General features: G+C 33.5%; 2 protein-coding genes across 2 annotated transcripts; both read left to right on the forward strand.

Annotated features, from left to right (window-relative positions):
- The first annotated feature begins 20,924 nt into the window (after positions 1–20,924).
- On the forward strand, positions 20,925–28,704 carry LOC131857885 (BAHD acyltransferase DCR-like). The gene is made up of 5 exons (XM_059210662.1): positions 20,925–21,047; positions 26,963–27,208; positions 27,863–28,028; positions 28,190–28,277; positions 28,416–28,704. Exons 1-5 carry the CDS (start codon positions 20,925–20,927, stop codon positions 28,702–28,704), a joined length of 912 nt encoding a protein of 303 aa, XP_059066645.1.
- Positions 28,705–54,891: 26,187 nt separating this feature from the next.
- LOC131857886 (uncharacterized) lies at positions 54,892–56,457 on the forward strand. The gene is made up of 2 exons (XM_059210663.1): positions 54,892–55,813; positions 56,033–56,457. The coding sequence occupies exons 1-2, from the start codon at positions 54,892–54,894 to the stop codon at positions 56,455–56,457; spliced, it is 1,347 nt and encodes a 448-aa protein (XP_059066646.1).
- Positions 56,458–72,089: the final 15,632 nt, after the last annotated feature.

The raw sequence follows: 72,089 nt of genomic DNA on the forward strand, positions 1-72,089 counted from the left end.
TAATGCTACTCGGCGTGTCATTACATCAACCATAATGAGCAAGAAAAGATCATTTGATAAGCAAAACAAGTAAGTCATTAAACGTTTGTACAAGGATGCTTTAAAGTTTTCTATGATAATTTAAGGGAAAGGAACATACGTTACAACCGACACTTAATATGATCAGATAATTGCACCGCACAATTCAAGAATGCAAGGATGTTTTATTGGTTGACAAGGATGCATGTGACAAGCGATGTACAACATTTTTGGAATTTCATTGATGTTGGACATGGTAAGGGAGAGCATGATGGTGTAGGAGCATGTGTGAAAAGAGCCCTAGCCAAGGAAGAATTGAAGTACGAAGGTGGTGTTGAGTTGGTAGATGCAGAAACAATTGTGCGATGGTGTAAGTCTATGATGGGTCTAGGTAATCCAGGTACGTCATTGGTTCGTAGATATTTTTGGTTGATCACTGAATCTAACATTGAAAACTATCTAGATTGTTGTACAGTTGCAGGATCGAGTGACATACACTCATTTATGAGTTCAAATTCAATTTCACTAGTAATTTATACGAGACAGATGGTATGTTTTTGCTCTTCATGCATGTATTGTTTGTGGGAAGAATGTGAATCACAAGAGTGGGTTGACAAATGGTCTTGTAGACCATTGGTTCCCATTGATTCATATCAAATTCCCAAAGCACTACAATTGAGCCAGATGGAGACATCAGTGGATTTTGACCATGTATCCGACCTAGTGGATTCAGGTGATTTTTTGAGTTAATTTTTTTGCAAGTATTCTTTTTGGTTCATTTTGTTGTACATCATACTTTATTTTTGGTATTAATTAACACTTTATAAAATGAATGTCATGTGTATGCAGTTGTTGCAAAAGAGAACAATGAAGAAGGATCAAATTATTGTGTCATTGTGTTGAGCCTAAAATAAAATTGACAACCACAATCATTGACGGAGAGGGTATTGAGTACCCAATAGGGTCTGTTATCGTGATAGGAACATGGCTTCAGAGATACCCTATCAAGAATTCTGATGTTTGGTTGTTCGAGGACTTTGAAACACATAGACATATTCTTCATTTCTCTAACCTTGTTGTTGCAACAAATATTCATTTGATGAAGTATCGTGGTAGACCTCATAACAAGATTTTATCGAAAGTTCGTGAATCTGACCACGAGGCAATAATTGACACAATACGGGTTAGAGCCAATCTTGAAGGCTCACTTGATTGATTCTTACGGTTCAGAGTAGAATGATTTTGAGAATTTTGTATAAATCATCGACGAATTGTTATATATTCATTTTTTGTATATATAAATGCCCATGAGCTGAATTTTACAATTTTAGGGGCATAATTTTATATATTTAAATGGAAATGAGCTAATTTGTACATATGTACATGCCAAATTTTATATATTAAAATGGCGATGAGCTGAATCACACATATTGTAATACCAAATTTTGTATAAAAGCCCATGAGATGATTTGTATATTAAAATGGCGATGAGTTGTAATCGCACATATTGTAATGTCAAATTTTGTATAAAAGCCCATGAGATGATTTATAAGACATTTTTTTGTATAATCAAATAGCCAAGAGCTGATTTGACCATATTTAGAGGCAAATTTTTGAATAATATGTGACAATGTTTTGTGACTAATTTGTGTGTCAATGTTTTGTGACTATGTTTTGAGTATATGTGATGTGTCCTTAGTCAATCATGAGCATTCTTGATTCTTGTATAATCATGGAGAGTTATTTGAGTCATTATCAGGTCATAGGGGTCATAGATTGAGACTAGATACAATTTGAGCAAAAAATGTCATTTTTGTCAAAAAAATTGTCAAAAAAGTTGTCAAGCAACTTCTACATTGCGTCGGTAGGGTATGACACTCAACGTTCTAGTGCATTGGGATGCATGACATGGGCATGCCTATTGTAAAATTTCCCACCCGGATGCGCTCGTGACGACGGTTTGTGTACATGACGAACCGAATCAATTCTAGCCAATCTTGCAACTTTTCATTGCATGCAACAGATGACTTTTGAAGCAGGCAAAAAATGCTACCAATCAAAAATGGCTTCGAGTCATCAAAAATCGAGATAGGCCATTATAGAGGAGCCTCACGTGACCCCATGGGATCAAACAAATCGACCATATGTGTCCTGTATTGGAAGAAATAGTCCATTAAGTTTTGACAATATTTTGGACTCAAGGCACTTGAGAGATCGCAATGGTACGGAATGACTCTCGATGTTCTGGTGCATTGGGATGCACAAAAGGGGCATGCCTAGTGTAAACCTACCCACCCTAACCTGCTCACGATGTCGGTTTGTGTACATGACAAACTGAATCAATTCTAGCCAATCTTACAACTTTTCATTGCATGCAACTGACAATTTTTGGAGCAGGCGAAAAAATGCTACTAATCGTAAATGGCTCCAAGTCATTGAAAATTGAGATAGGTTATTGTCAAGGAGCTTCATGTAACCCCATGAGATCAAATGGATCGACCGTATGTGTCCTGGATAGGAAGAAACAGTCCGTCAAGTTTTGACAATTTTTTGGACTCAAGGCACTTGAGAGATTGCACCGGTACAGAATGACTCTTGACGTTCTAGTGCTTAGGGATGCATGACAGGGACATGCCTAGCATAAACCTGCCCACTTGGATGCACTTGCGATGTTGGTTTGTGCACATGATGAACCGAATCAATTCTAGCCAATCTTGCAACTTTTCATTGCATGCAACTGAGGGTTTTTGGAGCAGGCAAAAAAATGCTAATAATTGAAAATGGCTCCGATTCGTCAAAAAATGAGATAGGCCATTGTAGGGGAGCCTCATGCAACCCCACGGGATCAAACAAATCAACCATATGTGTCCTAGATTTGAAGAAACAGTCCGTCAATTTTTGACATTTTTTTGGACTTAGGGAAATTAAGAGATGGCACCGGTACGGTATGACTCTCGACGTTCCGGTGCTTTGGGATGCATGATAGGGGCATGCCTAGCATAAAGCTTCTCACTTGGACATGCTCATGATGTCGGTTTATGCACGCGATGAACAACATTTGACTATTGCGAGCGTGAGGGTTCTCTCGCACCAAACACATTGTTGTTTATATTCATATTGTTGATTACATATGCAAATATTCATTTAAATTTATAAAAGGGAAGCCACCAAATACAATGAATACACAATAATGAATTGAATATAAGGAGTTTTGTAGGGTTAATTCAACATTTTAGAAATTTTATCAAATCATATTCCATGATTGCAATGTTTTATATCATATATTTTTGTTGTTTATATTCATATTGTTGATTACATATGCAAATATTCATTTAAATTTATAAAAGGACAACCAAAAAATACAATGAATACAAAATAATGAACTCATTACACATTTATTGGATCAAATATCAATATTTATATATATATATATATATATATATATATATAAAGGCATGTCTGCCAAGTCAATACAAGTATTACAAAAATGTGGCATATGGCATGTCCAAATCGATATACAATAAAAATGTAGAATACATCTACATGTATTGGTCATTCTATGACCAAAAATAACACTATATGATCCTAAACTTGTGGTGGATCATCAAAATCAAGCCTCTTCGATGTAGTGCGCGGCTTTGTAGATGGCTGCAAAACCAAAATTCCAAAGCCAAGTTAGAATTATTTTGTAGAAAATAGTTCACAATTAACAACAAAACTATGCATTTAACTTTAATTCCTTTACAATTGAAATGTAGATTACCTCATCGGCTGATCTAGGAGCTAATGTCTTCGCTCTCCTCTCCTTGTCACTCTTAGGAGTTTTCTTGAAGACGTACTTAAATGGATCCACGTTATGGCTGTACCACGAAGGGGTCTGTTGTAGATTAAATGTACAATTACTACAATGTACTAACATAAATATATCAAAAACACTTAAAAGCTATAAGATAGAGAACAATGATGTACTTGTGCCTGAGATGCTTCTCCAGTGGATTGAGGATGGCTCACCATCGATGTAGAAATTGCTACTATTACCTATACAAAAAATATTCAAAGATTAAATACAATTAATATAATGATAAGTATTGAAGGTTAAAAACAATTAATTTTACATATCAAACAAAAGTGTACCAGATCCTGAGATGCTTCTCCATTGCAAGCAGGAGGGTTCACTATTGACAAAATAGGTATGGATATTTCCTGTATGAAAAAAGTATAAGATTATAATATATCAAAAGTTCACATGTGCACGTGCATATAATCATGAAATCAAGAAAATAAAATAGAGATACATATCTCCACCATCTCTTGATCCGCGGGTGAATCAGGTGCATTCAACAAATCCACAAAGCTCAATGGTCGTTGTACATGCAAAATGGACAAAAAACACTAATCAATCTACAAACCCCAACTAATACTTGATTTCAACATTTTCAAACAATTATACAACTAAAAATGTGTTCAATTACCTTCTTCCCACGTTTTGGCATCTTCGAGGAATTCTTTTTCTTAAGACAAGCCCTAGACGTAGAGGGGGTACCCTAAAAAAAAAAATTAACATGAGATATTAGTACATATAATAAATTAAACATAATTTTAAAAATCTAAAATTATATGACTTGCATATTCCATCAAAACAATATATAAAAAGAGTTGTACAAAATATGATACCGTATAGCCTTGTAGGCCAAAATCGATCGCTGAGAGCATGATGTCATCAATCTAGGACATTCCGTCCCCTATCAACACCTAAAAACTAGAAATTGGATCAAGCATTAAAGATAGTAAGTATATCTTGTATTTTTTTGAACTCAAAGTGTACTATTCTATTTTAACATGTTACAAAATTTATACCTCAGGCATTGAAGTTGCAGCTATAGTAACTGAGGGAGGTGTATGGGATACCACTGTTGCATCCTAAAATGCATATTATTTGTCTCAATTTAAATCGATATATAAATGAAAATTCATTTATGTAATTACAAATTTAAAGTGACTAATAAATAAAATATTATGAATTCAAATCAACACACCTGTGTCTGTGGCTCATGGGCAAACACCATGTCCATCAAATCATCTATCAGCGTGACATCCTCAACTATGTGAGCCTAACATCTACAGCCGTAAATCGTGCACAGATGATATGAGGATCCATTTGCATCGGCTGCATCATCTATCCCCGAGCATATCCCTGAGAAACTAACATACATATGTTGGATGGGCTCTTTGTCACCCTCTAATGGCTCATCATACAATAGAATAGGGTGTGCTAATGATGTCCCATGTTGGATGATGGCACCAGTCAATGTTGTGGCCGCCTGAAGAGTCTGTAGCTCTATCGACTCTTTCAGCTCTAATGGGACAACATGATGCACCTTGGGTTTGGGTGCTAGGGGGTGGCGACTCTTTGCGACTAATCGCCTACGGGCTCTAGGTCTATCTTGGGTAGAGCCACCACCTCTACCATGAAACTCTCTCATGTCAAAATAGTTTGGCCACACATTGAGCATGAACTCACAATATATTTTTCTCAAAAAATATAATGGCACCTCATAATTATTACAAGGTGGATCATCAAAGACCATCCACCACCTCTGCCAAAAAAGATTCTTCATCTGCACATTGGTACACCAATGTATGGGAAACCTCTTTGCATTAAGAGGTAATGACTGACCAGTTTTGGGATCAACAAAAAGGGCACATATTTGTTGTTTAGTAATATTTTTGTTTTTTACTCCATTGTATGATAGCCCATTGACATAGAATTGATGACACCTATCCCTAAAGATTCCCCATTTGGTAATTTCTATGGAAACAACTATGGCACCACTAGCTAATGTTTCTAGGCTAGTGGTGAGGGATTGATGATGGTCAAGTTCAGAAGTTTTCAATTTAACAATCAGTCTATTGATTTTAGACGTATTTTGTCCTAACTGATTAAATAATTCTTCCTATGTTTCGGGTGTGTGGTCAAAAGGAGGAATTGGGGGTTGTTCTTGTGTGTTTTCAAGAGGTGCATTTGGTTGTTCTTGTGGGTTTTTAGGAGGTGCATTTGGTTGTTCTTGTTCTGGATTAGAAGAATCTGGTTTTTGAACAAAAAATGAAAAAACCTAATCAAAATTAATGAAATTAAATTCAAAATGTAAAACAAATTGCATAAACAAAAAAGAAAGACAAAAATAAACAAAAACTAACCTTGATCCATTGCTTGGAGGACAAATCTAGCACCCCGTTCATGGTTTAGGAGAGGAAATGGGGAAAAAACAAAGTTAAAAACGCGTTATTCACGAGTAAATGAGACCCAGTTTTTGTTTTTTAAAATTTTACCAGGCACCACGTACGTGGTTTTATTTGGATTATTAGCACGTATGCGCTCATTTTCCTATAAGCAGTGCGTACATGCTCAATTTCCTAGGCATAGCGCATACGTGCTCATTTTCCTAAAAGCAGCACGTACGCACTACCTTTTCTAGGCTCGGGAAGAACAAACCTAAGCGCATACGTGGGAATTTCAAATTTTAAAACCACGTACGCGCTGCTTGTTTTTCGATGTTTTTCTTTGGGTGGTGTCCACTTTTCTGACCACCATCTTTGTGCACACGCCCAGTCTATCTTATAAACTACCCTATCCTTAGTTCCCCGAGTCAATCTTCTTTATCCCGTGACTCTATCACCCTATCCTATCTTGTCAGTCAATTCTATCCTTTCTTTCTTATCGAGAGATTGTTTGTGACCTTTTCAAACATTTTCATCCAATCTCTTAAGGGGGAATATCATTCCTATCTTGGGGCACCTTTGTATCAGTTCATTTTATCTTCTTTGAAACAATGCGACAAGCTGCATTGTCTCAAAGAGGGACAAAATGTAGACACCAAAAATTGTCCTGTTTAATTAAATAAATATTATTTATTTATTTAATTATTTGAGCCTAATTCTTCTATTAATTAAACAAATATTTATTTATTTAATTAATTCATTAATCCTCTTCTAAGTCTTTCCTCATTTAAATAAATACTTTTATTTATTTAAATTATCCTTCCCCTAAATTAAATAAATACTTTAACTTATTTAATTGATCTCACTTCTTCTATTAATTAAATGAATCTTTATTTATTTAATTAATTCATTAGTCTTTTCTACCTATGACACATGTCATTCATCTCTTAATTCCTACACTACCTACCATCTTATTATTTTATTATTTCCTCTACCTACCCTTTAATCCTAGCCAACTATTTATCTTTTACACCTCTTAATCTTATCCCTCCATTTCTTATAGTGTCTTCTATATAAGGAGATGCTTCTTTTATTATCAATCCTCCTACCAAGCATTCTAGCATTCAAACTTTCATATGCAATCAAGCCTGCTTGCAACCATATTTCCGTTCTTTGTTGAGCTCTTGCGCACACATAAATCTGAGAGCAAATATATCAAGCAAGATTAATGGAGATAGGAAGAATCAAGATTTAAACCCTATTAGACATGTGATGGTATCATCTTTGTGATTTTTTTGATTTGCATCGTCTTAGGTAATCTTCATATGTTATGGTAGATCTTCGTTGTTGTTAGACTAGGGTTTTGTGGTTGAATCTATTTAGTCTTTCAATATTATTGTTTCCATTTTTACCATAAACATAACCCATACAACAATGTTGATATCATCCACAAAGATATCCAACACAAATACCTCACGCAACAAAACAAATCATTGCCTCATGATCAATTATTTATATACGTACTATAGTTACTGATATTACCATTATTTCATTATTTCATCAATACATATATAGAGATGTATAGCCACACATAATGTATATATATGTACATATATGTATATGAAAATATACATGTATATGATCTTATACATATAATATTGGTAATGAAGTATGAAGATGGAGATTAATTAATTCTATATGTTGCATAATGAGATAAAATATCTTGTGGCTATAATACCAAACTCAACAACACATAAGTTGAGATTTTATGATATGGTCAACTAATCATATATGGCTTTTTGACTTGCATCAAATTGCATATTTAAGTTTTTGAATGCTTTTTTCAAGGTTGATATCAACAAGATACCATCTATTTATATTAATGTTGATATATCTAGTGACTGTGGAGCATGTAGGCTTAAAGAAATTCGAGCTATTGATTCTTAAATATTGTTAATGACCATGTCATGTTCTTAATAACTGAATCATATCATTTTGATGGTAGCAATTACCATCCCATTATCTTATTTGGGCTTTTGAAGTTGTTCTTTTTAGCGGAATTGCTCATGTTTATATATGCCTTTTATGGAACGGAGGTGAGGAGATATTAAACCTCCTGAAAACCTTTTTTTTGTTTTAGATTTCAATATGCTTAAAGAATACGAAAGAGGGATGGATTCATTGAATCGGTTTGGGAACTATTTTTTGGTTCGTTTGGGTTGAACATTAATTTTGAACTCTGAATAGTATTAAAGGATAGTTTTGCATTTTGAAACGAGGGGTTATCATCATTACTCTTCTTTTGCTTTGCGAAGGGAGTGGAGAAAAAAAGGGATTTGAGTGAGATCTTGAGGGAGGTTATGTTAGTGTTCCAAGCAGATCCGAAGAAAATATGAACTAACAATTATATGCAGATTTAAATACAAAAGATAAAGAAATAAAATAGGACATAGATAACACAGAGATTTAACGTGGTTCACCCAGAATGGGTTACGTCCACCATACACAGTAGTCCAATCTTTCTTATTATCCAGCAAAAATAGTACATCAACCTTACAATGCCTTAAGCATCCCAGCCGCTTATAACATGTGTTTTTAGGGCAAAAACAAAGTCGGCAAGGATATGTGCTGAGTGTACAGTACTTTGCTGATTAGTCGTCACATTTCAACAGGTTATAGTATAGGACTTCTCTTTCTTTGTTATACATCATTATGCTGGGAAATTCTTGGAAAAAGCTTGGGAGCTTACTATTTCAATAATCTGAAGAACGTGAAAGAAAGTCAATTTGTGAGAGGAAAGTCATTTTTTCATGTGCAAAGATGTATTAATGTACGCAATCTTGAGTATGAAATTTTATGAAATCTTACAGAATATTATGATTAGTGGAACAATGAAAAGAAAAGAACTTATTGGACAATGACCAAGTTGTCTAGTATCTTGAATGAAAAATATATTCTTAATAACCCTTGTGGTATCTAATTATTATGGACTCAATATGAGTCTCATGTAATTTAAAGCCAAAACTAGTAATGGACTAGAAGTAAACCAATCAAATACTTAGAAGAAGTTGATATTCAAACATAAGTCTTTTTTTAATTTAAAGACATTATAACTCTCCTAGTCACAAGTGTGTGAAGAGTGATAGTACTGCATGTTTCTTAACAATTCGTGTGATAATGAGATGAGATTACATCTCTCTTTAATATTTTCTTTATAATGAGAACTAGAGGTAATTGTCAAGGTAAGTGAATGTGAGTACATATGACAAAAGGTTCCACATCAATCCACAGGGGCTTCAATAGTTAGACAATATTATATCACGTGTATTCATATTTGGGGGTTTAATATCCTAAAAGTAAAAACAATATATTTCCTACTTGGTGAAAATAGGGGGGTTTTTAATTTGGGCTATGAAAAAATACAATATCTAGTGACAATAGGGGTGTTTTTAATTCGAGTTGTGTATTGGGAGGGGGTGACAAATATAGAGTGTAGGGAAATATTTTTAAAAAATAAGAGGATTATTTAGTATGCTATGAATGTACGTGATATAACCCATGTTCACTAAGTGAAGCCCTTGTGCATCAACCTTGTTTATTTGAGTCAATGAGTTTCAAACTATAGGATGTTGGAGGTACCCAAGATGAGTAATGCTGAGTGAATAGTTGACTTTACTTTTTGCTAAGTGATAGTGTATTAATCTTTGGCTAATGTGGTGCAAAGTTTTGTTTGTGTCCAGTCAATTAACTAGGTCTAGATGCATAGTCTAGTCAGTTGGTCATGTATAGTTAGTAGGTTACCTATAGTTGCAAGGTAAATTGAAACTATGTAGAATACCATACTAGACTCCAATGGAAAATTTTGACCAATTCCAATGTTTGTACCCTCATGAAGGGTAGGGCCACTTCCAATCGGAAGGTGTGCAGGGGACTGCCATGTTTGTGGTTAAAAGAAAATCACTCAAGTGATGCTCTCACTCTTACAGATTCACACTGAGGCTTAAGACACAGATCAATTAGTTCAGATACTAGTAGACTCTAATCTCTCTCTCTTTTGCATGCTATGTTATTTCATTACTTATTTTGAATGTAAGTTATTAATCAAAGGAAATGAACATGTTAGATTCATGATGAATTAGTCATAGCATTTTAGACTTTCTCTTATGCAATGCATTGAACAATAACATTACATCTTGAAATTTTTTGAAAAATGTAGAAATTTTTCTTTTTTAATTTTACTAGTGCATCTTTTTACTTTATCTTATGGTTAAATATAATTACTTTAAATGTTAGAAGAATTGAGTTGTTACACATAGCTTCCTTTAAGTTAACAATTTTTTATTAAAGTTTCTATGAATTTCACTTTTTTAAAAAGAACTCATATTTTTTAGTTTTTTAAATCACACAATATCACAAAAAAATAATCAACTATTTATTTATATCTCTCAACTCACCATTATATTAAAAATTAATCACTTTTTTTAAAAAATTTAAAAAAACTAAGTATTTTTTTTAAATGTTTCCTAAAGAGACTTTATAAATATCTTTATGTTTCCTACAAATTCACTCATTTCTCATTTCTTTCCTTCATTGCTCTTTCAAATTTCATTATATCTAGCTATGGATTCTATTGTTCTTTAAAAAAAAAAAATTAATTTTTTTATTAAAACAATAGATGTTTCAAATTTCAATATTCCATCTTGACAAGAAAATATTTAGCTATAATATGTCATCATTTGTTCTTTTTCATGATTATATTCTCCACATTTGATCATTCCTTCATCTACGTTTAATTTAATGAAGAAAAATATTTACAAATTTGAAAATTTTGTATTACAGCAAAATGTTTATGGAGGTAACAAAGTGTTTCTCTAGGAGAAATTGATTAAAAATAAACATTTTGTAAGTATTCTTAATAGATGTTATATGTGGAACTTTTTACTAGCAATGATTTTTCCCAAAAAAAAATAAATGATATAATTTTTCTTTAATATTGTTCATTTACATTTTCTAATAAATATTATTTTTGTAATTTAAATAATCAACAATTTTTTTAAAGTTTAAAATAAAATAGTATTTACTTAAATAAAAAAAATTCAAACTTTAAAGGTATTTTCTATATTTTGTTAAAGGGAACATTGTAAAAATATTCTCTCTCATAATAGGACACACATCCTATTTCATTAATAAAAACTTTAGAAAATAGATATGTTAACTCAGTTTCTCTACATATCCAAAAAAAAAAAAATTAAAAAATACATCAAATCTTTGACTTTGATGTGAATTGAATAAATGTTAAGAATATATATCAAGGTTTCTTCCTTTACCTAGAAGCTATCTCCAAAACAACCTCTTTGTATTATATTCAACCTAATAAAGGCTTGCTCAAACCTACTTTAAACTCAAATAGAAAAAGAAAAAACTAATTTGCGACCTTTTAAGGAATATAAAATCAAGCATTCTATTTTGGTTTTTTTAATTTTTCAATTCATTTCATTATTAAGTTCTTAAGTATGACCATTTCAAGAAAATAATAGTCATCAATAAACTAGAAGCTTATTCAAGCTTTCAATGTGTCATGCCCACTCTTGGGCACGAACGGAAATTTTTTTTTTTTAAAAAAATACTTAACTAATTATCGAATAACTAAATTAACATAATGCAACCTTGTGCGATTAACTTAATTAAATAATGCGTTTAGGGTTGAGCCTAAACTATATCTGTGTCACTCGAACAATTAAGCTCAGCTTAGGTAGCAGAATAACTAAGTTATCAATGAACTAATATTTCACCCTAACGGAAAATTTCACTAAACTTCCTTAATGATTAATTCATATCCTAAAATGGTGAATTAATCTCGACCATATACTTTTAAGATTTACCTTAATTTTCTATCTTATTCCACTAGGATTCCTAATTTAATTAACCCTGTTATTTAGGCACCTTATATAAATGAAGCCCCCATAAATTTAAAATCACGTTATAATCATACACAGTATTTGGCCCTCTTGGCCCTACTAGATAACTTAGTGTTGGCACCCCTCAAATTGCAATTCTAATCTACCCAATTATTAAAATCCCTCTTATAAAATTTCTTCTACATTCAATAATAATTTAAAGGAAAAAAAAAATAACATTACATAAATTCTAAATCAATATTTATGTGTCCAATTTAATAGAATAGTTAAATCCCTCTTCGAATTAAATTCTCTCTAAAAGAATAATAATAATACCCTTCTATAAAATCTACCCTCCATGTGCCCAATGGAGTAACACTTATTTTAACTAATTTTAATTCCTTTTAAATGTCATTTAAAGTCTACTTACGTATATATATATATATATATATATCTTTAGGTAATCATTTATAAACTTAACTATAACCCTCTTATATGTGGGTGCTTGAACTTACAATTCCCAAGAGAAAACTCATATGTTTATTAATTTTGGGAGTGTTGCCCTAACCCGAAAAATTAGGGTTAGGGCGAACACGTTAGTGCCCAAGCTCTACATTCTTTTTTTTTTTTTTTTAGTGCGAGATGTGAACAGGGGAGACGGCGGCCGCGGGAGGGGAGGCGATGTGTGAGAGCCGAGTGATGTTCCAACCACCCGGGCGTCGTTCGTTGTTTGCTGCTTGGCGTAGAAACCACGGCAGTAACACCAAACTCTGTCTGCAGGTGACGAAGGGGGGGGAAGTCTCCGGACGCAGCGAGGAGTAGGGTATAGCGAAGCGGGGAAGGGGCGGACCGGCCCGCGGAGGCTCCGCCGGCTGCGGTCGGCGCCGCCGCAGTCTGCGGCTCCTCGCAGGCTGCGGACGACGCCGCCCACAGTCTGCGGCCGCCGCCGCCCGGGAGCCGCGGCCTCCCCGCTGCACTAACACCGTCCCTAGCTTAGTTTAAACGTCATTTTTTTTTGTGTGTGTTGGGTTTTCAACAGGGTTAAAACCCTCGGAGATTATGTTGTGGGTTTCTTTTGTTAAATGACATTTTTGTGTATTTATATTTATATATATATATATATATATATTTATATTTATATATATATATATATATATATATATATATTTATATTTATATATATATATATATATATGTTTATATATATGTATATATATATAATTTTGGTAAAATAAATGGCATAAGGGTTGCTGCTTGAAACTGGCAGATTCTAAAAGGAACATGCATATATATATTTTTTTTTTATAAATATATATATATATATAAAGATATATATATATTTATATATATTTATATATACTTAATTTGCAGGACTTAGCATTTTATCAGTCCTGTTTATTTGTAGAAAAACCAGATCTGAAAATATGTCATCTTCCCCTTTTTTTTTGAAACAGATTCTTTAAATAATATGTAGGGGCTAAAAAAAAAACATTAATAAGTATCACTTTTGTGCTAACCTTCATTTATTTATTTTTTTGAAAACAACTTAACAATGCATTCTCCTTTAGCAACTATTAATGCAATCTCTTTGAGTAACAAAATGAACCTAACTCTTAATGCGTTATCTCCTTTTCCTTGCAACAGAATACCCAAACTATTTGCTAAATGTATTTTTTTTTGAAAGAGATGAACTTTTATAATCAGTTTTATTTTCTGCAATAAACAGCAAAGTAAAAGACTATTTTTTTATTTTTTTTTAATTAAATATTCAGCAGCATAATTTCCTTTTACTTGCAGGATATAAGAATATAAATGCTTTTCTTTTCTTTCCCAAAAAAAAAAACAAGGATTTCTACATGCAATCTAATGCCCTCTCTCTTCATTTATAAACTAAGTAAAGACATTATAATAAATTTTTTTTTGCAAAGTAGATGCAACATAATAAAGGATGCAAAATAAACACTAATACAAGGATTTAGGCAGCAAAACATTTGTTTTTTTGTTTTTTTTTTTTCTTTCCATGGAATATGAATACATTGCCTTACTAAATGGGAAATAAATACATCATTGCCTATCTTTTTCTTTTACAAGTAAACATAGAATCCAAAATCCTCTTTCCTTGTAAGTAACACAATCTAACTCTTTTCTTTTCTTTTCATTTACAACTCCAAAAGAGAATATATTGCCATATCAACTAATTTCTGCAACATAAAACAGCAACATGGTCCTTTATTCCTTCTCTTCCCATTCCCATGTAACCTGCAACAAAACACATTTTTGACCATGGGAAGCTCACCTCCCAGCCTAGGCTTACTAGAAGCCACCCCCGAGCTTGGAGAACCAAGCACTAGACGGGTTACAAACATACATACCCCACAACAAACATAGAAAACACATTTACATTCAAATTTCCCCTTCCCAAGCTTCACATTCACCACTTTCATGGTGACTCTTCCATGGGTGGAAGTGGACCAAGTACCTATGGGGAGAATGCCTACCAAAAACAATACTACATTAGCCACCTCATGGCAACACAAATGCAACCCAAATACTTTCACAACCTTATGCCCCCCAAAAAGGCTCAAGGCCATATATGCTCCCCTTATGACCCCCAAATGCATACACAAGGCGATGCATCAAGGGTCACCAAGGACTCCCTTGAGAACACTCTCCATAAGGAGAGCCTCTCACCCATGGCTGTCAAACTCCTTCCACCCCAAGATCTTCCTACCCTCCCAAGGATAGGAGATCTTGGACACTCCCAAAACCACAAGAAACACAAACAAATACATAGAAAGGAAAACTACACATATTAACTTCAACCAAAAACTTCATAAGCACAATCTTACAACAACTCTTTCATTTCACAAAACAACACAAATTATCATTTACAACATAACAAGAGAAAGAAGGGAGTAACCAACCTTATTCTGCCAAAAGGTATGCTAACTTTAGTTGGGGATGAGCTGCCCAATTTCCCACTATCTTTTCTCCCAAAATTCCACTAAAAATGCCAACTCCTACTAACTTTTTCAAAACAAGAAAAATCTCCAAGAAAGGAGAGTGGGTGATTACTCACTAAGTTTGCAAATTCTTGCCTAAGAAGGCCTCTCACACACTTCCCAACCCCCTTGGGTGAGGTGTGAGTTCCCATTGGTTGCCCTTCCCAAACTCTTGCACATTACTCAAATTGGAAAGGGAAAAGGTGGAAGAGGATGGGGAAGAGAGTTTAACTCCTAAAGGGAAGGTTCTCTATCCTAGGGAGGACTTTCTAAGTTCAATTTTCGTGCATCTTGGAATTTTCACTTTTTGAAGTGACTTCATAGTCACATGGGAGAAGCCACATGTTGCAAAACACCCCTAACCCATAGGTATACCCTTAGGACCTTTGGAAAAGCCTAAAAACTTACCCTAGGAGTCCATTAAACCCTTTGGAAACTCCTCTGAAGTTTACCTACGGGTCAAGCATGAGTTGATCACTCCCATGACTCCCTACCCAAGACAAATTTGGGACCACACTCATGTTTTTTGAATTGGCTTTGGTAGAAACAAAACTCCCTCCAAGAGACAAGTCAAAATCATTGACACTTAATCAGTACATGTGTCAAGTGACACAACAAAAATATAATATAAAAAAATTACACATGGAAATTGCTCCTTGAAGGATTACACATTGACATATAAATTAAATTTTACACTCAAGCATTATATACATCACAAATAAAATACATTACAAGGGGAGGGGTGTTGTCTCTCCAAATAGACAACTCTCGGCTTAACAAACGCACATTGGTCTAGGCTTGGTTCTCCATAAATTCCATGGTCACATGGATAATTTTCCTGCGCATCTCAATTAACACATTAGTAACTCCAAATAATCACAATTATACATACTCAAATACATGGATTTCATTACACATCAACATTCATACATTTGACAACAATAATTCAATATCTCATTCGTTCAAATTCAATTTCACATAAGCAATTAACATAATTTTCCCAAAATTGAACCATTCATAAATAGGCATCATTCTTTTATCATCAAAATGAAATCCTGCAAATTTTCAATAACGACATCCACCATCATAATGTAATTCTATTCTAATAACATATCTAAAGTTTCATAATCATCATGCATGAAATAAAACATCAGCAAATGTCAGTGTGATCGAAATCATATAAGTTCTAAGTCCATAATGCATAAAATAAGCATCCATAATAGTCTCAATATGCAAATAACTGAAAGTGTCAAACTGAATCGGGGTAGGGCCTCACACAATGGAATTTAATTTGATGGTACAGGAAAATCCAGGCGGACTGGTGATCAGCACCACAAAAAAATATTTTCAAATTTTTAATTTTTAATATTTTTAGAGTTGTTTAAGGTATTTTTTAACAAAAACAGATCAAGTATTTTTAATATTTTTTATGTTTCACAATTCTATCAATGTTTAATTATGTTTCCAAAAAAATGTTTGCATCTTTTGTCATTCCTTATAAATATTGATCAATTTATTAAGAATTATTTTTCAAAAATTATTTATTTTAAATTATCAATTTTTAAAAATAATCTTTGAAAAATATATAACTATTAAAGAAGTTTGAATCTTTGAAAACTTATTGGTTGTCTAATGATGATCCATGTGTTTTCATTCAAGACAACAATTTAAAATTTGAGGCTATTTGGGTATAGACTGCATATTGCAAATTTTTGAAGATATATCTTACATAATTATTGATAGTTTTATTTACAAGAAAATAGATTGTTTGATAAAGAAATTTTGTTGTGATAATATGAGTTGAATAAGGTGTTTTTTGCAAAAAGAAATCAACGAAATATAAATTATAAATTTTTTTTCTCTTGGTAAACCACCTAGCAAAAAAATTATATTAATAAAAAGAAATTACATAGTTTGTGTCAAAAACCAAAATAGATGGAGAAACCACATAGCCTTCCCTGTACACCATGACCCCAAATCCATTGTGGCATACCACACTGTATCATGTCAATATATACAAAATACGTTCCCCAACCCATGTCAATCTACACAAAATTACAAACTCATACTTATAGCAGAATTGCAGAAAAAGCACATGTTAAGATTAGAACGGCTTAAACCACACAAACTAAGCTTACACTTCTACATTTAAAAGTGATAAATACTCCTAGATTTAAAAGTGTTAAACACTCATAGTTGATTGATATTTTCTATGTTTAATACGTTGCTTAATGTATGTGGTCACAGTAAGAATACATTTCTAAGTTTAAAAGTGTTAAACACTTAGACATGACTAACAATCTCTAGAATTAATATGTTACTTAGCGTGCGAGGTTTAATACTGGGCGTTAAGACCAACCAAAAAATGACTATAATTGAAGACCATATGGATAGAGACAACTCATCATACACCAGAGAGAGAAGCCACAAAAGCCATACACCAAAGAAAGAGGCCACCCATCAAACACCATCGAGAAAATCTATATCCACCATGAGGTCCACAAAGTGAAAGACCTAGTCAAGCTCCTCGACAACATCTATTGCTTTTATGTGGATGAGAAAATCTCGCCCAACAATCACCCAATGTTGATGATGCTTGAGTGCTCTATCATCCAAGGTCAGTATGAAGGGTTGTTGAGGAACAATTTCTTCAGGTAAATACATCTTTGGGATGTCTTTAGCCTAGGGAATCCCAACCCTGAGTTCAACCCATACAACAATGTTGATATCATCCACAAGGATGTCCAACATAAATACCTCACGCAACAAAAGAAGGATATCAACCTTTGTTCCACCCAACTCCAATAAAGATGCAAGAAATATAGAAGAGATATCATAATTTACCTGATAGTGGTCTCCATTCCTCAGGAAGTCTTTCCTGAGCACCATTTTGATAGCTTCAACCTCCAATTATGAAGAGGTATCATAATTCCCAGAAAGGCCATTTGACGCTTCTCACTCTGCAACCTAAGTGGTTTATCCATTTTACTTAGCTCTACAAACCACCACTCTGAAAATTTTGAATTAGGAAGAGCCATTCCAAATGGGCATATAAATAGACTCACACATTGCCACCTTACTATATCAAATGTTATGTTCTTTAAAGCCCAACATGTCATCCTTTAGGAGTTACATCCTACCATGCGACCATTCAAGAAGCCTCATAGTATTTGTTCACAATTCTATCAATATTTAATTATGTTTTCAAATGTTTCAAACAATGCCTACAACAATCTACAAACTTTATGAGAATCTTCAAACATTAAAATTATTTTTCAAATATCAATGTTTCTTGGTTCTTTTGGATTGAACATTAATTTTGAACTCTAAATAACTTAGGCAAGGATAGTTTTGCATTTTGAAATGAGGGGTTATTATCATTACTCTTCTTTTTTTGCTTTGCGAAGGGAATGGAGAAGAAAAAGATATATTATTCAGTTTGGAGAGTCTTTCAGAAGGAAAGGGATTTGAGTGAGATCTTGAGGGAGTTTACTTCTCTTGCTTTGTTATACATCATTACGCTAGGAAATTCTTGGAAAAAGCTTGAGAGCTTAAAAAAAAAAAATTATTTATTAAATTGGCATGGATCTCAAATTTGTAAATAGAATAATTTGAGTAATTTAATATTTCTGGACATCTTTTACATAGATTTATTTGAAATATTGTTTTAATTAAAAAACTAAAAAAATGTTTGTTAAATCTTTAATTTATAAATTTGATTTTAAGCCTTCAGAAAATTCAAAATGCTCGTTTTATATTCAGAATGAAAAATGTGCTCATGTTTACACTTCCAGATTAAATCTTACCTCTCCATTTTATGTAGATAATACTATCATAGGTAGACACTAATTCATATCAAGTGTTCCCATACATATTTGTTAAAGATTACCTACTTCAACACAAATTTAACATTAATAAGTACAATTTGTACAATAAGAATATAATGAATATATGATTGGCAATATATAAATTTACTAAGATCAACAATATGAAATATCCCAATTCGTTTGCATTTATGTTTAATAGGCAAAATGTTAAATTATTTTAATTTCAAAAAATGATCACACCAATTAATATTTTTACTTTTAATTTCATCATATCTTATGATTAGCAATAATGAGAATACAATGAATATATGATTAGCAATATCTTATCTGTGTCTTTTATAAATTTTCTAAGCTCAACAATATGAAATATTGTTTAATTCATCTTTAAAATGTCTAAATTCATTTGCATTTATGTTTAATAACTAAAAGGTTATTTTATTTTAATTTCAAAAAACTATCACACCAATTAATATTTTTACTTTTAATTTCATCATATCTTTAAAATAGAATAAATTTGAAGGAAATCATTTTGTACTCAACTCTATGTTTTGGTAGTAGTATCTCTACAAATGACCAAGTTTATATGACATTGAGATATTTACAACTTTGACATGCTCTTTGTTAGGATGTAGTAGTGCATACATTCCACTCTCGAGAAGGGAACTGGATTACCTTGAGATAGTTACAACTTTGATTCACTGTGTATTTTTTGCCAATAATTTATTCCAACATGATGTTTTGAGCCCTTTATATAAAATTCTACATTATAATTTAGAAATAAATGATTTACATATCTTTAAAATATTATGATTCAATATACCCCCTCCATTGAATACAAATACCTATCAACATACCCATTATACAAGTGTTGTGAGTACTAAATATTATTGTATTAAAATTCTCAAATCTAGACAAACAAAATTTCTTCTTGAAGTTTTATTAACTACAATTTATATTATTTGACATAATCAAGTAAGAGATCAGTTTGTTAATTAGGGAGCATTCATCACCACATTAAATTCGCTTTCTTCTTCAACCATTCTTTGTTTCAAGAATTATTGAGAGGACTTACATCATGTAAAATTAATAAATAAAAAGATCAAAATAGTGTTTTCAGATTTGAACTTTTTTTTATGAAGAAATTTATTATGTAGATTTTATTTAGTTATAACATTTACATATATAATCTTTATAAATTATATCTTTCGTATAATTTTAATAAATATTTAAAAAAATTATTACAATTATGATTTCATAAAGAAGATTATTTTAAAAAAATTAAAAAATACTTTTGTGAAGAATTTTTCAACAATGATTATAAAAATTTTCTAGTAATAATTAATGTTAAAAATTAATCTAAAATATATAGAAAATTATTAAGAACATAAAAATTCATATTAAAAAAATGAGATATCCTCTAATAATATTATTATGATATAATTAATTTAAAATTGTAAAGGTAGATTTCTTACCTAATCTCCCACCGGAGTTACCATTTCAAAATTGGTTGTCCAAATCTCGATGGATCACTACTGTGTTAAGGAATCCCATGCTATAAAGCGTGACTTTGTACATTGGAGATTCAAGCCATCCATTACATTTCTCCAAAGAAGCTTTAAGCTTACGTTGTGCTTGTCCTCGCCTGAAGCAACAACATGAAGAGCAGTTGAGTGTATGTTGTCCATGGCTTCCTATCAAAATGCCAAGCTTCACGATCTCTGCTTTCCATGTGAGCTCAAAAAGCCCACGACTTCGCCCTCACTCTCCAAAATAGTGTGATGAATGAAAGGGAGCGCGCGGCGCAAACCTGCTTGAACGGATTTGAGTGCCACCAATCCCATCAGAGCTCTCATGTCGTCCAAGCTGTCAACTGTCTGTTCTTGGATGGATTGTTTGCACATACCTTTTCCAAAGTGGTGAAGGCCCAGCAGTAGTTGGTGGCAGGGACCAGGTATTATTTGATGCTAGAGGTTCTGGATGGTGCGCAGAGCAAGCTATATAGAGCTGTTATATTATCTTTCATCGATCTGTTTCAGCAGCCCCCAACAAAAGTTCCTTGCCTTTATCTGCATTTTGTTCAACTGGTAAGGCTTGGACGGTGGTCTTTCATTCCTCATAAATGAAGGATGGATGATAGGACTAAAGAGTTGTGTCTGTTACTGGTAGCATGCACACTCTATTTATCTTTCGGTGCTATTAACAGAGGACTTGTCTCATGATATCGAAAATGTCAAATCTGTCGCTCTCCAGGCAACTCTTCCACTACCAGCGGTTTCATCCTCACATAGAAGACCGTCCTTTTCACAGTGCACACCACTTAACAAAAACAAAGTTGACGTGCAGCAAAAACATTGAATCCGGCACCGCTTATATAAATTTCCCGGCAGACTAATATAATTACCGTCAACGCAAAATAAATTCCGACGAAGCGTGAGACATTTCCGGTGGGCTATACCCACGTTAAAATAGCCTATCGGCTAATTAAGTTCTTAAATATGACAGTAAACAAGAAGCTTATTCAAGCTCTCAATGGAATTTAATTTGATGGTACAGGAAAATCCGGGTGGACTGGTGATCAGCACCACAAAAAAATATTTTCAGATTTTTAATTTTATTTTTATTTTTTCTTTCTTCTCTTATTCAGCTTTGTAGAATAGCATCAGTGCTTAAACCCCTTAATTTCTACGACTTTAATATGACACTTTGAAAGCATAGTATGAGACATAGACATGTATGCAAAATGTGGAAACATGGACAGAGAATATGAACTATTCAAGAGAGTGCCTCAACTATATGCGGCCTCATAAAATGTTTGACTGCTTTGACAGAATGCCTCAAAGGTATGGTGTCTCATGGACTGCAATAAAGGATTTGTCATATAGTCTTTAGTTACTTCCAAGCAAATCAAATTGGGAGGCGTAAAGCCAAATTCTGCAACCTTTACCACCATCGGCCTATGTAAGGTTATGGATATCCATTCCAGCCCTTAGAAATGCAATTGCCATGTGTTCATAATCGAATTGCAGCGAGAGAAGCTAGAGAGCTGAAAGACACACATTGAATTGACATTAAGTTGTCACGATAAATGATAAGTGTGAGAATTTGTCAAGATCAAGAGGTAATGGAAAGCACAAATAAGAAAGGACAAAATGTGACAAGAATAAATTGTATTCCTATCAATGATGAATGATCAATTGTTCAATACAATGAATATGAGCCTGCTTATATAGGCAAGGCTATGAGCACACAAACATGACATGTGGCTCAATGAGAAACAATTGTAGGTAGGAAATAGGTGTGGTAGGTAGGAGAAACAATAAAATATTCCACATGAGGTAGATCACCCATTGAATGTGGAATTTAACAACAAGATAAGACCACACAAGTTGGAAATTCTCCTACACACACTATCCCAATGTGGCACAAACACCCAAGTGTCTCATATCCAAATTACTATGAAATGCATTATCCTAAGTAAATTTAAGTAAGGTGTAATAATATCCAACATGAATAAATAATTACACCAACAATAAGTTTAGCAAGAAGGAAGAGACGCGAAGCTTTTCAGAAGGGAAGAGAAGATTAAAATCTACTGACATTGAGTTGTCAAGACAAACGATAAATTTAGCGACAAGGAAGAGATGTGAGGCTTTTGAGAAGGGAAGAGAAGATTGAAATCTATTTATGTGGGTATTATGTAAGAGAGAAGGAAGCCAATGAAAGGTCATATTTGTAAAGGAATGTTATTTTGTAAGTTTTTGACATGGCAAGAAAAGATTGAAATCTATTTAATAAGGTATTATGTAGAAAAAGTGAGGGGAGGTCAATGAAAGTTCATAATTATAGTTATGTGTTTATAAAGTTATTGTTGATGTAATTTTGTAAGCTTTTGAGAATGCAAGACAAGATTAAAATTTGTTTAGGAGGGTATTGTGTAGAGAGAGTGAGAGGAAGATCAATAAAATGCCATAATTGTAATTGTATGTTTGCAAAATTATTGAGAATATAATTTTACAAGCTTTTTAGAAGGCAAGAGAAGATTGAAATCAGTTTAAGAGGGTATTGTGTAGGGAGGGCTAGAGGCAGGCCAATGAAAGGCTATAATTGTAATTGTGTGTTTGCAAGTTATTGAGAATGTAATTTTGCTTCTTTGGTTGCAGATCATGTGATTTAATTCAATGAATTGAATGTTGTAGGCAAGAGGAGCCCTCTTGCATCATTTAATGTGTTGACTTACCAACCTTAAACCAATAAGACTCTATATTATTTTTAATACCTTTAAGTCTTTTTGAAAGATAAATATATTTTGTTATCACATAAAGAAAATCTTGATAAATTTGGAATATGACTTTTTGGCATTGTATTCAAGGCTAAAATAATTCAAATAAGCTATCGATTGGCTAATAGTTTATTCAAATCTCTATGAAGTTGCATTTAATAGTCAAGCAATAGACTACATATAGTTTGAAGTTTGAGTAAGATACCTATCTAATGCCTACAATAAAATTATATCACCACGTTCATGCATCTTTTTCTATTGGCAGTTACATCTATATATGTCACAACCTTATTTTCTTTTAATGCATTTTTTCTAGTTGTATACTGTAGTTATACAAATCACCATCTAAAACTACATATGATGTTAAGATAAATTATAAAAAAATTGCAATGTAAAACACATTGAAGCATTAAAGAATATGAATATCAAATGTTTAACAATTTTTGTTAATACATACTATTCTAGCTAAGTTAATTTGAGATAGATATAATTAATTTTTTTTAACAATTTTAATAGATTATTCACTCATTTTAAATGCATAAATTTATATAAATAGTTCCTAAAATTTTATGAAAATAAGTTATTTATATATGTATCTAAGAGTTTTTTAATCACTTATTTTAGTGAGTATATGGGTAATGTTTAATCACTTATTTTAGTACTATATGGGTAATATTTTCAGATTTTTTTTTAATTTTTAATTTTTCTTTCTTCTCTCATTCAACTTTATAGAATAGCATCAGTGCTTAAACCCCTTAATTTCTATGACTTTAATATGACACTTTAAAAGCATAGTATGAGACATACATGTATGCAAAATGTGGAAACATGGACAGAGAATATGAACTATTCAAGAGAGTGCCTCAACGATATGCAGCCTCATAAAATGTTTGACTGTTTTGACAGAATGCCTCAAAGGTATGGTGTCTCGTGGACTGCAATAAAGGATTTGTCATATAGTCTTTAGTTACTTTCAAGCAAATCAAATTATTGGAAGGAATAAAGCCAAATCCTGCAACCTTTATCACCATCAGCCTATGCAAGGTTATGGATATCCATTCCAGGCCTTAGAAATGCAATTGCCATGTGTTCATAATCGAATTGCAATGAGAGAAGCTAGAGAGCTGAAAGACACACATCGAATGGACATTAAATTGTCAAGATAAATGATAAGCTGAGAATTTGTCAAGATCAAGAGGCAATGAAAAGCACAAATAAGAGAGAACAAAATGTGACAAGAATAAACTATATTCCTATCAATGATGAATCATCAATTATTTAATATGATGAATATGAGCCTACTTATATAGGCAAGCATGACATGTGGCTCAATGAGAAACAAGGGTAGGTAGGAAATAGGTGTGGTAGCTAGGAGAAAAAATAAAATATTCCACATGAGGTGGATCACCCATTGAATGTGGAATGTAACAACAAGATAAGACCACAAAAGGTGGGAATTCTCCTACACACACTATTCCAATGTGGCACAAAAACCTAAGTGTCTCATACCCAAATTACTATGAAATGCATTATCCTAAGTAAACTTAAGTAAGGTGTAGTAATATCCAACATGAATAAATAATTGCACCAACAATAAGTTTAGCAAGAAGGAAGAGATGCGAAGCTTTTGAGATGGGAAGAGAAGATTAAAATCTATGAAAATTGAGTTGTCAAGACAAATGATAAATTTAGCGAGAAGGAAGAGATGTGAGGCTTTTGAGAAGGGAAGAGAATATTGAAATCTATTTATGAGGGTATTATGTAAGAGTGAAAAGGAATCCAATGAAATGTCATAATTGTAAAGGAATTTAATTTTGTAATTTTTTGACATGGCAAGAAAAGATTCAAATCTATTTAATAAGGTATTATATAGAAAAAGTGAGGGGAGCTCAATGAAAGTTCATAATTATAGTTATGTGTTTATAAAGGTATTGTTGATGTAATTTTGCAAACTTCTGAGAATGCAAGAGAAGATTAAAATTTGTTTAGGAGGGTATTGTGTAGAGAGAGTGAGAGGGAGATCAATGAAAGGCCATAATTGTAATTGTATGTTTGCAAAATTATTGAGAATGTAATTTTACAAGCTTTTTAGAAGGAAAGAGAAGATTGAAATCAGTTTAAGAGGGTATTGTGTAGAGAGGGCTAGAGGTAGGCCAATGAAAGGCTATAATTGTAATTGTGTGTTTGCAAGTTATTGAGAATGTAATTTTGCTTCTTTGGTTGCAGACAATGTGATTTAATTCAATGAATTGAATGTTATATGCAAGAGGAGCCCTCTTGCATCATTTGATGTGTTGACTTATCAACCTTAAACCAATACCACTCAAGGCTAAAATAATTCAAATACATCATCGATTGGCTAATAGTTTATTCAAATCTCTATGAAGTTGTATTTAATAGTCAAGCAATAGACTACATATAGTTTGAAGTTTGAGTAAGATACCTATCTAATACCTACAAAAAATTATATCACCACATTCATGCGTCTTTTTCTATTGTCAGTTGCATCTATATATGTCACAACCTTATTTTCTTTTAATACATTTTTTCTAGTTGTAAACTGTAGCTATACAAATCACCACCTAAAACTACATATGATGTTAAGATAAATAATAAAAAATTTGCAATGTAAAACGCATTGAAGCATTAAAGAATATGAATATCAAATGTTTAACATTTTTTGTTAATGCATACTATTCTACCTAAGTTAATTTGAGATAGATAACAATTTTAATAGATTATTCACTCATTTTCTATACATAAAATTTATATAAATAGTGCCTTAAATTTCATGAAAATGAGTTATTTATATATGTATCTAAGATTTTTTTAATAACTTATTTTAGTAACTATATGGGTAATGTTTAAAAAAAAGAAAAAACAAATAATTTCAACAATATATAATATTATTTAAAAAATATATATGTTTTAAAAAAGATAATTCGAACAAAGAGAAAAATAATTTCATATTTTATTTTTATTAAATTTTAAATAAAAGTTATTTTTTTTGTTAAACAAATTATAACTTTCAATTTTTCTCAAATAAAATAAAAAATATTTGTCATGACAAAGACAATAAAAATAATATTGAGATATTAAATATATGTATCTAAAATAATATTAAGAAATATAATTTAAAGCTAGTTTATTTACTTAAATAAATTTTTTTTAATGTAAATGATAAGTTCAAACTATTACACTCCACCCACTTCACTGTAAAATGCCTTGCACATTAATAAAGGGAGACGTAATTAATATTATTGGCTGCCCATCGTTGGCATCCGAGTAACTTCCTAAAACTTAAATAGCAGTATGATATTTTTTGCTGACGGTAACGCACAAATACCTTTTGAAATTTATAATAAATTCAGCTGCATAGTCGAAAACAACCATGCAGTTGGATTCTGATATTCCAGGACTATGCAGTTGAATCCATGTATAAATATTCAAAAACTATCAAGTTAAGTTATTTGCTGATATAAATACCATAACGTAACGCATTGCAGAACACAGCTCCTATTAATCGTTAACCTCAAAGTTAGTTAACCTTTGAAAGAAAAGCTTATACTATTGTCTTCTTTACCTGATTATCTATTAGACAAGCAAAATGATTCAAGTCAATAGAAAACGTACAGTATTTCCAGCCACTCCATCTGAAACCCAAAAGATTAAACTGATGCCCTCGGAGTTAGAATTTTTGTTAGTCCACTACAATCAAAGAGGTCTCGTCTATCAAATCCCCACTGCCGACTTTCCACTGCCGACTTTTCCTCTCAAGTAGAACATCTTGCCGAAACACTTTCCCGGATGCTCGTAAAATTTTATCCCCTCGCCGGCCGGTTAATGACTAGTCCTGTTGATGGAGGAGTTTACATCCTCTGCAATGACGCAGGCGTAGATTTCGTCGAAGCCACCGCAGGCGACCTCAGCGTTGCAGATCTCACCACACAAGACATTACGCCAGCTGTGAGATATTTTTTCCCCTCGGCTGCACCGTCAATTTGAAAGGCCATCACCTTCCCGTGCTACGAGTACAGGTAAGTTGCTATAAAATATTGCCTAAGGATCTGAGAAGGGTGAAGTTAGGGTGTTCTATTGCTAGATTTTTTTTTTATTGATTTTATATTTATATTTCTTGGTTTTTTAGACATTTCAATGAAAAATATGTTGATCTGATATCATATTTGATGATCACACACTAAGCTTAAATTTCTAGGTTTAAAAGTGTTAGACATTCAGAGTTGACTGACGATTTTTTAGGCTTAATATGTTGCTTATTGTGTGTGGTTTAAGACTAGCCCACTCTGAAACCTTAATTGTAAGAAGGGATTTGAAATTTTTATATAAGATTTTGAAAACAAAAAAATTAGGGTGCTCAACTACTTGATCCTCTCCTATATCAATCTCTATTCATTTTTGTGCATCTTTTTGAATATTTTGACTAAAAACGTATTAATATAATATGACATTTAATAATGTAATCTAAAAACAGTAATTATAATTATAAACCAAGTTAACATGCTCAAATGTTGAATCCTAATGTTCAGAATCTACATACACAATACAAAAAATATAGCGAGCTCTCTTTTTTTTTCTTACTTATTGATATGATATTTACAGATAACTCAGCTGAAAGACAGAGTGGCCATGTGTTGCATGGTCAACCACGCAGTAGTCGACGTGACTTCCTTCTGGCATTTCTTCAACTCATGGGCCCACCTCTGTAGAACAAACGACACTGAAATCCCCATTAATCCCATCCATGATCGTCGTCTGCTAGACTTTGGTGATTCAACTATTAGGCTTGGCCTAGACCCTGATGAGCACATCCCGCAGTTTTGCCCACCTCCACAGCAGATGAAAACCTTTCACATCACCTCCCACATGATCACTTGCTTAAAGGCTCAGGCTAACCAGAATTCAGCTGTTAAAGTCTCTTCTCTCCAGGCACTATGCGGTCACTCGTAGTGGTCACACGGGCTCGTGGGCTCAGCCCGGAGGAGCCCACGGTTTTTATTGTGGTCATTAATTGTCGGTCATGACTGGTTTCTCCGCTCCCTAATGCCTTTTTTGGTACCTTTATTCAAACCATATACACGGCCACTACTACCAGGAAACTTAACAGTTCGCCCCTTTCTTTTCTGGCTGGTTTGTTGAACAATATAATTGCAAGTCATACGGACGAAGCTATCAGGGAAAAGATTGATAAGTGGCGTAAGGAGCCCGTTATGGCTGCATTTGATATTCTTCCGAAAAACTGTTTGTTGTTGGGGAGCTCTCCGCAGTTCGCGATATATGAGAATGATTTTGGGTGGGGACGACCTGTAGGAATTGCGAGTGGAGGGAACAAAGAGTTTGATGGGATGGTGTCTGCTCATCCCAGTAGAGAAGGTGACGGAGGTGTGGATTTAGAGATTTGCCTTCCTCCACCCATCATGAGCGCTTTTGCTTTTGGAAACTGAGCGATTTAGTATTGGGTATATGAAGTCCAATGGTCATATGACTGTTTGTCTTTGAGACTCTTCATTTTATATCTGATATGTTTATATAAATGGTTGTGTGCAGTCCATACATGATGTACTCTAGAATTGATATTGGTTAATAAGAAGTCTCCCTGCTTTCTGCTTTCTGGTGGACGTAGCCACTTAGTGGTGAACCACGTTAAACTTCGTGTTATACGTTGTTATGTTTTAGTTTCTGTTTTGTTTTCTCTATTTTATTGTTGATTGTCATGTTTTTCTGCTCATTTTAAACTAACAATTGGCATCAGAGCCACGGTTGGCTTGAGCAGAGATGGGATCTGATTGGATAGTTGATCCTGGATATGCGTGCCCTTACTTTGTGTTTGATCCTGGAGCTGGGTGCTTTTATGTTATTAACAAACAGGCTGAAGTTTCAGATGATAAGGCCAAATCAGATGATGAAACTGAATCAATCATCAAAAAAATTTTGGCAGTCTAGACTCGATAGAGAGTGATGTCCAAGTGGAGGTTGAAACCAAACGTCATTGGTGGGATGGCTGGGAAAAGGAGGAGACTTTGGCTGAAGAAGAAGAGGGTTTATTGTATTCCCTATTTGAAGAAGAAGAGACTACTTTGTTTCCCTTCAAAGATGAGGAGGATGCCTCCCGAGGTGAGGAGGATATAGTCTCGAATCTAGCGAATGAGGACAACCCTGAAGAAGAAGAGGCAAATTGCAGAAGTGATGATTTCTTGATGAAGATTGTAGAAGTAGAGGCAGAATGGAATGCATTGATTGCACGCTTCTCTTCTAGACCTTTGAACCTTGTAATTAAAGATTCAAAAGGTGCCAAGGATAGTGTGGACTTGGCAAAGGCGGATGGAATTCCAAACGATGATGTTCTGTCATGAGGGACCATCGATGATCTTAAGGATTCATTTCAGGATGAAGGGTTCATTTTAGAACTAGTTAATGATATTTTCAATGTTTTGGATATATCAGCCACAGGAGTTAATCGTAATGTCATGGTTCAGTGGTTAGGTTTTATTCAGTCTGAGGTGCTTTGGAGAAGATGAATCCGAAGTGTATGCGAGCAGAAGATCATGAAACTATAATCTAGCAGGCTAGTTGTAATGTGAATTTCAAAAATGGAAGCAGGGATGCCAGTGCATGGTTGTGCCAGTTGGCCTTCACAGCGGAGATTGTTGGGTATATGAACCCCAATGGTCACATGACTGTTTGTCTTCCCTAGACTCTTCATTTCATCTCTGATATGTTTATATAAATGGTTGTGTGCAGCCCATACATGATGTACTATAGAATTGATATTGGTTAATAAGAATTCTCCTTCCTTTTTGGTGGACGTAGCCACTTAGTGGTGAACCACATTAAACTTCATGTTATGCATTGTTATGTTTTTGTTTTTGTTTTGTTTTCTATATTTTATTGTTGATTGTCATGTTTTTCTGCTCATTTTAAACTAACATTTAGAGATTACTACTTCAATCTAAGTCATTTGCCCTTTAGTGCTTGCCTCGATGAGATCTATATAGCAATCATTTCTTGAAGTATTTTATTCATTAGTTATTAATTTATGTTTATTTAAACATTTCTAATTAAATATTTTGTGCTCTTTAAAAGTGGTTGCATAATATATTTATGTAACTTATATTGTAAGGAAAAAAATTTTATAGTCTTATATATAAGAAAAGTTATTAATTTATGTTTATTTAAACATTTCTAATTAAATATTTTGTGCTCTTTAAAAGTGGCTACATAATATATTTATGTAACTTATATTGTAAGGAAGTTTTTTTTTAATAATTATTGATATAGTGTTATATATAAGAAAATAATTTTTTGTTGTGGAAGTGTGATCTTGATTTTTTTTAAAATAGGTATACTTTTATTTTCTTATTAATAAAATGTGATATATTTTGAATAATTATTTTATATAATTATTATTTGTATATTGAATCAATCTAAGAATGTTTTGCATGATTATTGATAGTTTTATTCTCAAAAAAAAGTGATTGTTTGATGATGAAATTTTGTTGTGGTAATATAAATTGAATAAGGTAATTTAAAAAAAAAAAGAATTCAACTATTTTATATTATTTTTTATGCATCATAATTCTATCAATGTTTTAAATATGTTTCTAAAAAATATTTACAATTTTTACCATTCTTTATAAATATTGAATTATTTGTTTACTAAGAATTATTTTTCAAATTTAACTTATTTTAAATTATTAGCTTTAAAACTAATTTATTCTCTTATGATGCTTTAGAAAGTAATTGGTTGTCTTATGATGCTTTAGAAAGTAATTGGTTGTCTTATTATGCTTTAGAAAGCCATTGGTTGTTTTATGATAGCACATGTTTTCTTATTCAAGACAAGAATTTAAATTTGAGGTTATTTTGGTATAGAGAGCATATTGCTAGTTTTTTAAGTTTTTGTTTACTTAATTATTGATAGTTTCATTTACAAGAAAAGAGTTTGTTAAATAATGATTTTTTTTTGTGGTGATATGAGTTAAATAAGGTAATTTTTCTAAAAAGAAATCAATTATTTTATAGTATTTTTTATGTTTCACAATTCTATCAATGTTTAATTATGTTCTAAGAAAGATTTGCAATTTTTTATTATTATTTATAAGTATTGAAGTATTTATTAAGTTTAAAAGTAATCATAGACAAATATTTATCTAATAAAGAATTTTGATGCTTTGAAAAGTCATTGGTTGTCTTATGATAACTCATGTTTTCTTATTTAGTCAACAATTTTAAATTTGAGATTATTTGGTATACGTTAATGTCGAATTATTCATAGTTCTATTTACAAGCAAAGAGATTGTTTGATGACCAAATTTTGATGTGGTAATATTAGTTGAATAAGTTAATTTTTTTGTAAAATAAAATCAACTATTTTATGAAAAAATAATTATGTGTCATAATTTGATGTAGGAGCATCGACAATAAGTTTATAGGTGCAAGATGAGGATTAAGAAACACAAAGGCCAAAGATCCGAGACAGAAGATGTGAAGATGAAGGAGCAAGTACCAAGTGACAAAGATGAAAATTACAAATATTTGTTCAAGAGACTAATTCATATTTGTAATGATTAACCATTAATATGATGAAAAAATGTAGTAATGTAGACTAATTCTAGAAGTCTATGTAGGAATCAGAGATGGAGAGAATTGAGTGGAAATAGGGATGAATATTACATTGAGGAAATCATGGAGAGGTTATGGAGAGATCATAGGAGATGATTAGAGAGATATTGTAGGAATAATTGAGGAAATAGTTAGAATTATTTTCTAATTATAATGTATTCAATATGGTCACCTCATATTATATAAAGGGAGAATTTGTACAATATAGGGAGGTACGAGATGGTGATTTAATTAAATATAATTTCCCTTAAAGGGGGAGTATTGTAGTATGCTCTTGATCCCTTTCTTCAAGTTTTATGTGTTCTTCTATAATATTATGAAAATGGATCGTGAATGGATCATAGTTGTGACCTTGAAAACATGGGTGCTACTAATGATGTGAGGACATGGTTTGAATATATGAAAATTGATGCACCCGATGAAGTTATCTATGATAGCAATGCAAAGCAGAGAAGGGTCCATTAGGAGGGGAATTCCCATAAAGATGTGTGATAAAGTATTCTCAGATTTGTATGAGCTAGCTTTTGAAGTTTTTCATGAGGATATATCTTATGATGAAGAGGTAGAGGTTAATTACATAGTGAGACCAGAATTAGATGTATTCATATGTGATGTTAATATCGATGATATAGGCAATTTGTGCCTGCAAGATATTGAAATGTGCAATGAAGTGGCTAAATCCAAAAGTTCGGGTATATATTCATTCAAGTGTGACATGATGTAGATGCAAGGTGGGCCATCATATGAGTGTTTTTTTAGGTACATTTGATAGTCCAGGCCCTAATTTTCAGCGGCGCCCCTTTGATGAATGCATTTGTTACTAGCAAGCTTATGTTGAAGATAAGTATGATGAGGCTAGCTGTGTGGTAGATTATGGGTGCTTCAAGTTTCCTCAGTTAGATGGTCATGTCATAAAGAATGGCACTAAAACTAGTAGTAAAGAATACTCCATTGAGTATGAATTAGTTTTTTTTATGGATGTGATGAATGTGTACCAAATGAAATTGAATGTATTTAGCTTTTGCCTAATTACCCGATGCATAATTATAGAGAAAACACTAATGATGATGAGTACAATGTTGTTTTGAATAAGGTTAGTGGTTTTGAGTGTAATCATATGTTTGTCAATAATAGCTATAGATTGGTGCTACTGATATGTGATGAGAATCAAATGTTTGATAAATGTAAGTTTTGGTTTTTCACTTTTGGTGGCTTGAGACAGCCAGTTGAAGAATGGATCTGATTTTTATCTAATTAACTTCAACCAAGGTGGAGGCATCTTTGAGGAGAATTTGGACATATTTACAGAACTCGCTAGGGAAACCAAAGGCTTTGAGAATCATGAGGATGAAGTCCCATTCCACCTTGTCATAAGCCTTCTCAAAGTCTATAAGGAACATGGCAGTATCTTGATTTGAAGTTTTGGCCCATTCCATAGATTCCCAGCTAGTGACAAGGTTCTCCAAGATATACCTTCCTTTAATGAATCATGTTCGGGTAGAGAAGATGAACTTGGGAAGGATTCTCTCAAGGCGAGAGGGTAGGGCTTTGGCCAGGATTTTATAAGAATCGTTAAGGAGAGTAATTAGCCTCCAGTTCTTTATGAGGGCTTTGTCCCCATCTTTAGGGATAAGTTTAACAATGCCCCTATTGATGGACTTCCCAATGGTGCCAGTATCAAATGCTTTAGTGTATATGTCATAAAGGTCTTTGGTGACCCACTTAATAATGGTTTTGTAAAACTCAGCAGGAAGTCCATCGGGGCCTGGGGCCTTATCATCCTTGAGGGCTTTAATGGCATCAACAATTTTTGTCATAGAGATTTTTCTCTTGAGAGGGAGAGCTTCAGCCTCGGAGATTATTTTTGGGATAATGTTACTTCACCTATTTCTAGCCTCTTTTGAGCTTCACTATCTTCTGAGGTAAAGAGGGTTTTATAAAACATTTCAAAAGCATCTTTGATCTCATTGATGTTCAGGAGTTTCTTATCCTCAACTATGATTCTGTCAATTTTTTCTCTATTTTGTTTTTGTTTAAGAAGATTGAAGAAGACTTTAGAGCCTTTATCTCCTAATTTGAGCCAATGATTACATGCTCTGATGAGGGCACCCCTGATTTTGACCTATTGATGTTTCCTAAGAATGTCTCTATCCTGAGCTACCCGTTTTGTCATGACAGAGGAGGAAGGATGTAATTGTATTTCATGTTCCAAGGAGTGGAGCCGATTAGTGAGAGTTTTTTCGACAAGCCTAAGATCCTTGGCTTTCTTCTGGCCTATAGTTTGGAATATTTTTTGCCAAGAGGAGACATTTTTGTTCCATCTGAGGGTGTGGGATTGGGGATATTGAGAGTGCATGTTAAAGAGTCTAAACATTTTAATGGCAGTTAGGGTATCCTTGTCATTTAGCAGGGAGGTATTAAGGATAAACTTCTTATTGAGAGGAATGATGTTAGGGATGGAGTTCCTAGTATTGATGATAGAAATGATAGGGAAATGGTCACATAAGGTTACTGGCAGAATAGCCACCGAGCTCCCCAAGTGGTTAGGGGAGAAGGAGAAAAAAAATTTATTAACATAGAACCTATCTAATCTAGAGTAAATTCGGTTGGGGCCTTGCTGAAGGTTGCACCAAGTGTACCATAGGGCAAAGGATTCATATTTTGCTGCCCTCAAGGGGGTCAAATAGCTACATGTGTTGTTTAAACCTATCCCAGCGAGGTTTCTCTTGGCACTTCCATTCGAAAGGGATGCCCCTGACCATATCATCTTGGTTTTCAATCATGTTAAAGTCTCCAGCCATGACCCAGGGGATACTTGGAAGGGCTGCCAGCTAATTCTAGAGGGACACTCTTTCCCTATGATCATTAGGTGCATATATAGAACATACCCCAAAATAGGAGCCTCTTATATCCAGGGAGGCCCAAGCCACTCTTTTACAAGGGGAGACGCCCCTATCCCTAATGTGATTTGCCCACTTAGGGTTAATGAGGAGATCAACTCCACCCTTTCCCTTAGGATGATTGGTGCATATTTTGATCGTATCTCTCCAAATAAAATCAAGCGTAGTGTCAAGGGAGAACTCAACAGATTTAAGCTCTTGAAGCATCAAGAAATCTAGGTGTTTATGACAATTAAGAAACTTTCTAATAACAAACTTTCTATCAGGCAACTCCAAGCCTCTAATATTCCATGAGATGTATTTCATGAGAAAAGGGGATTAAGAGGGACTGTTTGGGAGACCATTTTGATCTCCAGACTTTTTCTTATTTTTGGAGCCAAAAGGCCTGCCTTTATTTTTAGCCATGGAGGAACCTTTCAGGAGGTCATCCTCTTCCTCACTAAGCTCAATTAGCTCAGTTTTACCATCTACAGTTTCTACAATGTTCAACCTAAGTATTTGGGAGCGTGGAAAGCCAAGGAGCATTGAGCTAGACTTAATGTCCTCTAGTCCCTTATTAGCATAAATGACTTCAATAATATGGTTGTCCTCTATTTCATTTAGCAAAGATGCAGTCTCGGGGTTGGAGGTGTTAACATCAGGGGTAGCCTCTGCAAATAATGTGGATTCAGATCGTTTCGGGGTCCCAAACCTGAGCACCATTTTTGGAGGGTTATCACTCATGCTAGCATCACCAGCACCGTGATCAGGCTTCTCTAAATTTTTAACCATATTTTTAACCAAGGAGGCGGTCGAAGTTTGTGAAGCTTTTAGTATGTCATCATTCATAGTGATGGGGTATTTGCTACTGGTAGTCAATTGATTAGCAGTTTGATCACCATCTCGGATTTGATTTAAGGTGAGTTGTTGGGCATTCTTCTGTCTCCGCTTTCTTGATGTGACTATTTGAAAACAATCAGAAGGCAAATCCTCATAAATTTTGGAGGGGACGGAAGCAGGATTGAGGGGTTCGGTAGTGGTGTCAACAATCATTGGATTTAATTCAATAGGGATGAGGCCAAGAGCCGAGATTAGGGAGGGATCATCTTTAGGGTTAGTATTGTTTCCAACAGAATGAAGGTTGCTTGGTTTAGGGATTGACTCCTTATCGGAGCTAGGGTTTTTCAGAAGTTCCTGCTAGGTTATTGTTATTTTTTTGTTCCCTACGGTTGATGATTGGGTAGTTCTTTCAAAGATGCCCTTCTTTTTTGCACAAAAAACAAGCGTTTAGTCCTCCAAGTATTTCAACAGGGCAAATTAATGTTTCATCACCGATGTTAAGGTTTAGCAGAGAAGGGATGTCGACCCCAGGTTTAATGGATATAAATATTCTTGCATCAAGGTTAGGGACTAAACGCGTTGTTTCATCAACGCAAATTATTCTCCCAAATGTTTCCAATACCTAGGGAAGAAAATGCCAGAGGAAGGGAGGGACATCCTTAAGGATGACCCATCTAGGCCTTGAGAGCGCAAGAACATCCTCATTGATAGCCTCTGAAGACCAAGCTAGGGCACAAAAGGAGGTGTTCCCAACAGTCCAGTATTGTCTTTTAAGAATTTCAACCTAGGATTCATGATTATTAAAAAAGATGATATACAGACCTTTCTGGACTTGCCTACAAAATGAAATCTTAAGCCCTAACTTCAAATTCCAAAGATTATGAAACCAATCATCTAGGAATTTCCTAGGTGGGCATTTTTCAATATTAACACAAGCGAAAAAAATTGCAGTATCACTTAACCTAGTTTTTTCGGAAAAAATTTCTTTCAACATCTCATCATTTGGTGAAATACATAAAGAATTTGAGGGCACGGTAGGGCTCTTACCTTCCTCACCGGGTTGTTTGCCTCCAGGAGTCTTAAAAAATCTCGCACTAGGGTGGACTCCATGGGGGGTGAACTCACAATACTAGTTCCCACTTTTTGACCAACTTTGACACTTATATGAATATTTTGAAAAAAACCTTCACATTCCGACACCTATAACTTTTAAACCGTTAAGGATTTGAAGATGATATAAACTAGTTATTTTTAACATCTTGTTTGTAGATTCTAAATATATTTTTTTCAAATTTGTTTGAATAAAATTTTATTGATTTTTCCATCTCCCTAAAAAAAAAGTTTTTTACAACAAACAACATTTTTTAAGAGTGATGTGTATCCCAAAACGCATAATTTTTTTTATATAAATGATAAAAACTTAATTCTTTTGAATTTTGGTTTGTAACATCAATACCCAGGGCATGCAGTTGGTTTGATAGTGATATGTTGAATATTTTTTATTTTATTAAGTTTTGAAGTTCGACTAATTATAATTTAGATATAGGTGTACATTTGAACACATAACTTGTTCTTTATATATCAAAATTCAATTTTCTTTTTTTTGTTAGAAAGAAAACATCAATACCTAGTGCATAGATATTTTTCAGAATTTTTTTGAATTAGTTTAGTATTTTTCCCAATGCATTGAACAAAGAAGTCCAGGTTCGGTGAAAAACCTACATTCATAAGAAGTAAAATAAATATATATTAATGAAATTAAATATATTAAAAGTTATACTATGGAAATCTTATAATATGGACTAAATACTTTTAAAAAAAACTTTTAAATGAATTAATTTGACCCCCCAAAAGCTAATGTAAAATTGGTTTTTTATCAACATTTGATAGATGCAAAGTAGACTCCATTGCAAGTATGATTTAGAAGTAGAGAGGTTTGATCCAAGAAATTTTGATCCCAAGGCCTTTGATTTATCTCTCTTCAATTAATTACTTAAAATGGGACCTCTTAAAGCTTAAATCATTATATTTTTTTTAAAATGTATGATTTCAGCAAAAATCAGGACGTACCAAAAAGTGGGAACTAGCTTTGTGAGTTCACCCTAGGCAAAAGGAGCAACGGTCTCGGCAAAGGTTTTCTTTCGGGTTGAGTGGGCCTGCTCAGAAGGTTTAGCAGTCTCGGCAAATATTTTTGTTTGGCTTGAATGAGCCTACTTGGTGGGTTGAGGAGAATTAATGGCACTGCCATCAGACTCAGGCTCCATTGGGAGCTACGGAGGAGTCACACGAGCGACCAGAGAGGTGTGATTAATGGTTAGGTTAACGTGCAAAAAAAATACATTAAGCACCGAGCAAAAAGTAAATTATTTTTTACAATTTTTTTTTTAATTTAGTTATTAGTAAATTATTAATATAATTGATATATTATATATAGTTGACTATAATATGTTTAGGTTATAAAATAATATTGGTATATGTACTAATTAATTATAAATAACATCTTGTTAATATTAAATTGATTTGCATTGATTCGAGTTGAGTGAATTAAATTATAATTTATTAATTGTTTAATGAATGACTTTTAATTTATTAGAATTAATTTCCATATAGTTTATTTACATTGTTAAAATTTTTAATTTATTTTTTTGAAGTTAGTAATAATGAAAAAAAAAGAGGAGTGGGGGGCTTTATTAAAAATAAAATACAATTAGATTTACAATTAAAATTTATTTTTGTATATGTACTAAGGGGTTTATTTAGTTAAAATTTATTCATTAGAATTTGGTAATTAAAATTTATTTATGTCAATAGAATTAATTTATTGTTGAAATTTAATTTATAAACCTACTCTTATAAGAAGGGATTTATTCTTTAGTGTATAGTAAAGTTTATTTATTAAAGAAAAAAAATTAAGAGGTGATTAATCCTTAAGGGAAAATGATATTTCACCAATGATACACTTATTCTATACTATTGGTTCTTTTTCTTCAAGTGTCTTTATTTAGTCTCAAATAGTACCTAGTAGTAAGTAGATTTTCCCAAGACATTTAATACATTTCAAATATCTAAGTTATTTGTTTATTTATTTTTTTATTTTATTTTATTTTTGGACTTCAAACTACTTTTTTGTATATTTCAAAATAGTGCAAGTATTAAAGGTCAAAAGAATTTACCTACCAAGTAAATGAGTTTATACTCATGGTTACCCCTTTTATGTATTTCAAGCAAAATGAATTAATGTTTAGTAAAAAAGCCTCCTCAATTTAAGAAGTTGAACATTTGAACATACATTTACATGAGTTAGTTTTCAAGATACAAAGTATACAAGGCTATTGAGTGTACACAAGCTTTAGAAGTACTCATGACTAGTAACAAGAAGTAATCACATTTATATTGCAAAGAAATGAATTTATTAACATTTAAAATTATAGGAAAATTTCATAGTTAAATCTTCATACAACCTGAATGGTATAATCTATTTGGAAGAACACTTGTATTAATTAAGATGTAAAGAAACCATAGTTTTTAACAAATGGAAATGGAACCAAAATTGCTATTGTTTTGCAAGATATTACTAAAATAGACCTTATTATAGTTTTTTTTTCATGGTTGTATTAGTATATTACTTTAGGAGCTTTACTTATATTGCTTAATTAGCGAGTAATTAGACTCTCTTCTAATCTTAAGTTCAAACTTTGGTAATTAAAAGTAATGTGGTTATTTGAAGCTTATTATTAAATAATTTTCTCCCTTCAATAAGTAAATGTTAATTTCTTTTCCAAAGTCTTGTTATTTAATCATTTAACTTTCTTTCAAGCAATCTAGTACCTTCAAGGTATTAGGATTTATGCTTAAAGTGTAATGTACATTTTTATAAGCTATCTTCTATAAGTATCATAGTTTTCAAACAAATAGTACTTTCATGCATTTAGTTCAAGTTTTAGAATTTTAATTATTATCATATTTTTCTTTCAAGAAAATATTATTCCAAAGTAGATGATTTGATTGTGTTACTTTCAATCACGCAAAAATTTATATCTTAGTTTAAATTTCAAGAAATAATTCCTTGTATATTATAGTTTCTTTTTCATGGTTGTATTAGTATATTACTTTACTTAAGATTCATAAATTCAAAGTTAAAATTCCTAGTTGGGCAACTAAACAAGAGGATTTGAAACCAAAAAACTTTAGCAGCGTTCGGTATCTATGGTGCCTCTAGGTCATGCTTATGAGTAATGTCATCATGTTGAACTACTGCACTTAACGCCTAATAAAGATGAAACAATGACATCTGTGGTATCATCCCTCTAAATCGTCGGGGAGAAATAAGGGTCATTTGGAAGTTAAATCTAAGGGGCAGGTAATCCCCCTTGGATCAATAATCTAAAAAGATAAAATCTAAAATAAATTTACATCCGCTCAGTTAAACCCTAGAAAACCCCATTAGGGTTTGGTTGTGTGTTATGATTTTGGAAATTTATTTTATCTTGGTGATTTCAATGATTGATAATGGACTAAAGGTGACGTATTTAATAGAAAATAGGACTTAGTTATCTTAGGCCACTTTGAGACTTTTTGCTATAGAGCTACCATCGTGGGTAGCAACCGCAGAGAAATTGTCTGGGACATTGACCCTAGAAAGGGTTGCATACCCACCAAAATAGTTTACATTAAAACATATATTAGAAAATAGAACGACATACTTTACATCTTGATCCCATGTCTAAATGGGTATGTAGGCAGTCTAGGGACAAAGTTGTCCCTAGTACTTAGGCGTTCGGGGATGGGGTCTAGGATTTGTTAGATGGATTGCGAAGTCTCCTAATTGAAAGATAAGGGAAATTAAGAAAAAAGTAATTCAACGCATACTCGGTAGGAATCTCGTATGGATTCGCTTGACTTCCTGAGACTTTAGGCTGAATTCCATGACAAAATTCAAGCTTGCATTATATTTTTTTTTCTCCTAAGGAGGACGACCTTGGTACACTCCTATTAAAGGAGTGTAGTTCTTAGTGAGTGACTCAGGACCCGAATGGTCCCGATGAGTCTAAGTCTTTGGCCAGAGCACCTCCTATCCCAAGTTGGATCTAGATTCCTACCCCGTTTGGGTAGATGCCTATCCCGTATTGGATAGATGAAACCTCCTGTCCCGTATGGATAGATTCCTAACCTATATGGTTAGATGCTCATCCCGGATGGATGAATGCCTAATCCAATTGGATAGATGCCCAGAGTATGCGATTGAATCAAACACAAATGACTAAATAAGTAAATAAATCAAAAAAATAGTCAAAAATTATTGAGTTATGTAGAGTGGGTTATTACAGTAATTCAAAATGATTATCAATTTGATTAAACACAACATTTCCATTAAAAACATTTTCAAGCTTCATTTTTCTATACATGTTTCTCAAAATGTACGATACACTTTTATAGCAGAGGTATAATTCTCTATCATTCACCTTCTATAACTGCATTATTTTTTATTTAGAAAAGAGTTCATTAAATATTCATCCTTCATGTTTATTCTGAAATGTAAATCTGCATCTTCTCCATGCATACAGCTTCTTTAAAGCCAGTCTACTTTGTGCTTAAAGGAATTTTAATTCACCTCTATTACTACAGCAGTGATATACTTTGTGCTTAAAGGAATTTTAATTCACCTCTATCACTTCTTAAGTTTTATAAGATTTACCAGAACTATTACATGAAGTCAAAAGTGTAAACAAGTTTTTTATCTTATGCAAAAAAAAATCTGTTTGATTCGATTTCACAGAGTCAATTTAGGCTTCGTTAGTTTTAGCTTTATTTTTTGAAAATTTAAGGATCTCAATTTCATTATTTATTTTTCGACTTGACAAAGAAATATTTGTTTTGATAGAATTTAAATCAATGTGTTTTCAATTTATTTAAATAATTGAACAGTATACTTAATAGAATTTCATCATTTAAATTTAAAGTAACATTTAAGTAATTAATAATAGCTAATAATTAATAAATTATATTGAACTTAATAAATTCAATTAAATTTAATTTAACTATAAAATGAAAGTAGTAATTTCATAGATACAAATAAAAGAAAATCTTTAAGTTATTGAGTTCTTCTACTTGAAGCTTTGAATAAGTTTTTCATTTAATAAATTATATATTTATTAAATTTATTTAAATATGTTTTTATAATAATAAACATTCAGAATTTAAATATAATTATATTAAACTTCATTAAATAAATTTAATTATATTTACATACTTTAATTAAATAAATCAAATGAAACTGAATTTAAAAAATATAATTAAACTTAATTACTTAAATTCAATCAAACTTAATTAAATAAATGAAATTAAACTTAATTAGTTAAATTAAATGAAACTTAATTCAAAAAATTAAATCAAACTTAATTTCATAAATTAGATTAAAGTTGCTTACTTAAATTAAATTATAGTTAAATAAATTGAATTAAACTTAATTAAATAAATTATCTTAAGCTTCATTAAATAAATTTAATTATAGTTAAATACTTTAATTAAATAAATTAAATGAGACTAAATTAAAATATATATAATTAAACTGAACTACTTAAATTAAATTAAACTTAATTACTCTTCGGACATGTAGTGTCGCGGTTAAAACACTTCATTGGTGAGGTGGCCACCAAGGTTCAAACCCCTACTGGGTCATTGTGTTCATAGGCTTTGTGTCTTCATCGGGTCGTTGTGCTCGCGAGTTTGAACAAGTGAAGTGTGGGGATGTGGTCTCCAAGTTGTGGCCTCTGGGTCATTTAGCTCATGAGTTTGAACAAGTGAAGTGTGGGGATGTGGTCCCCAAGTTGTGGCCTCTAGGCCATTTTCCTCGTGAGTTTGAACTAGTGAAGTGTGGGGATGTGGTTTCACATGGAGCCAGATGGCGTGCCATGCTAGCGTCATCGGTCATGTCGATCAAGTTAAAAAGTTTACCAGACATTATTTTTTAAAAAATATTAAAAAATTAAACTTAATTAAATAAATTGATTGTTAAGAAATTTATTTATTTATAATTATTAAATAAATTAAATTAAACTTCATTAAATAAATGAGATTATATTATATTTAAATATTTTAATGCAATAAATTAAATCAATCTAAATTAAATAAATAAAGTTTAACTTAATTAGTTAAATTAAATTAAAATTAAACTAAACTTAATTAGGTCAATTAAATTAAACTTAATTAGTTAAATGAAATGAAACTTCATTAAATAAATTAAATAAAACTTAATTAAATAAATGAAATTAAAGTTGATTACATAATTTAACTTAATTAAACTTAATTAAAATAATTTAATTTTAATACATTAAATTTACTTTATTTTATTTTTTTTTATCGATAAAAGGCCGAAGCCAGATATTTTATTATTTGTTTATGAAATTATACATAACTCCACTCATGCGAGCGCCGATAGGAAAGAGTGGAGTCGAGAAAACCTCCGGCCTAGCCCGGGACCAAAGTCCGGCATATTTCTAGATAAATTCCAGTTTTGATACATGAAAAAAACCCCCAGGCCAGGGTTATCAGGTGGGAAGGTTTTTAATATTTCCTTCCCTTACAAGCCCAGAAAGAAATGTTTTCATTAGCCATATGCTCCCTCTCCTGTTTAATGCTGAAGTTGTTCTATAGTGATTCAGAGTTGCTCCAAGATAGCCCATGATCACCTGGTAGCCTACAATAATAGTTATTCAAACACTCGGCAAATTTGTTAGTAACAACCTGTTCGACCTGCAATGTCAGTCGTTCCACAGCTTGACAATTATGTTAGTATTATCTTGCCATTTGTATCAGTCGATAGTTTATTGCCTAATAAAACCTTAAATTATTTCCAAAGAATACATATCTCCTAAATTTTTAGAAAATAGTAAATTTTAGAGACAGAATTTTAAGTACCAAATATAATTAGGATAGAACAGAGTTGCCTAGAGATCCTTCCTACCATAAAACCTCAGTCCTCCAACTCTTGTTTATGCTCCTGGATAGTATCCTTAGTAAGGGTAAAATCCAGGCTACAACAACAAGAGTAGGAGAGGGGAGATTCATATAATCCATCCTCCCTTGCCCTGAAGTTTTATAGCATAAGGAGTTCACAGTTTGCAAGGTAGCCACGTAAAGTTGGCCAGCTTAAAATTGACAGAGACATCAGAAAATAGAAAACATCAACAGATGGCATTAAAACTCTAGCAGATGTCCCTCGAAATAAATCAAAGTGGATACCTGAAGTAGTATGCTATCTAGAATATCTATTTAACTGTTTTAATAGCAAGTTTGTGATGTATATCTATATAGTAGCTATTCCTTCATGTTCCTTTGGTAACAGTAATTTATAAAATATCATACTAATTTATTTATTTTTATATGATGCTTAAGTTTGTTTGTTAAAACTACTATACTGTTTGCTATCTCAAACATAATACAGATAACTATAATTGTAATTTTACTTTAAGTCCATGAATATACCAGCCTCTGTAGTGCTATATCAAAAAAGGAAGCATGCTCCCCCTGAAAGCAGAGTCACTTCAATCCTCCCTAGAGGACGGAGAAGAAGCCCTATCCTCCTCCAAAACCAGACCCTCAGCTCTGAGGTAGTCTTCAAACCATGTCGGCTTAGGAGGGAGTCTCACATGGAATAAGAAAAGCAAAAAGTTAACATTACGACTAATTACCTCAAATCTTTCCGCGGATACTGGCTCTCCATCCATGGAGATAATGGGGAACCGAGGCACTGGCCTATTATTCCAAAAGAGAATGTCATAATTCCTTGGCCGCAGAATACTCCCATCATTGTCAATATTAACTAAAACCCTCTCAAGGTCGCCCAGAATAGAGGCATCAAAGACCTCTCTACACAGAGCACTGGTATCTTCACGGCTTTTGGTATAACTCATAGTGACAGCAAGAAACATGGCGGCCACGTCCGTATTGGCCCTGGTTCTATCCGAGTTGGTGAGGAAATCAGGGCCTAAGATGTTCTCCATAGCATCAATTACCAAGGTGTGAGGGAGACACATAATGCGCTTAAGGCGATCCTAAGTGATGGCTCCTTCAAAGGCCATTTGTCTCTTTGAACTACATAGTTTAATTGGGGTGTCCATTATCTCAAGAATCACCACACGGGTTCGTAGGAAAATAGTAACTTATCCGCTTGACAGACCTTAAGCTGAGGCTTGAGGCTAAATGTTTTAAACTCTCCAGAGAATCATAATCTGAAAATATGAATTACAAAAACTCCACCTTGGAAGGAATTCATTGGTTTCTGAAAAAATACATAACCTAAAATGATACGACCGCAGAGGTAAAATCATGAGGAGGAGCCCGAAATAAGCAATCGCATACTCTACAATCAAGATCTCTGACAGCTCATAATTATTAAGACAACAGGGGGATCTTGCCACATTTTAATATTATTTAATTCATAATTTTGGGTTGATTAATCCTTAATCTAGGGAACCCCACCCGCCCCAATAATGATCGGCCATATTTTAAGTTATGGACCAATTATTCCCGTGACAGAGATCTTCAAAAATTTAAATGCAGGGCATAATCATCAGTGGTGACTGATACTATCTCTATTATTTATTGTGGCAAAGGTAGAGATTAGATTATTTATTGCTATTTGCTTTGGGTAATGATCTCAATTATTATCTTATAAGAGTTTTTTCCCTTCTTCTTTTTCCTTTTATTTATTTTTTTTTTAAATCTAAAGTCTCCTCATTGTTATATGATTGTCTGAAGATATTTGAGGAAATCTTTAGATGGATTACTTGATTCACTATGTAGTGAATAGATTTTATACCAGTGTACGAATTTATGTGTGTGTATATATATATATATATATATATATATATATATATATATATATATATATATATATATATATATATATATATATATATATATATATATATATATATATATATATATATATATATATATATATATATATATATATATATATATATATGTCCGAAAAGTGTATATATATATATATATATACTGATATATATGTGTTATATATCAATATGTATATATACATATATTCTTATGTATATGTATATACCTATATATATTTGTAAATGTATATGGTTATGTATAAGCATGTTTAAGGTGATAATTGTGTATGGATACAAGAGTATAGGGTTTTAATTATGTATCTGAAGTATTAGTGATTCTATATGAAATGAGGTAGGAGAATTTTGAAGATTCGGTTTTAGTTATAGAGATTTATATACAGAGTCATCTGTTATAACAGCTTATTGATTAAGGGTTGATTTTGGGAACAACATGAGTCAATGTCTTACCATCAGCTCCCAAATTGGCAAGGAAGTCAGCTCTCCTATTGGCCTCCCTGTCAATGTGGTTAAAGATGGTCCTAAAATGTTCTCATGTTTCTCAGGATTTTTTCCAAAGAAGCATTAAGTTTCCAGTCAGGCATAGACCCCTTTCTAAGGGCATTGATGATAATAGCTGAATCACCTTCAATGACAATCTTCTTAATATTGAGTAACATGCTTAAGTTAATCCCTACATCCAATGCTTGCATTTTGGCCATGTTATTGGTACTAGAACCACAGGGTAGAGCCATGAAGGCCACCTCTTCCCCATTTGAATTGTGGATGCTACAGCCAAGACCCACCCGCCCAGGGTTACCCCGCGAGGCACCATCAAAGTTCAATTTAAACCATCCCTTGATAGGAGGGACCCATTCACAATTCTTATGAGATAGCTCATTTGCTAGGGAACCCCTGCCCATGAAGGGAGGGATTATTAGGCCTTTCCTTATGAGTCTCATTTTTTCATCCCAGTAAGACATATTGATGTCTCTCTGGAGATTTAGGGTTTGGTTATTTACTAATTCAACTATTGAGGCTTCAATTTTATTGAACAATTGATACCATTGCATTTTGCTATTTTTGAAAATCCTCCTATTTCTCTCTTTCCATATTTCCCAAATCATGATAGATGGGGTTATAACCCATAAATGTTCAAACATGCTACTAATGTTCCTGATTGGCCAGGCATAAAAAAGATCCAGAATGCTATTGGGGATGGGGGAATACCAAATCAACTACTTTCTTAACCAACCCCAGCAATTATGAGCATAATCACAAGTCACCAAAAGATGATTAGAAGATTCTTCTGCCTTTTCACATAAAGGGCATCTACTTGGCCCTTCATATCCAAATTTCTTAAAAGTTTCAGAAGTGAGGATTCGGATTTGAATAGCCAGCCAAGCAAACAGACCTGCTTTCAGAAGGCACCTTTTATCCCAACATAACGATAAAGGTAGTTTGGAGCGAGGGGTATGTTTTTTGTTAAGATTATGTTTGTATCCCTCCTTTGATTCATATCTTCCCTTTTTAGAGCCAGCCCATATCAATTTGTCAGAATCATGAGTCAGGGCAATATTTCTTGAGGCCAAAATCTAGGATAAGGAGAAACTTTCCATGGCCGGAATATCAGGAAGCATTGCCGATTTCCATCTCCATTTTTTTAAATATCCAATGCTAAATTCTTCAATGTAGTCTTTTACATGAGATCCCCACAGTCCTTCCAGGGTGGGAATAATTGACTTTAGGTTAGGAAGAGTGATGAGGGGTGGGAAAGCACCCCAGGAGTCTCTCCAAAATAGGGCATCTTGTCCATTGCCAATGGACCAAGTTAATTTATCAGAAATGATGCTTCTATAATCTAGCATAAAGTTCCAAATTCTGGAACCCTTAGGAGGGTGGGCAGTTCTGAAGATGCTTATTGGGTCTAGGTTGTGCAGATACTTGTTGAAAAGGGTGCGGGCCCATTTAGCATTGGGGTTATAAAACATTCACCATACTAACTTGGCCCCTAAAGCTTTGCTTTGAATAAGAAGGTCTTTGATGCCTAAACCACCCATTTCCTTGGGTAAGCAGATCTTGTCCCAGGCAATCAGCGAAAGTCTGGCTTTATCTTCCGAACCTTGCCAAAAAAAGGTCCTGATATGACTAGTTATTTCCTTCCTCTTGGACACGGGTAGGTCCATACATGACAGTTGATAAATAGGCATGGCCGAGAGGACTGCCTTGATCAAAGTGGCCTTTCCAGTAGATGAAAGCCATTTGCCTTTCCAAGAGGATATTCTGTTTGTAATCTTGGACACAACCTGGTTCCAGAGATTGGAGGATCTAGTATCTTTGTCTAAAGGGAGACCCAAATATTTACAAGGCAGTTCTCCTTCATTAAATTTAAGGATTTTTAGAATGCTTGTTCGAAGTTCTTTGTTTGTGTTAAAGAAAGTTATATTAGACTTAATAGTGTTGATTTCTTGACTGGAGATATTAGTGTAGTTATTTAGAATATTTTTAATTCCATAAGCCTCCATATGGTTACTTGGTCCAAACAACATGGTGTCAACCACAAATTGCTGATGGGTGATAGGCTCCATGTTAGAGGTGATTTTTATACCAATGAGCATAGCCTTTTCTCTGGCCCTATTGATCAGCCTCCCAAGAGATTCGGACATTATAATGAAGAGGAAGGGGGAGATGGGGTCCCCTTGTCTGAGGCCTCTGGAAATTTTGAAGAAGCCCTCCGAGGCCCCATTGACAAGGATTGATATCCTTGGAGTTGCGATACATTTGAATACCAAATTGATCCATTGCTTATTAAACCCGAAAGCATCCAAACATTTACATAGAAAGTGCCAATCCACTTTCTCATATGCTTTCTTGATGTCAAGATTTATCAGCATGCTCAGAGATTTGTTGTTTTGTATTGAGTGAATAGCCTCCTGGGCGATGATTATACCATCATAAATGGATCTGTTTGGCACAAATCCTGTCTGTTCCTCATTGATAATAATGGGGAGGAGGGTTAGTAATCTATTTTCCATTGTTTTAGTGAGTAATTTATATAGAGTATTACATAAAGCTATTTGGCGGAAGTCCTCAAAACTTTCCATGACCTCCTTTTTGGGGATAAGGGAAATGAAGGTATTATTAAGTTCTCTAAGGATTTTCCCAGAGTTTCTCATCCCCTCTAAGGCCTCAGTGATTTCCCCACCCATGAAGCTCCATCGTTTTTGATATAAGAGAGTCGGGAACCCATCGGGGCCAAGGGCCTTGTCTAGACCCATTTGAAATAAGGCTAATTCTACTTCTTCTTTTGTTAATTTTTTGTTGAGCATTAAATTGTTTTCTTCTGATATTAATTTCAAAATATTTTTTATGAACTCACTCTCCTTGGCCCATTTAGAGCCCTCCCAATTATTAAGGATAGTCTCAAAATATCCCACAGTAGTTTTAGCAATGATTTCTGGGTTGTCAATAAAGTCCCCTGATGCCAATTTAATTTTGTTGATTCTATTTAATGCTCTTCAATGTTTAGTGCTATTGTGAAAGAAATTTGTGTTTCTATCACTGGCATCAAGCCAGTTATCCCTAGATTTCTGTTTCCAGAAGATCTCTTCATGAGCTAAAATCTCCTCATAACGAGCCAGATTGCTTTTTTCCTGATGATATAAGAGGTCATTCATCCCATACTTTATCACTTCCTCATTAATAATCTCCATCTCCTTTTCAATCTCTGTTTTTTGTGAGAAGATATTTCCAAAGTGCTCTCTGTTCCACCTTGTTAATTGTTGCTTGATCTTCTTAAGTTTAGTTACTATTTTGAAGGTTTTGGAGCCAATGACGTTGGCGTCGTTCCACCATTTTTCAATGAGTTGTAATAGATTTTCATCTCTGAGCCACATTTTTTCAAAGCGAAAGGGGGTTTTAGTCGGTTTAAGAGCTTCTATTATAGTTAATTGGACCGGGAAATGATCTGATCTGGAGATGGGAAGGACACTGGTATCAAAGGATTGTGACAGATTACCAAATAGAAAAAATCTATCTAGTTTTTCTGCAATATTGCAGAAACTGCGTCTTCTGTTATTCCAGGTAAAGGCCTCACATTTGGCAGTTAAATCTAACAAGTTGCATTTATGCATCCAGTTCCTGAAGTCTAAGCATGTTTGAGTCATCTTGTTGATACCCCCCCATTTTTCCTTGGGGTCCAGAATTGCATTGAAATCTCCACCAATGAGGCATGTTTGATCACATTCATTAAGAAGGAAATTCTCAATTTCCTCCCAGACTCCCTTTTTTGCATGTATTTGTGTAGGACCATAAACATTAATTAATGTGAAATTTAAGTTGCTTTTGAGGCTCACAACTTTACCACACATCCAGTTCGAGGTCTTACTTATTATGCTGAAGGAGACTAGCCTCGGATCCCAAATGATGGCTAGTCCACCAGATGCTCCAGAGGCAGGTTGCCCTTCAAGTTCTCTGATACCTATTTTTTTCTTTAAATTTGTTAATTCACTGCTATTAAGTTTGGTTTCTTGTATTAAGAATAATTCCAGATTGTATTTGGCAATGCATCGTTTTATGATACACTATTTGTTAGGAGCATTCATGCCCCTAACATTCCATGTAAGGAGTTTCATGGTTCATTGGGAAGGCTCTTCCCCTTCCCTGCCTCAAAAATATTAGTGATTTTAGTCTGGCCAGCTGCACACCCAGCCCTAGAGAGTAATTAAGTCATAGTTTTCCTACCCCTCTTCTTATGGTCGATGGCAAAGTCAGGGGGGGAACAATGCTTAATAGTGTTAGCTATTCCCAGGCCATCCCCAACATCAATTGCCGCATCACCAGAGGGAGGGGTGATCATAACCTCAGAGAAGGGCGTACACAATTCTCTAGCTAGCAGAGATTTCTGTAGTGCAAGTTCTTCCTCATCAACGATTTCATTAATAAATAGCTCCATAAGATCATCTGTAACAGAGTTGCCCACATAATCAAGTATACACTTATCTTCAAGGGCTCTTCTATTATCATCATCCTTCATGATGATGCTCTCGTCTGTTAATTGATTTTTTCCCTTTTTATTCTTTCATTTTTTGTTTCTATCTTTTCTTTTTTTGTTCTTTTTCTTCTTCTTTTCTTTTTTCTTTTTGTTTTTATCCCTATTTTCTAAATTTAGGGTCAGATCACTTGGAGATTCATTCTCCCCCAAAGTATTCATAATATGCACTGATAGAGCTTCCTGGTGACTGGGGATGGTTTCCAGAATAAGGGGGCCTTTAGATACGTCAACAGTGTTCAAGTCATTAATAATTTTGTTGGCTGTAGGTATAAGGATCAGCGAGAGACTCTGTTCGTTCTCAGGGTTTCTCCTCCTAATTTCCATTACAGGATCTTTGAGTGAGGTTTCTTTTCCCTTGCATTCTGATAACCTCAGTGTGTTATTTGAAACCACTGATCCCAATTTTTGTCTATTTAGCATGAAACCTCCCTTAGGGTTGAATTTAATGTCCAAAACCTCCCCCTGTGGAGCTTTAATGCATGTTATTTTTTACCCATAATCAGAGGAGAAGCAAGTCTTAGGAATGAAATCATTCGCATTGATCTCTGGTTTGATTTCATAGATTGAGTGATTTGTAATAATTTTAATGGGAACAAATGTTGATTTACCTATCTCTATATTAGCTAAAATATTGATATTAGAGGATTCCAGGTAGTTATCCTCCAGACCCTCGAAGCCTCCTAAAAATTCTCCTAGTTTTTTAAGGATCTCTTTATGGATTAATTCAACCGGCATGTTAGGGAGTTGAATCCACTTTGGAACCCTAATTTTCTCGACATCTTTAGGGGAGAAATTAGGTTTCCAATTGAAAAATTTAAAACAGTAACCCTTAAAAAATCTTAGATTATTTTTAAGTAAATTCTCTTTAAGATCCGTCCTATTGCAATTGATAAATAAAAAATCATTTTCTAAGTTCATGATACTTATCTAGTTCCCCGTGAGGGATTTCAGCCATTATTGAATCTCTGAGGATGGGACACCATAACCGAACCATTTGCCAAAGAGCCCACGAGCGTTGTAACAATCCCATAATTCCTCAGTATGATTATTACTTATAATCATATTATTATCTATATTGAAGACCGGTGGCTTCTGAAAGTTAGAAGGGCCATACTTGGGAAAGATCTCCTCCCCTGTTCTGGTAACAGAAACTGGATTAAATGAAGAGGGTTTCTTGACCCCAAGTGTGGTTTTGTTAGCCTCCGAAGCCATGTTTCCCTGGAACTTAGACAGAGTCATGGGCTGAAAGACAAGAGAACTTTTTTTGTAAGGGCCACCCACAGTTGATCTCTCTCTTGAGAGGAAGAGGGGCGCATGCTTATTCTAAGAAAAAGTAGATTTCTGATTTATGCAAGGTGACCCTACCCTACTCATAGGATAAGGCTGAGAGTTCTTTGCCAAAGAAGTTGAGGGGGCTTCTGAAAAAGTTAGACGGTCGGACAACGCCCCCAGGGCTCGTCTGCTAATATTATTGAGCTTTAAAGAAGTTAGGTTAGCCCCTATAGCTTCAGGGATTGGGGCCTTTAGACCATTCTCCAAGCATGTGTCTATAAATTGTACTTCCATAGGAGCAAAACTATTCTTCCATCACCCTAGATGCCTTCCAGACCCTGGAAAAAACCTCTGAGGTTTCGCAGGGGGGTTTCTGCTTTTCACAGTTTTGTCTGATATTTTCATATTCGCTTTTTCTTTTAAATGGTATCAGGGCATTGTTGTGTGCTTAATTTGGTTTCTTTAAACCATCAAAGTGGTATTAGAGCAATTAAATTTACTTTATTAAATGAATTAAGTTAAACTTAATAAAAATAAATATATTTATATTATATTTATATAATTTAATTAAATCAATTAATTTAAAATTAATTAAATAATTTAATTTAAACTTAATTACTTAAATTCAATGAAACTTGATTAAATAAATTTAATTAAGTTTAATTGTAACTTAAATCAAATTAAACTTAATTACTTTAATTAAATGAAACTTAATTAAATAAATTAAATCAAAATAAATGAAATTTAAGTTGATTGCCTAATTTAACTTTATTGAAAGAATTTATTTAAAAAAATTAATTAAACACAATTAAATAGATGAAATTAAATTTAACTCAATAAAAAAAATTAAACTCAATTAATTAAATTAAATTAAACTTAATTACTTAAATTAAATGAAACTTAATGACATAAATTAAATTAAACTTAATTAAATTAATTAAATGAAATTTCATTAGTTAAATTAAATTTAATTAAATTTAATTATTTATTAAATGAAACTTAATAAAATAAATGAAATCAAACTTGATTAATTAATTTAACTGAATTAAACCCAATTCAATTAAACTTAACTGAAAATGACTTCACTATTGCTCCATTCCTCAAAAATCATCTACAATACTGAACACACATTTTCATTTTAAAAAAATTGATATTAAATTACAAAAAAAAAAAATGTTGTCAAACATTGTAAAAAGAAATATTGTAAAAAAAAGGATGTAATATTTCTAACGTTTCATGGAATCAAATATTTGTTGAAAATTCATACTATCCTTTGGGAAGAGGTTTTTGTTGTAAAGGAAGATTTACTGGATGATAAATCATACAAATAGTGGCGAGATTGTTGAATTCAATTATGCAACATTAAGTTGGATGATAATTCCTTCACTAACAGATACTACTAGAAAGTATGCACCAATTGCAGAATTTGCCTCTCATGAAGTACAAACAAAAGCATATGAAAATATTTTTATATTATGATTCACTGGAAGAGTTTTAGTACGTCTTGGGAAACAACTAGATGTGACAGTTGCATTGTGTTGGTTGACAAAGAATATCATCAAATGTGGAAATTAGAAAATGAAAATGAAGAAGGTGAAGAAACAAATATATAGTCTCCTTTGCACATTGATTTACCTAAGAAAATTTATAGGATAACAGTAAATAATAATGGATGCATATTAATTATGGGAGGGAAAGTATCATTATACAATAGTGAAGCCAAAATACTACATACCACTGAATTAACAAATTTTGATCCACAAATTCTTATTGAAACCAATAAGTATGGAAATTATATACGATTATATTGTATGCATCTAGATTGTATTAATATATGGTGGCTATAAAAAATTTTCCACTACATTGTATGAAAATGTGAAAGCCACAATCATTTATAAAACTTCGATTTTTTAATGTGGAATGACAGTTATATTGCAATCGACTTTATTTAATTTAAAATATACTTTTAGATATGTTTTTATTAGATATTTCAAGTTGAGTTAAATTATTTTTTCAATAGAAAATGTTTTATGATTCAGTGACAAATTTAAGAATTTTTAACAATATGTTTGATCTCTCTATTTGAAAGGTATATTTTTAAGATTTTAAATCGTACTAAAAGAATAGAGTTCACGAGATATAATAAATTGGGATTCTATTATGTGAGAAGAATGTTAATATTCTCACCACTATCGCATGCGGAAAAATTATTGAGTTTTTAATTTAAAAAAATAGAATATAATATCAAAATTTTAGCGTGTGTGATGACTGAAAGATTGTGGTTTACAAAATACATCATCAATATTTTATAAGACTCATTAGACTCATATTTTATTATTGTTTACTTTCAGTGGATACATTACCATGATGTGTTTTTCAGACTTATATGACATTATTTCATGCTTTATCTAGATCTGAGATGCATAATTTATTTGCAGTATTTTAGTACTTGTGATTTATGGCATTTTATGGATTATTGCTATGTAATGAGACTTTACTTTATCTATGCAATGTGTAATTATATGTTGTGTGTCTGCGAGTGTATTGGATGCAAGGGGACGATTTTCCTTCACTTATTTTGATAAGACAGGGAACGTCACGATTCTCCTTCATTAATGTGCATGTCATGTTTTCTATATTGTATATATGCATGTGTGGTTCGGTGAGGCAGGATATTGCAGGTACAAGAACCGATAGGTACGGGGTATCGCCTCCACCTGGCTTCACAGGTCTGAGCGTGCCTTATATTGTCCGATGGAAGTGGAGGTAGTAGTTGACCCTAATTTACTTAGTTACACTCTTGTGAGTGTCGTCAGTTGGTCGTCATGTCAGTTTGTTCAGCCTTCATGTATTATCATTTGACTTTTTATGAGTATTTGCTTGGGGTTTGTTCAGTTTGTGTGTTTTAGTAGATTTAATTAATTAATTAAATTTATGGAGTTATCTCATAGTATATTAGAAATATATTTTATTTAAATTTTAGTGAAAAATAAATTAGATTAACTTCAAGCTATGAGATTTCCACAATCCATTTTGCATTTCTAGTGTATTTTTTTTTTCTTTGGATTCGATTGTGTGTATATTTTGAGCAAACCAGATTACTTGGCCAAAATGGAAATCCTCCTCTCGGATTCCAGTAGTTACAAAATTTTGTCTCGTAACCCATGCCCGAAGATTTTGAAGGCAGTTAGATCTGCTATTTCCAACTCCTCATTGGATGATTCTACCAAGTTTCGTCTTCTTCCGTCTAAGGAAGTGACCCCTCGTATATATGGGGTCCCAAAAATTCATAAAGCCAACATTCCTCTGAGACCCATTGTCGATACCATTGGGTCCCCAACTTACAAGTTAGCCGCTTTTCTTGCCAAATTAATCTCCCCGCTTGTTGGTAACTCCAACTCCTTCATCAAAGATTCCAACCAATTTGTTCAGTTTATCAAGGACACCAAGTTGGACCCTCAAGACACGCTTGTGAGCTTCGATGTGGTGTCCCTCTTCACCAAGGTCACTATTCTAGACTCCATAGAGATTGTCAAGCTTAAGGTCAATGAGGACATCGCCTCTTTGGTGGAACTTTGCTTAAGGTCAACCTTCTTCGCCTTCCAAGGCGTTATCTATGAACAGGTTGACGGAGTAGCCATGGGCTCCCCTCTCTCGCCGGTCATTGCCAACATATTCATGGAACATTTTGAAGAGGTGGCCTTACATTCTTTCCCCCTCAAACCAAAATGGTGGAAGCGATATATGGATGACACCAATGTATGTTGGCCCCACGGCTTGGACATGTTAGAGGAATTTCATACTCACCTCAACAACATTTTTCCGTCTATTACCTTCACCAAAGAACTTGAATCCAACAACCGTTTATCTTTTCTCGATGTCTTAATCTGTAAAAAGCCTGACGGATCCCTTGGTCGTCAGGTGTATCGCAAAACTACCCACACTGACTTATATCTTCATTCGTCTTCTCATCACCACCATAGCCAGAAAGTTGGGATCCTCAAAACATTGGCTTTAAGAGCCCATCGGATTTGTGATAAGGATAACTTAGACCAAGAGCTCTCCCATCTTCGTCAAGTCTTCCTTTGGAATGGCTACTCGAACAAGCAGATCACTAGGGCCTTCCTCCAAGCCAAATCTCATTTCCTTTCCATCTCGAATCCCGTGCCCTCTCCATCTCAGGCCCCGTTTGTCTCTCTCCCTTATGTTGAAGGCATTTCTCACAAAATCTCAAAAATCCTTGGGAAAAAAGGTCTCCGTTGTGCCTTCAAACTTGTTTCCACCATCAAGAGGCATGCCCCACCGCTTAAGGACACTAGGGATGCCTTTTCAGAGTCAGGTGTATACAAGATTGTATGCTCCTGTGGAACTCCTTACATTGGAGAAACAGGTCATTCGTTCATGACTCGAATAAAAGAGCACAGTGCCGACATTAAGCATGAACGTGCCCTCAAATCAGCCTTAGCCGAGCATTCAACCACTACCAAACATCATATATGTTTGGAGGACACTCAGGTATTGTGTAGGGAGAACAACTTTTTCAAGAGGAAAGTTAAAGAGGCCATTGCTATCATTCAGCACCCATCCAATCTTAATCGAGACGATGGGTTAAACCTTAGCATCTCGTGGCACCCTCTTCTTTTGGCCCTCCAGCGTCATCCCCGCCCCCCTCCTTGACTTCTCCCCCTCTTTCTTCTTCTTTTGTGCGTCTCCCTCTCCCCCTTTGGTCTATTTTCCTTTTTGTTTATTTTCTAGTTTATATTTGCTTTCAGTCCTCATCGTGTGTTTATTTTTATCTGCTCTTGTCTTTTGGAATTGTAAATTTCTCTTTTCTTATCTGTTTCTGGTTTTTTGTCTTTTGGTTTATGCCTTTGCGTATATTCTGTTATGTATTTGTATTCATTTATTTATTCTTTTAAATTTTAATTTTTGTCCCATATTCTTTTCTTCTTTTGTGTTTTTTAGTGGTTTTGATTGTGATGCTGGGCTTTCCTTTTTTCTTTTCTGTGGGCGGTTTATTCCTTGGAGTTTTTTAGGTCTCCCACCCTTCAGGTGGTCTTTTCCTTTTCTCTTTCCTCTCTCCTTGTTTCTCGTGCCTTCCCCCACCCCTCTCCTCTTTATATTCTGCCTCAAATCTGCATCTCAACATCTTTCATGTCTTGGGAATTCTCTTCATCCTGATGATGAATCACGGAGTGTGATTCGAAACGTTGATGAAAAAATATACACACAATCGAATCCAGAGAAAAAAAAATACACTAGAAATAGATTAACTTCATTTATTGTTTTCCTAAAATTTTAAATAAATAAAAGAATAAAAGAATAAATAAATGAATAAAAGAATTAATTAGAATTAAAGTATTGCTTTAATTTCTTTATTTAGCAAATTAATTAATTTGCATGAGAAAAGAAAAGAAAGAAAAATGATTTTTGCTTATTGCATGTAATTTATTCCTTGTTAGGAATTTTTTAAAAAAAAGAAAAATTAAATTGCTTTTAATTACTAAAATTAAATATTAGGGTTTTTGGGAAAAATATATGCAACCTAGAGTTTTAGTTTAAAAGGGGAAGATATCTTTTTTTTTTTGAGAGTCATGGGAAAGAGACAGAGATTTTGTGAAGAAAAATTATTGGAAGCTTAGATTTTGGTGAAGAAAAATATTTGGAAGCTTGTTGAAGGATTGAATCTCTCTTACAAAGTTCTTCCAGGAAAGCTCTACCAGGTTGGGTGGCTTCTTCTAGTTGTTTGTTTAAAGAAAATATTTTATTTCTTCCCTCTTTCTGAATGATGTGTGTGTTAAAATATTTGTCAAATCTAATATTTTGTCTGATTATTTCTTGTTCTTGGCTAAAATTCATTCCTAAAATTAATTTTAGTTTATGGAAGGAGATTATTTCCTGGGTGTTTGTAGATTAAATTTTGTGAAGTTTTGGAAGGATTATTCTGGAAAAATTTTGCCAAGATGTTTTACTATTCTTAAAAGTTGCAAGTTTTAGGTAGAAGATGGGTTTTACCAGAGAAAATATTCCCTTTTGGCGGGGTTTGGTTTCAATATTTGGCTATGGTTGTTCTATCAATATTTGTGTAATCTTTGGGTAATTATTTAGTTGCTATAGTAATAGATCTAATTTTAATTAAATTAATTTGGGTTTTAGAAGTTATTTCGAAATTATTTTATTTAATTATTCTAGAAAAATTATATTGATTAAATTCAGGGAAATTGATTTTTATTGAAAAATGAAATCCATTGTATTGTTATGCTATTGCAAATTTTAAATTCAAAAAAATAATAATAATTAAAAAAAAAATTATAGGTCAAGTCCGTAGCAACTACCGACAGTAGTACGACTACCGTACGGTAGCAGTACTACTGACGGTAGTATGCTACCAGCGGTAGCATCTGCTACTGTAAGGTAGCAGTGCCACCGACGGTAGCACATGCTACTGTAGGGTAGCATGTACTACCTACGGTAGTACGTGCTACCGTGGGTAGCAAGGGATATTATGTTAAAAGTCTTCCATGGTAAAATTTTGGGATTTTGTGCAAGGTTATTTAATTTGGTTTTTTAATTAATATTTATTTTATTTATATATATATTCATATTTAAGTTTTTTTTTTAAATTCTGGGTATTTTGTCAAATAAAATTATTTAATATTGTGCTTTATTTCATGTTGTGTATATATATATATATATATATATATATATATATATATATATATATATATATATATATATATATATATATATATATATATATATATATATATATGTGTGTGTGTGTGTGTGTATGTGTGTGTGTGTGTATATATATATATATATATATATATATATATATGTATATATATATATATGTATATATATATATATATGTATATATATATATATATATATATATGTATATATATATATATATATGTATATATATATATATATATATATATGTATATATATATATATATATATGTATATATATATATGTTCATATACTTATATTATTTTATGATATGTATATATTTAAATCAAAAATTGGTTATTTCCAGAAAAGCTTATAATTTAAGATTCTAAATTTATGTTTGGAAATATATTAAGAGATTAATTTATATGTGAATTTATTTAACTTTATTGGAGAAATGACAACATTGATTTCTTTGTATTAATATAGTTGTAAATTCTTATTTTCTAGAAAATCTTTAATTGCAAGTTAATTATACTTTTGGCTGTTTAAAGAAAAGATTGCCTGTATTAGGATCTTGTGTAAATGGTGTTTGCAGTCAAGCTTAATTTTATTGCAATTCTGATTGAGTTTTCATTATGTCTTATGTTGTTATATCTCCTTGGTCAGGTGTTGTATAACCTCGTTGATGTGAGCCATCGTGTGGTTTGTTCCAAATGGTCAATCCTGGGTTAGTGATTGTGTATCTTTCACCTGTGGTTTGTTAGGATTAGATATGGCTGTCTATTTCGCCATAGAGTTCTCATAGAGAGATCTTTCCTGTTAGTGTCCTATGAGAGAGAGTGGCTTTTGAGCGGGGGTCATGCTCGAAGTGGATGGCAGGATACCCCTTGAAAGTCAATTAAAAAGTGATAACCTAATAATTGATTAGGGGGTGGGTAGATTATAATATTAATTAAGATAATGTCCCTCGCACATGGTTGAGTGCTTGTATAGGCTCAAGATGTGGTGAGAAGGCCTGGAATGGAAAACTTACCACCTTATCTTCACGAAAGGATTGGTAGGGTCTGCATGAGACTTAGATGGAGCCAGAGGTTCAGGCGAGGTTACCAGGATAACCCAGGATGGGGGCCGGGACCTATGGAGGCCTACCAGGGTAACCACCATAAGCCATGCAATGACACTCTCTCCTTAGAGCCACTAGTGTTTGTGAGTTGAGTCACATGGATGTTTGTAGAGTCATGTAGTTCTTTCATACTTGTCTTATTTTGCTTTCTTGACGGTCTTCTACTATCTCCTAACACAGTGAGGTGGTTCCATTTTGGGATCACATGATCGAGTGGTAGTGCCACTTCCCATCGGATGTTATAGATTGTATCTTCAGGCAAGGAAAGACTTAGCTTGTGTTTCTTGGTTCATGGTTCATGTACTAGCTCTTGTTCATGATCTTTGTTCAGTTGAGACCTTGTGGTCATTGTATCAAACTTATATGTAACCTTGATATTGTAACTTTTGGATTCCGTGGTATTTTTTGGAAGCATGTGTTTATGGATATTGTAATATTATATCAATGGAATGTATGTTAATTCAGTTGCATTGATCTTTTGTATAAATGAAATATGGATAAATAAATGCATTGAAATACTTTGATTCTTTCATCGTGGAATTTAGATGTATGTGTACGTTTAATCTTAAGCATTTAATTTATCTAATTAAATGGACAATTGGATTAACCATGGTGTTAATATAATCTACGAATTAATCTTCATTGGTAACTCTTAGGAAATCATGTGTTAGACTTCTATTGTGTTATTAAATGTGCAACTATTATAATTAATGCACTTAATCTTTTTTTTTTTAGAACAATTTCACCCTTTAGTTGCCTAGTTATGTTGTTTTCCTTTAGGGTTCCTGGAGGGGCATTACAATATATCTCTCTGTTGAATACATAAAATCATATAAAGGGCATTACATAAATAATAATATTCATTTATGTAAAATAAACATTAAAGTTATTAACTACTCAATTTATTTTCATATAGATATTTTTATAAGAATATTTAAAGAGTTCAAATAGAATTGGTAATATACATTTAGATGAAATAAATTCATCTTATTTCTCAAAGAAACACTAAAACACATTAAATTGAAACACTAAAACACATTAAATTGAAACCAAAATGAATATTAATATATTCAACCAGAATATAATACTAAACACTAATTCAAATTTAAAACTGAGCTTCAACAAAATTAAACCAAACCAAACTACATTGAAATCATAAACTAAATGAAACCTTAATATTAAAACTACACCATAATTCACAAACCTATTGCTTAATAAAATTCAATTTTAAGCCTAAACCACATTCTACCTTAAATTGAATTTAAATGTAGCCTACAAATATAGAAATATATATAAAAAAAACCGAAAGATATCAAGGCTTTCATTTCATAATTTGAATTAAAATTTAATTTAATATAATTTTTGTAAAATAAAAGCCTTAATATCTCTCAGTTTTCTTTATATATATTTCTATATATATAGGCTAGTTAGTCCAGAGGCTCTACAATGGCAGCAAACATTTCCAACGTAAACCTTTTCCGGTGTAACCTTTTTCGGTGTAGACATTTCCATCAGCGTCAACTTTTTCATCATGGTGTAAATCGGCTCGTGAATTGAATTGAATAGTGTCAGATTTAAGGGTGAGTGTTTCTTCTATTGCCAACGACGTGAGTGGTCATTATTTGTAATGAAATTTATGGGCATGCAAATACAATGGAGATATTTTCAAGGATTTAATTTATAGTATGTCGATATTTATGCAAATGAAATCGCATATTGTCTCGTACGGAGCATAATTACCTATTCGTTTTACATCGGATTCTGTGTTTATTGCATTTCTCTCAATGCCAAATTAGTTATTTTGCAACCGTCCAAGATTGCAATTCAAAATGGTTATCAATTCGATTAAACACAACATTTCCACTAAAAATGTTTTCAAGCTTCATTTTCTTTATATGTTTCTCAAAACATACGATATGCTTTTATAGAAGAGGTATAATTCTCTATCATTTGCCTTTTGTAAATGCATTATTTTTTATTTAGAAAAGAATTCATTAAATATCCATACTTCATGTTTACTCTGAAATGTTAATCTGCTTCTTCTACATACATACAGCTGCTTTTAAGCCAGTCTACTTTGTGCTTAAAGGAATTTTAATTCACCTCTCTTACTACAGTAGTGGTATCCTAGGTAAGCAACTATCGACTATATTCAGTGCATTCCTCAGTTTACACAATTTATTCTCTATACGGCTAACATTCTTTGGTTTTATGTCTTTTTCACAGCTTATTGCAAACTAATTTTCATTTAAAAAGTTATATACTTGCACACGAATCTCCCAGCTATAGAGGTTAATAACATTAAAACTAGTGCATTATTTTTTACTTAGACAAGAGTTAAATTTATTGCGAACATTCTGTCATTTTATGTCTTCTTCACAGTGTATTGCAAAGTCATTTTCAATTAAAAAGTTCTATACCTGCAAAGGAAACTCCCGCTTACATAGGTTAATACCATCACAACTACTGCATTATTTTTTTCTTACAAAAAAGTATAAAATTATGCATACTTCATGTTTTGTCTGAAACCTAAATCTGCTTCTTCAACATAAGATCAATGATACATTGATACAATGACCACAAGGGTCTCCAAATAACAATAATCTTCAAACAAGATATGAAGCATGAGTCACGAACCACAGGAACACCTGCAAAGCCATTCCTCACATGAAGGTACACATCCAAACATCCGATGGGAAGTGGCACTACCACCCGACCATGTAATTCCCAAATGGAATCACCCCACCGTGCTAGGAGATAACTGAGGACCCTCAAACAAGCATAAGCATGACATGGTCGACAAAATAAGATGACTCCATGACAGCACATAAAGACCCCACAAAGATCCAGGTGACTCAACATCACAAACACATAAGTGAACCAAATGAGAGAGTGTCATCACATAGCTTAAGATGGATACCATGGTACAGCCTCCATAGGTCCTGGCTCACTATCCTGGTAACCTCTCCCGAACCTTCGGTTCCAACTAAGTCTCATGCGGACCCTACCAGCCTTTCGTGAAGACAAGGTGGTTGGTTTTCCATTCCAGGCCTTCTCGCAACATTATGAGCCATGTACTAGCACTCACTAATGCATGAGGTACAATTATCTTTTTAATGTTATGATACTACCCACCTAATCAATTCATTATATTACCAGTTATTATCTGACTTTCATTGGGTCGTAATGCCTACCACTTTGGGTGCAACCCCCAAGTGAAAGCCACTCTCTCAAAGGACACTAAACAAACATGGTCACTCCCCGAGGACCCTATGGTGAAGTAGACAACCATAAAACCACTATCAGAAACAAGTGGTCAAACAAGGACATACTAACTCTTGGCTAACCATAAGGCAAAGACACTACATGGTTAAGACAACGAAGCCAACATATATCTCTTGGTCAATGGTACCAAATATGCCTCCACAAGATGACTGAACCACAGACCAAAACAACACATAATACACTTGCAACATCATTGATTGAAAAATGAAATATAACACTCTTGCAGCAGTCACATCTAATCAATTTCCAAATCAATATTCCATTAGAAATGAAATCCACATTAAACATTCAACTGGTTATAACACGAATTCCTGTCAAGCATTTCATTCATTTCCAGAATATATCCAAATCTACCAATTTGAATCTCTAAATCATGCCTTGATTTCCATTGATTAATTTATTAACCACATAATAAAAATCACATGAAAAATCACCATTTATGCTTAACATAAAAGAACCGCATCTACATGTTCACTTAATAAAATTAAATTAAATTTATAACACATACCAGTTTGCACTAGTAGGCACATGGTCAAGCAGTGTCAAAAGCCAACCCGCAATAGTGTTATTGCCGAGGCAACAGACACTACCTACCGGTAGTGCCACTACCATTGGTAACAGCCCTACCGACTGGTAGTGCTTCTACCACTGGTAACAGCCACTATCGACCGGTAGCACCGCTACCAACTGCAGTAGTGTCGCTTCCACTGGTAGCAGCCGCTACCAACCGGTAGTGCTGCTACCAACCGGTGGTAGTCCTACCGACTACGTAGCGATGCCACCGACTAGTAGTTCTGCTACTTGTGGGTAGAAGAGACTACTGATTCATGTGATGAGACAAGCCCATCACGGGAGTGGTAAAGTCTACGAACAAACCAAAAACACATGCCTCCAAGGCATTCTAAAACCAAAAAGTCACAAAATCAATAACCACAAATAACATTCCATTTCTATAATTATTTCATAGGCACACACATACAGTGCAAGTTTCCAAAATTTCAAGGAAATTACCATCAAGGTAGATAGTGAAATAAACACACTGGAAAGAATGACTATCCAGTTCTTGACAGTAAGAAACAAGTTTGCACCCAGCAAACCCAATCTAAAATTCTTTCTTTCAAAAGAAGAGGTAAATCAAGAAGTTGTTTGATATGAATAAATAACACACAGCAAAGAAGAAATGAGCAATTCCTTTTCTGAATGCAACCATATGCTAATGGCATCACAAAAACAACTATATAAGGCAATCTTTCTTCCATTTCAACATTCCAAAATGAATCTATAGGCAAATTGCATTTTCCAATCACATAGGAAAAAAACTAAAATATTCAAAATCAAATCAAAACATTAGAATAGATTATCCAACCTGAAGCAAAGGCAAGTAAGGGGATGAAGGAACACCAGCCTTACAACCCAAGTCAAATCTCTAGCTCTTCCAGGAAGATTTCTAGAATTATTTTTTTTTCCAAAAATTCATCTTCTTCTCCTGACGTGAATGCCCAGAATGGATGCCCCCAAATATCTTTTTAACCTATGCTTCTAGGTTAAAGTTTACATCCAGTCTAATTTAAATATTTTAAAACTACAAGGCAATCAGATTTATTTCTTCCCCAAAAATAATAATTCTTTCCAATGATTAAATTAAAAAGGTCAAATGGAAAAAAATAAAAAGGGAAGCTTTTATTTATTTCTTTTTCCATAAATACTTCCTTCAACATAAGCATTTAACCTTTTTAAATATCTAGGCGATTTATTTATTTCACAAAAATATCAATGCAACTTTACACAATACATTAAGCCACTTAACTATTTAATCTAGCAATTCATTAATTTAATAAATCAATAATCACAGAGCATAATAATCAACTAATTACACAAACATGAGATAGCATCATCCATTTAAATTAAATAACCATTTAAATAAACAGAAACACGCAAAACAAGGGATGCTCAAATGACGACTCACAAATGACCAAACTAGACACTATGACACGCATAACAGCCAGACGGGGAAACACAACGGACTAACAACACTCACACGAGTGTAACTGCGGGTCAAGCTAGGGTACAACAACTATCTCCTCCACTCCCATCAAATATATAAAGCATGCTCAGACCTGTGAAACTAGGTGGAGTCAATACCCCGTACCTACCCAGTACTAGTACCTGCAATATCCTGCACCAAAGAACCGCACGTGCATATAGACCAATATATATATATATATATATATATATATATATATATATATATATATATATATATATATATATATATATATATATATGTATGTATGTATGTATGTATGTATGTATGTATGTATGTATGTATGTATGTATGTAGATATGTATATATATGTATTTACATACATATATATGTGTGTGTGTGTGTGTGTGTATTTACATATATATATGTGTGTGTGTACAGATACTGCACGCACATCGATGAAGGAGAATCATTACGTTCCCTGTCTCACTAGAGTGAGTGAAGTAAAATCATCCCCTCACATCCCAATACACTTGCACACATGCAACATATAAATAACGCATCACAATATAAGGGAAAAGTGTCAGTCCATGATAAAGATCCATAAAATAACATTATTCATAAGCATTGAGATACTGCATAAAATGATACACCATATATCAAGATAAAACATGAAATAACATCGCATAATATCCGAATCAAAGTACAATAATGTTCCACAAAATAGTCACTAAAGTAACTCATACAAAAGAGGCTGATTGAGGAGGGGTACTACAACAACAACTACATGAGCCTCAAATTTTGGCATGATGTTCATAAATAGATTTGTTCATTTGACTATGCAAATGTATTTGTTCATTTGTAATTAATTTAGGAGGAGAATTCTTTACTCAACAATAATAGAAAAATAAAAACAAACATAAGAAACCAAATACCCCATAGAAAAATAAGATTTATTTTTACATAATTTTCACTTCTTAAGTTTTAATAGATTTACCAGAAACTATTACATGAAGTCAAAAGTATAAAAAAAAAAATTATCTTATGCAAAATAAATTTTGTTTCATTCAATTTCACAAAGTCAATTTATGCTTTGTTAGTTTTAGCTTTAGTTTTTGATAAAAAAAATTTATTTTTTTTTTGGATAGGTAATTGGCCGAAGCCTGAATAGCTTTTGACTGGAGCTATGAACTAGTGGGGACACAATAGGGGGGCCCATCCCCATTACATTTTCTTATTATTATTATTATTATTATTATTATGTTTGATTAGATTGACCCCAAGACCTTCCCCATCCTATGGAAGGCCAAGAGTCACAACTTAGAATTCCTCTTTAGATGTCCCTATTGGGAGTTGAACTTGGGTCTCCACAATGAGAACCCAGTGTTTTAACCAGTTAAGCTCAACCCCTTGGACTTAGTTTTTGATAATTTAGGGATCTCAATTTCATTATTTATTTCTAGACTTGTCAATGAATTATTTGTTTTGCTATAATTTAAATCAATGTGTGTTCAATTTATTTAAATAATTGAACAGTATACTATAATAAATTAAATTTAATTAAATCAAATTGAATTTACTTAATAGAATTTTATCTTTTAAATTTCTTTAATTTAAATTAAAAGTAACATTTAGGTAATTAATAATAGATAACAATTAATAAATTATATTGAACTTAATAAATTCAATTACATTAAATTTAACTATTAAATGAAACTATAAAATAAAAGTACTAATTTCGGTTCTCGATTTGATAAAAAAAAGCATTATATCGCGGCATCCGAAAATGAGACAAAGCAAAGCTGAAGCCAGCATCACCATCCACAGATAGAACTTGAAGGAAAAATTCCAGCGACATTAACATCACCAGCACTCTGTGCAGCAGTAATGATTTGTTAGGGTCAGCGACATTAACATCTCCAGCGCTCTGCACAACAGTAATGATTTGTTAAGGCGAGTGAATGGCATGAAGATGAAATCCAACAGAGGACTACTAAAAGCGGATCACCAAATCTGGATTGAGGCGCGTGAATACTCAGTGGTTTTGGAGGACTCCCTCCCCCACGTGGTTTGCAGACAATTCTCCCTTATGCTCTTCATTTAATGCTCTTCTTTACTTTGCGTCCTCCGTTTTAATTGCTTCTTCTGCGTGCGAATTTTTGTCTTCCCTAATGGAGGTGGAAATGGATGGAGACCCTCATTCTCATCCTTCACCTACCTCCTCCCAACCCCCTCTACAACCAAAAAAAACCTTCAGTGAAGTCGTGGGTAGGGTTTCGTCATCAATTGACCAAGATACCAGATTTGTTGTCGTCGGTGGTGATGGTGGAGCAAGTCCAGATGGTATGGACCTTGGCCTTGACTCCAACACTATCTCCATTTTGCCTAATGATTCTATGGCCAATGAAATTGCTATTGAAAAAACAGGTTGAAAGACTCTACAAATTTTTTTTCTTGTGTAGATGTTCATAAATGCCCTCCTCATAAATTTATGGATGATTGGTTTCATAACTACTGGAATTTAAAATTAGGGTTTCGAATCTCCTTCTGTAGGCAAATCCAGAAAGGATTGGTCATTATTTTTTTAATACGCATGAAATGCAGTTAGAGGTTCTTAAGAAATTATATTGGAATGTTGGTAAAACTTCATTTTGTGCCCTAGGTTGGTCTCTTGAGGCAATTTCTGAAGAAATCTTGGCTCCATCATGCCCTAGGTGGGTAATTATCAACAAGATTCCTCCATTTTTGTGGAAATTTATCCCTTAAATTGTGGAACCCATCGGTAAATTCATCTGTATGGATGACTCTCCATGGCTCATGACCCATCTTGATGCCACAATGCTCATTTCCATTAAATTTGGGATTGATCTTCCTAATATTTTCAATCTCAATATTGAGGGAGATATTTTCTCCTACCCTCTGGAAATTTTTGGGGGGTTAAATGCATGTTTCCTCTGTAAAAAAGATGGCCATGTCCGTAAAAACTACCCTATTTTTAATAAAAAAATCCTCAAATTTGAACTCGCGGAGAACCCATACGGATAACATTGATCCCCCCTAACCCTATGGCTCCATCCTCCCTTGTGGTCTAACCTGTCATGGGTAGCACCCCTGCAACTATTCCTGACTTATGCATATCAGATTATGCCCTAAAAACTCTCAAACCAATACAACTCCCCCCTGCTCCCCTATTGCAAATAACATAGAACAACCGGGTGTGGAACAATAAGATAGTTTTCCAATGGTTACAAACAAGTCTAAGAAGCGCAGAAGGAAGAATGTGCAACAATTAGCCATTGATAAGATTAGTTCTGATAATGTCGGTGTTAACCCTGCTTAGAATAATGTCAATCTCACCCCACCCATAGTTGATGCTAATTTTTCAAGAGTTAAGAGTATCATTAGTAATTTTGAAACCCCCGATAGGTGCACTAGTGATTTCCATATGTGTGATGGCTTTGTGACTTCCCTAAGGGATAATCACATCTCTGATAACCTCGGCTTCATCGATCCCACCCCCTGTACCGATATCACTAGTGAATCTAGTGTGAGTTTGCCTTTGAAAGTCATCAAAAAACTTGATGTTGATGACGTGATTCAGGTCATCATTGCTGATACTAGGGCTGATAGAAATTCTATCTTTTTTCCCTCTAATATGTCCTACACACAAATACCTTGGATGGTAGTGAATGATACCTCGATCCAGCCTACTACCTATGCAGAACCTCCTTCTAAAAATGTCTCTCAAGGAGATGATGACTCTGGTGAAGACCATGATGATCAAATTGAGGGTTGTTCCAAACCCAATAGAAGAGGATGCCCCATGGGCTCAAAGAATAAGGCCCCCTCTGACAAGAAGAAGGAGGGCAAGGGTCTCCCTGCCTATGATAGCAGCCTTCATGCTGCTAAGTGCTCATAATTCTGCCCCCCCATGTTTACCATGAAGTACATCTCATGGAATGTTAGAGGGCTGGAAGCCCCAAATAGAAACAAGATTGTTAAACGTTTCTTGGACTGTCATAAAGACTTGGGCTTTTTTATGCTTCAAGAGCTTAAAACTATTAATTTTACCTTGGATATTAGCCTTAATTTCATTTGGAAAGACTCCATCAAAATTTTCTCCAATCACCTCAAGGGTAAAGGTGGTGTTGGACTGCTCATTAATCCCATATGGTCAAACCATATTACTGACAAGGGTTGATCCCCCTGTAACAGGGTTATTTGGGCCTCTATTAAAGTTGACAACACCCTCATTGGGGTGTGCTCTGTCTATGCATCCAATGACTATAAGGAAAGAAGTACCCTTTGGGATTGGATTGCATCCTTACCTGATATTCCCTGGATCCTTGGAGGAGACTTTAATATGATTGAGAATTGTGATGATAAAATGGGGGGTAATGCTTATGAATGGAAAGGCTCTGAAAAATCCCATTGGGATATGTTGGTAAACAGATTTTTCTTCCTTTATTTATTTAATATTTATTCTCTATAGCTTAAGAAATGAAAGATAAATTTTCCACCAAATAGTTGGATAATCAGTATATTGATTAACCTCTGAATTAAGGTACAACTCCCTTTAATAAATATTCAATCAACTCCAAATTACACACAATCAATATTATGCTTTTCAGCAGAAAGCACAAAAGGGTAATTGCATTCACCAGTCAACACAAAATGAACACAAGCACTAATTCATATATAACTCTTTCCATAAAGCCGACAAACTTCACATATACACTAAAACAAATTGAAAAGCTTAAAAGATGAAATTCGCTAATAATTTTCTGTGCACATAGAAAGTTGTAATAGATCTTTCCTTGAAATAGATTCTCACATAAATCAAATTCCAAACATCAAACACACAGATTTGAAGTCAAAGATAACTGTTAATAAGATTTTCATTCATTGATGATCATCTACCTTCCACATACATAAGTTTTTCAGCCAACTTAAAGAGATAGTTTTCAAAAACTTAGTGAACCCCAATAAAGTCATTACAAAACATATAAATAGGTCGCCAGACCAATAGTTTATAACCATAGGTGAAATTAACTCAAAAGAGTTAATGAAAGACTACCCTAACTGTATAACTGAAACTAGAAAAAACTAGAATCGCTAGCAAACAACTGCCAGCAGTTCTAGTCATGTCATTGATTTGGTCTCGGTCGGATTGCCCCAGTTGTTATTTTGGAAATACACCATAACCGCCTTTGCCGCACTCCACTCTCGATGTACCTTTAGAAATTTCTGAATTGTAGTTTAATGCAACAGGCTGATGTGTATTACTCTTTTCTTCCAGACCTCTTTCTTTCTCTTCACAATCTGCACTTTGTCCCTGTGTGAATCCAAGTGATCCAGACAAACTGTGAGCATTGATTCCACTTTGGAAATCCTTGTAAAATCTTCCACGGCCAAGGATTTCTCCACTTTGATTAATTAAATGTAGCAGCTAAACTGATTAATCATCTCCATAGTATCTTCTAAAGTTTGGTTATCTTCCTTAAGCAATTGGACATCTACGCATCACAAATCCTTTTCCATAGTCATCCTCAAGGTTGTTGGTTCACCTCATAGACTGGCTGATTCACTATGACCCTATTCAATGATTTGGTTGCACCACTCAATGCTCTCTTTGCAAATAAACATTACATCCTCGTTTAACCCTAGCACTTGTCTTTCAGCAAGAAAATGCATCAGGCCATAAAGCTGAATATCGCGCATTTGCTTCGAAATAACTACCAATTTAGTCTTTTCTTTTTGCCATGAGATTAGGTCGGCATCCAAATCCTTGGTAACTTCATTAACATCTTTGAAAATCTGGACTAAATTAGTTATGTAATTGGTTCCTTGATGTATGATTGAGGTGAGCCATTCTGAGAAAACCTCAACAATCATCTTGTTTCGTTTAACCTCATCAAAGAATTTTTGATTACCTGGCGATGTTGAACTAAAGGGCACTGAGCTTTGAGACAATGGCAATGGACTATTCTGCAGAGCATGAATATATTGAACCATTTGCATAAAATTTTGCTTTAATTCAACCTTGTCTTTTTCGTCCTTCCAAGTGCAAGAGATAATTCATTTGGTCGAAGTCTCCAAATGCTTCACATCCACTACTCCGGTTCTGACCCCCAAATCAACTCATTCAATGGCATAATCCACCTCTAAAGTAGTAACAACACCTTTATCAGATGTGGGTTTGGTAATGTCTGCAGTCCAATGTTTTGTGCCTTCATCAAAACCAATCATAGCCTCCATTTTTAGCCTTTTAGGCTTCGTGGATTTTCCTAGACATTTACTCACAACATCCTCCATTGACACCGAAATAGGAACCACATTTATTTTCTTGGTAATTGAGTCACTTAACCACTTAGGTGCTAGAGTCAGTTCCTTAGATGGTATGGGGGGAGATCTTTCTGAAGGTGACAGTGTAGCACTATCTACGTGAGACCGGATATCAAGCGTCCCTGAGTCCTGGATAGTAGCATCTACGTCAGTTGAAACCTTGTCTACATTGGAAACAGGGGATGCCATATTGCACGGTACTTCCTCTGCAAACAAATCAAGAATGAGATGGGCAGTCAGCAGCTGAAAACTCTTCTTGGACCTTGACCTGGTAACCCGACCACCAATAGAAAGTGCAGCCTCAGTGTCAAGTTTCTCTTCTTTAATCTTTTCCTGCCCTTTTCCTGCAACAGAAACAGGGATGTTAGTTAAAATAGAAGTTTTTCTTGCGGTCTTCCTCTTCCCATTTTTAGTTCTTGAACCGGTTCCTCTCACCGGATGAAATCAGCAACTCCAAAGCCAATTTTCTGTCATGCGAATTACGCTAAAAGTGCATGTCTGAAAGCTATCTTCCATCTTCTTACTCTAGTCCACTTCTGGGAGAGGTTCATTATGTACCCGTTTCATAAACTCTAAATCTAGTACATCTTCATTATCAGTAGTGACACCTAAAGTATCTATTGGCAATTTCATGTCATGAATCTGTTTCAAAGTTAACCTGGACCAACTCCTCTTTCTCACTTCAAATTCATTTGGGCAATCCTCCCAATAATCCTCCAACTAGGACACATCTTGATCAGGCACTATGTTCTTCACATATTGGGCAATAAAACCTTTACTATCAAAGTTATCCCTTTTCACAAAGGTTTTGAAATGAAATCTCTTAAACTCTAGCTCAAGATTCAGTGCATCAGAGACAGACCTACAACTGTAATGGCCTAAATCGATGGGAA

Source organism: Cryptomeria japonica, chromosome 8 (assembly GCF_030272615.1).
Source record: "Cryptomeria japonica chromosome 8, Sugi_1.0, whole genome shotgun sequence".
NCBI classification, from domain to species: Eukaryota; Viridiplantae; Streptophyta; class Pinopsida; order Cupressales; family Cupressaceae; genus Cryptomeria; species Cryptomeria japonica.

Bases quoted from the DNA above. Each gene is read 5' to 3' on its own strand.
- LOC131857885 (XM_059210662.1), top strand. From the start codon at position 20,925: ATGCTAGAGGTTCTGGATGGTGCGCAGAGCAAGCTATATAGAGCTGTT. The intron at 21,048-26,962 runs GTAAGGCTTGGA...CTACAATCAAAG, and splicing joins ATCTGCATTTTGTTCAACTG to AGGTCTCGTCTATCAAATCC. The intron at 28,029-28,189 runs GTGATTCAACTA...TCTTCTCTCCAG, and splicing joins TCGTCGTCTGCTAGACTTTG to GCACTATGCGGTCACTCGTA.
- LOC131857886 (XM_059210663.1), top strand. From the start codon at position 54,892: ATGGAAATCCTCCTCTCGGATTCCAGTAGTTACAAAATTTTGTCTCGT. The intron at 55,814-56,032 runs GTGATAAGGATA...TTGGGAAAAAAG, and splicing joins TTTAAGAGCCCATCGGATTT to GTCTCCGTTGTGCCTTCAAA.